At 45.1% G+C, this 60,948-nt stretch overlaps 1 protein-coding gene across 1 annotated transcript; it reads right to left on the reverse strand.

Moving 5' to 3' along the window:
• Nucleotides 1–28,750: 28,750 nt before the first annotated feature.
• Nucleotides 28,751–60,624, reverse strand: srd5a1 (steroid-5-alpha-reductase, alpha polypeptide 1 (3-oxo-5 alpha-steroid delta 4-dehydrogenase alpha 1)). Its single transcript, XM_041184487.1, has 5 exons — nt 60,153–60,624; nt 54,278–54,444; nt 43,037–43,138; nt 42,793–42,943; nt 28,751–29,646 (listed from the first exon to the last, which is right to left on the reverse strand). Exons 1-5 carry the CDS (start codon nt 60,467–60,469, stop codon nt 29,580–29,582), a joined length of 804 nt encoding a protein of 267 aa, XP_041040421.1. The 5' UTR covers nt 60,470–60,624; the 3' UTR covers nt 28,751–29,579.
• Between the last annotated feature and the right edge of the window lie 324 nt (nt 60,625–60,948).

A 60,948-nucleotide genomic window follows, 5' to 3' on the forward strand; every position in this document is an offset into this window, starting at 1 on the left:
TCACTAGAAGAATTGACACTGTGGAGGTCTTAGAGGCAGCCACATGCTCAGCGGGCAGTGGAAAAAAATATAGTGGCAGAAGTCAATTCCAGGAATACAGCCCCCTCTTCAAATGGATGATCCATTTCAGCTTGCTCCTGAGGTCCCCAACATCACAGGTGCCGGTCTTCAACCAATTTGATACACTCCACGTGATATCAAGGAATAGCTGAGAGGCACTGAATACTGCGAAGGCTATGGGCCCTGACAACCTTCCAGCAATATTACTGAAGACTTGTGCTCCAGGACCAGCTGCACCCATAACCAAGCTATTCCGTACAGTTACAACATTGGCATCTACCCGGCAATGTGGAAAATTGCCCAAGTATGACCTGTCCACAAAAAGCAGTACAAATCCAACCCAGTCAGTTACTGTTCCATCAATCTACTCTTGATCATCAGCAAAGTGGTGGAAAGTTTCATCAACAGTGCTATCTATGCTCAGCATAGCCTGTACAGTGATGATCAGGTTGGGTTCCACCACGGCCCATTCAGCTCATGACCTCATTACAGCCTTGGTCCAAACATGAACAAAAGAGTTGAACTCAAGAGGTGAAGTGAGAGTAGCTGCCCTTGACATCAAGGCAGCATTTGACTGAGTGGCATCAAGGAGCCCTAGCAAAACTAGAGTCAATGTGAATCAGGGGGAAAGCTCTCTGCTGGTTGGAGTCATATCTAGCATAAAGAGAAATGGTTGTGATTGTTAGAAGTCAATCATCTTCATCCTGAACATCACTGCAGGAGTTTCTCAGGGTAGTGTCCTAGGCCCAACCATCTTCAGCTGTTTCATCAGTGACCTTCCCTCCATCATTAGGTCAGAAGTGAGGATGTTTGCTGATGATTGCACAATCTTCAGCACCATATGCAACTCCTCAGATACTGAAGCAGTTCATGCCCATATACAGCAAGACCTGGACAATATTCAGGCTTGGGCTGACAAGTGGCAAGTAACATTCGTGCCATGCAAATGCAAGACAATGACCATCTCCAACAAGAGAGAATCTAACCATTTCCCTCATGGCATCCAATAGTTCTATCAACATGCTGCAGTTACCATTGACCAGAAACTGAATGGACTAGCTATATAAATTCTGTGGCAAGAACAGTAGATCAGAGGCTGAGAATTCTGCAGAGTGTAACTCACCACCTGACTCCCCAAAGCCTTTCCACCATCTACAAGGCACAAATCAGGAGTGTGATGGAACACTCTGCTTGCTTGGATGAGTGCAGCATCAACAACACTCGAGAAGCTTGACACAACTCAGGACAAAGCAGCCTGCTTGATTGGCACCCAAACCACCACCTTCAACATTCACTTCCTCCACACTGACAGACAGTGGCAGCAGTGTGTACCAGCTACAAGATGCACCGCAGCAACTCATCAAGGCTTCTTTGACAGCCCCTTCCAAATCCATGACCTCTACCACCTAGAAGGACAAGGGGAGCAGATGCATGGAACAACTCCACCTACAAGTTTCCCTCCAAGTCATACACCAGCTGACTGGAACTATATCACCATTCCTTCACTGTCGCTGGGTCAAAATCCTGGAACTCCCTTCCTAACAGCACTGTGGGTGTTCCTACAACACATGGGCTGCAGTGGTTCAGGAAGAAGGAACACCACCATCTTCTCAAGGGCAATTAGGGATGGGTGATAAATGCTGGCCTAGCCAGTGATGCCCACATCACTTAAACGAATAAAAAAAGTACATATCCTACCAACTGCACCAAGAACCCCATCTATTGCTCAATTTACTTTACCCCACAACTCACTACCAATAATCTCAATCAACCAGGACACACATATACTTTACTGCCTCCTCACACTCTTAATACTGTTGCAAGTCTCACCCATAGCTTGCACATGCTGGCAACTATTCAACATGACAGTCACATCACCCAGGCATTTGGATGACATTTCCCTCTTTCTTGCAGGAGACGGTAATGCACTACAGGAGACAGCAGGAACTAACAGGATGGGGGAGAGGTGTGCCTGTGTGTGTTAACCTCTCATGGATGAAACAGTGCTGGCCATTACTGAAGCTGTGGCCACCATTGGACTAATAAAATTGGAGGCGAGGGTATTCATATACCTAATCCTTTTCTTTGCCCCGATCCCTCAATCTCTTCTGCTTTACAAGCTGCAGGTGGTAGAAACATGCACTCTATACAATCTCTTCTCTGCTCATGACCCAACATCCCTTTTTTATTGCAGATACCAAGAATTGGAACCTGCCCTGGCAATGGATGAAGAGCAAGAGGAATGTGAAAATAAAAGGACAATTCACTCGATGTTACAGCCACACTGTCTAGCTCAGATTCTGACACCGCGCATATCTCACAGCATATAGAGAGGTGGGATCTGCCTGTGCTAAGGAGAAATTAAAGCACAGATGCCAGCTTGCCCGAAGGCAAGGTTGCACATTAATTCAGCTGCAGAGGATTCAGATGAAGACTTCAATGGCCTGGCCACAGAGGAAGGCTGATGGGTCTATATACCCAAATACTTGGTGCAATGGGTAGACTGCTGGAAAGCCTATGTTCAGTGTTGAGAATCATGGAGGAGTCTAGCATCAACATAGGACAGAAATTTGCATGAAACTTGGAACCTATCCTTTCCAACAGGAAACGATGGCCACTTCCATCAATGCACCTGTTGAGCCAACTCTGATGCAGCATCTGATTCTGATTCTCAGCTTCCATTGCAGCACAGGCAGTAGCCAGCCAGTGTCTGAGATCCCCCATGGAAGTTCAGACTACTCTCGTGCAATCTCAGTTTGTTACCATGCAATCTCAGATTCCTGCTATCATGGCTCTGTTACTAGCATTCAAAGGGGTTTCTAGGGCATCAGAGTGGCCCAACAGTCTGTTCACCAACAGGGTACTAGAATTGCTAGAACTGCTCAGGAAGAAAGCAATGGCTCCATGGAGTATGGACTTGCATTTCTCTCTCTGACAACATTCATTCTCCCTTCCCTGCCACTCCATTAGTGTCCTTTCTGTTGCCTGTTAACTAGCCAGCCAAAACTGGTGCATCTTATGCTAAGAAGTTGCAGTCTGCAGCTGAGCTTTTTAGGCCCAGAGCTACTTGAGATCAACCATCAAGGTCAACTACAGTCTTCTCCACTGAAATATCAGCAGCCTTCCAACAGCCATGCTGTTGCCACTGGGATAGCAGCTCACAGAAACACTGGGATAGACAAAGGGAAATGGAAAAGGCAGTGAGAAAACGCACAAGGATGATTAGCTTATTTTTGTATGGAGTATGGCATGATTTAATTGATAAATTTGGATTGGAAAGTATATTTTGTGATGGCTTTTAGTTTTATGTAGTGGACATTATGATGGTCAATGATAGAAGAAAGCTAAGGAGTGTTTTACTGATGGTGATTGGGGAATTTGGTTTAAGACCATTGGCTTTGCTCATGGATTATTTGTTCACATACTGCCTGGGAAGTAAGGAGGTATCTATGTTACAAAATCCCTCTCTCTTCCTTCTCTCCCATTTTCTCATTCACTGCCTCCTCCTCCTGCTTTGCGTTCCTGCTCCTCAGCTTTTTGCTGGTTTGGTGGTGGCAAAGCTTGTTCCCTCATAATGGCATGGCTGCGTAGCATGTAGTACACCATGCAAATCTTGAGTCCGGCATACCTGAGCACTGCAGGGATCCTCCAGAGTGATCAAGACAGTGGAAGCAATGCCTGAGGAAACCAATGGTGTACTCTGTAAGATTCTTTATGGCAGCATAGCTTTATTACTCTTTATGGCAGCATGGCTCTCATTGTATGCCTATGGTGCATGCATTAGACTGTCATGTGTGGAGGACCTTGTGGCTCAGTAGTCATCTGTAGCCACCCAGTAGCAGATTTTGCCATGCCGTGGAGATTCAAATACAGCTGGCAAACAGGACTGCCACAGAATTTAAAAAATGCTGCCAGGATATTAAGCTTGGACATGCACAGTGTGCTTGCTACCTATGGTTACATATCAGCTGTTCAACAAGTGGAATCCCTTTCAGTTCAGATAAATGGACAAGTTCACCTTAAGTGCACGAAAAGCAATGTGCATTGTTACAGAATGGGGGAGATGTAGGATAATTCCTCCCTTTTTCCCCCAACGAACTGACTGCAACAAGGTGATTTCTTTTGAGAATGAGTGTTTTAACTCCTAGAGTGCTGTGACATTTAAGAAGTTGTGAAACAGGCTCTCTTGTAAGTTTGAATTAAATGAAAGGGTAAATATTTATCTTCATAATGCCCAGAATGTAATCACAAAAAACACTCACTCCTTTTACACACAGACACACGCATGGAAGGAAAGATGAGTTCTAAAGATGTAGCGCACACGTAAATTTCCTTAAAATCCCAGGAGTCAATATTACTCTATTTCTCAAAGAAGGTTGTCAGAAATGTTGCAGACCTGAAAATTCTCTTTCAGTTCTCTAGAGGAAATATGAAGGTCTCTGGTGATGAACCCACTATGGTATTCTAAGCAATAACGGGTTTCTGGCTTTTCAGTCAAAGTTGTGGGCAAGCCATTATAATGAAAGAATATAATCTTGCAGGTAAGACAAATTAGTCCCACTTCTTTAACAATGGTGGGTGGCTTCCCTCTGGTCTTCATATCCCAGACTAATTTTTTATTTGCTCTCTCCAGCCAGTGTCTGTCTTGTGATCCAATATCAATGTTTCTATTGTCCACACAAATGGGTTGGTGGCTTAGCAATCTGTCTCACAGAGGAGGATGCTTGATATCCCCTCAACATACCAGCCATGAATAGCCTCTGAAATGCCTTCTTTTGTAATCCCATCTTCATGGGCCAGCAAGTCGAACAGGCATTGTTACTTGTAATCTCATCAATTGAAATAGCGAGAAGTCATCATCAAAACCTGGGATCTGTGTCTCTACAGAAACCACAGAAGAGGTTACCTGACCCCTGGACTCCATTATATCAAGGTAAATTGTCCATATTCTATGTCCCTTTAAACAGTAAGAATGTCCATCATCCTCATGCATTCACAGGCACATGACACGAGCACAATAACATTAAGTCAGCAGCATCCCACACCATGGAAAAGCCTACAATTTTTGCAAACCCTTATGCTAGCTCTGCCTGCTTGTCCTCCAAGAGGGAATGAGTTGAAGTTGTTTCACTTTGCGGCTGTGTACTTCAAACTGTAAAATGTTATTTATATCTCCAGCAACAGCCTGGAAGGAGCCAGATGTAGAAATGTTCGGAGCTACAGTCATCTTCACAGCCACAGTCGGTTCATGCCCTGCTTTGAGGTTGCAATTGTGCTGCATCAGTTAGCAGATTTTAGGGGGAGATAGTGGTGTAGTGGTAAAGTCACTGGGCTAGTAATCCAATAGTAATATTCTGGAGACATGGTTTCAAACCCCACCATGGCAGTGCTGGAGTTTAAAATTCAACCAATAAATCTGGAATTATAAACCAATCTCAGATACAGTGATAATGAAACTATCATTAATTGTTGTTAAAAACCCATTGACTTCACCACTGTCCTGTAGGGAAGGAAGTCTAGCATCCTTATCTCCTTAATAGAAAGCCCCATTAGGCCACCCATGTTTAGAAGCAATTACTTTGTGCACAAGTCTTTAAGTCACCAAAAAAGTACTTCAGCACCAGCCAGATCATATGGGAAAGCAGCTGAGACCTGCAGAATCGCAGCAATCACCAGAAGAAATAATCCAACCATCAACCCACAAGTAGTTGATGATCCCTCTAAATAGTATTGGTGGTGGGGGTGTCCTTCACATAGTTTAATGCTGTGCTCAGCTGTGTGAGATAAAGAGAGGGCAAAGACTGCAGCGTGAAATTCCAAAATGTTAGGTTTGCATCATGTAAATATGTACCTATACTCTTACACAAACTTCTCCATTACCTCCTCAAAGAACTCAATCACCTTAGTCAAACAGGATATATCTTTTATCAAATCCATGCTGGATTTCATTTATTAGCCCATATTTTTCCAAATGACAATTAATGGAATTATGGGGGCAAAATTCAGTTGCATAGCATCACTTCTAGCAACGCGGCAAAGGCCTCCCTCTGTTTTCATGCTTGCAATATGCTGCTGGCTTCTTCCTTCCCGGCCCTTGCAGTATTAGTGAAGTGGAATGGCGCACTCAAGTGTGGCCCTAGACTCTTTTAAGGAACAAAATCAACAAATTAATCTAAAAATCAATATATCAGAAGGGGTGATAGCCCCTGGTGGGGCACTGTAACTAAAACAAAAATGGGAAAGGAAACTTCCAAAATCTAATCAGAATGTCACTTCCGGCGTGATGATGCACCTCAGCTCCCCAGGGTGCCCACCAATTGCAGAAGGCATACCAGTTGACACCGCATACTCCCTCTCCAGGGCCACCCAGCTGTGAACATAGTCACGGTAGAGGAGCAGACAGTCAGGTTGGACGACCCCCTTAGCCATCCGCTGTCTGGAGCTGACGCATGCAAAGACACTGAAGGTGCAATATCATGATGTCGATGACCTAAATGGATTGATTTAATGCCACGATGCAAAAATTGGTTGAAGCATGTGCAAGCAGCATCATTGTCATTTACCCTTAAAACACGCATTATGAAGCAATTTGAGCTCTGCTTTTGGGCTGTTAAAAGAGCTAGTCAAAAGTTGCAGCTGAAGTGTTTTTGACTTACTTATGCTGAAGCCAAGTTTGTGAAAGTACTGTGGTTAGTTGCTGGAGTAACTTGGATGTTTTTGCTGACCACAGGAAGGCAGGAAATAATATTTACATAGTAAAGTGTCACCTGCTCTGCAGCATGAGCAGAACCTGCATAGCAGGAGGCAGAAAGGGGAATGTTTGCAAGGGGGGAGGGAAAGGAGGCATTTACATAGAACACCCTATCAGAAAGAATCTTCTGGGTGCACCACTCCTACTTAGCAGTGAGCTGTAATTCACAAAAAAGATGGTCATGGTGTCATCTCGTTCATGTCAAGTTGGAGCCTCAAACCAGGGCAAAGATAGCCTTCCCATTGGCCAGGGAAATCACCAGGACTCTTACATTCCGTGGCACAGAATCCTTCCAGATAGGAGAAGGCAATTTGATTAAAATGTTGCAGTTCACCGTGCATAGAAGCATCAGGGAGATCACAGAGGTAGTGCACAGAAGGAGAGGAGGCTTTATCCTTTTCCCTCTGTGGGGCGAACACCAGGATGAAAGATGCTGCCATGATAGCAGGTTTCTTGATGGTGCAGAGTGATATCAATTGCATGCATGTGGCTCTACAAGCCTCCCACATCAATGGGGAATGATATTGAAACCACAATACAATTCTCTGAATGTGTTGTTTGTGCACAAGCACATCAAGATGTTCAGCTGCAAGAGGCATTAGAAGATGACTGCTGGACAACACTGGCTACCCCTCCACACATAGTTCATAACTCATTTCTACCATCCCACCATGTGAGATCAGAGGGCCTTTAATGAGAGCCAAGGACACCACAACACCATGGGACAAGCTGTTGGTCTTCTGAAGCCAAAGTTGCTACTTATATCATTTGGGGGATCTTGTGCCTGAGGGAGTCTCCATGTTCATGGTGTTGTGCTGTATTTTCCAAAACTTGGCAATTCTAAGGGCCCAGCCACTACCTCTGGGAGGCCACTTCACGAGGAGCAGGAAGAAGAGGAGGAAGCAAGGAGGAGTGAGCGGGATCACATTGTGAGGCTTCACTTCAGTTGAAATAAACTGAAATAAACTATTCTCTATCAGTACATCCATATCAGACTCCCCAATACAAAGTCCTCTTGGCCAACATCATTCAATAAAGACCAAGAGTAAACACCTTCATTAACAACTTTATCCAGCAATGCACCAGTAATGCAAAAAAAGAACTAAATCACCTTTGGTGCCTGTCTTGCAGGTGTCCTTGCTTGGTCTGGTGCTCCAATGCAGTGTCACTCAATGGTTATAACATGTCTGTTGGAAGGCTGCTGACATGCACTGTGAGAGACTGCAGATGGTCTTGCAGGATGCCCTTGGCAGTAGGTTTGTGCTTCCTGAAGCCACTGCCATGCTCACAGGACAGCAGTCAGCAATCTTAGTAGTCTGCTGGAGGACAAATTGCTGTGAGAGCCTGTATGCCCTCATTGAGCACTAAGAGGTGCACCCATTATGGCAGTTGTCTGTGCCTGGATGGCAGCAGCAAGAAATCTCATGACTTCTGTCTGAGATTCTGCTGCAGCACAGTTGCATCAGCAGGCCTCTTTCAGCCTGTGCTGCAGTGGAAGCAGAGTGAGTGGCTGGCAGACACTCCATTATGGGTTAGTTTGGCATTGCTGCCATTGAGGTGTCCACCTCTATCACAGTGGAAAGAATGAGCTCCAAGCTCTGTGCGAAGCCTTGTTTCACAGTAGAGCTGGACTCTTGCATGCTCCTAGCCAGTAACTGGAGGCTTTCTGGTAGACCTGCCAATACACAAGCATTCAGTGTGTATTTTCAACAGCATTTTCCTGTAGTCTACTTGAGTGAGGTTCTCATCTGATTCCCATGCAACAGAATTCATCTATGAGCTCGCCCTCCTGGCAGTTTGCACGTGAGCTGACCTATCCTCCTGGCCTGGCTACAGCCCACTCATGACTAGTGACACCACATGTTGTTCCGGACTCTATATTAGCCTCTAAGGAACACGCAGTGCCAGTATCTGAGTTGGTGGCTGAAAGTGTAAAATCCTCAGAGGTCTGCTGTTGCTCTCTCCTGCCTCATGAGGCTACAGTGACTGGCAAGGCAACAGTTCTTGATAATCTGAAACCATTAAAACATTAGGAGAGGGGAAGATTGAGGGAAGGGCAGGTGAGGAGGAAAGCAGCAGATCACTCCATCTGCAGCTTCCATTTTATATTATCTATCAGGGTAAAGGTGAGGAGTGAATGGAGAAGGTGATCAGGCAACAACTTACTGACATCCATGAAGGTCAGCAGTTTTGGGTGCCACTGGTTCTGTGCCATTTGTCCCACAGATTCTATGGACTATCACCTTGAGGGCACTAAGGGGATGCAGGTGTGTCCGTCCTCTGGCCTCTGAGTCTCCCTCCTATTGTGGGCCATCTTCCCCTACAGGAAAGAAGGCAGAATGTCAGTGACTGTGTGTCAGTGTGGTTGGATGATGTGTCTGCCGAAGCTGAGTGAGTTTGCAGAGGTGTGGAGAGTTGTGTGCGCGACTGGCATTATTGGAACGTTTGTGTGTGTGTGTATGGGAGTGAGATGCAGTATAAGGATGTTAAGGGTAAGTCCTGAGTGTCAAGGTGTGCTTCTGGGTGAGTGATGGGAGTGAGCTTCATTGAACAGTGTGAAAGGTAAGTGGTCTGGTGGGTCTGAATTATGATGTACAGATGCATTCACTCCCCTTGACTAACCAAGTGAGATCAACAAATCTTTTTTGGCACTGGGCAGTAACTGCCCTTGCCACCTGTTCCCATTCTCTCCTGTAGCTCATTTGTGAAGGATTCCTGCCCTTGGCAGGAACATGGGCTTCTTCCTGGTTTCCAGTGATCTGATCAGTGCATCCATGAGGGTTTCAGTGATGTGGGGAGCTCTTTCCCTGGCATGATGTGACATTCTCTTTGTCCCTCAGTGCTCTAATGTGATGATCCGACAGCCTGCAATGCAGTGCTGCAACTCATCTTTTATGGGGACTGTACCTTTGAAAGGGGAAAGCTGCCTGAAGCACATGGTTTCTTCAGAAAGCTACACAGTCCCCAGTGGTGCACAGATGTCACTGGCAGCTCTACAGAGATCAGTTCAGCACAGAACCCACTGGTGGACACCCTACAATCATGGAGATGAAATGGGTATCCAAATTTTACATGCTGCCTGACCTATTTCCAACCTGTGCGAGCAGAGAGCAAATGGTAACCCACCTCCCCACAACCCCCATCCAAACAGTGGTGCAAATGAATTTCCAGCCCATTACCTCGAGGTTTTCCCACCGCTGTTGCCAAGCTGTTGTCGTCCGGTTTATCCTCCTCCCAGTTTTGGAAAGGGAATGTTACATATTTAATTCTCCAGTCTTCTGGCATTACTCCCATAGTCAAGGAGGTTTGCAAGATTATGCCCAGAGCATCAGCAACTTCCACCCTTGCTTCCCTCGGTAATCTAGGATGCATCTCATCTGGGCGCAGTGACATTTTTACTTTGAGTACTGCCAGCCTATTAAGTACTTCTCCTTTATATTTATCCTATCCAATTTCTCTGTTACCGCCTCCTTTCCTGCCACATTGCCACATTAGTGAGGACAGATGCAAAGTAATCACAACTTTATTTGCCCTCTGCCTCCACAAGATTTCCTTTTTGGTCCCTAATCAGCTGCATCCTTCATTTAATTACCGTTTTACTATTTATATGTTTATATGCAAGTAATGGATAACCCTTTAAATAGCATTATTGAAGGGTCCTTTATGCTTGTTAGCACCACGGGTAGCTGGCCATGTTGATCATTTGGCAAACATGCTGATGTAGGGCACTATCAAAAAAGGTTCTGTCAAAGCTTGCCACCCTTCTTTAAATAATTTGATTTGTTAATTTAATAGTTTTGAAATGGACCCTGGATGTCTGTGGAGAAGCCCGGTCCTATATGTTGGGTGGCAAACTTCTAATAACATGTTTATTGGATATTATTAAATATTGGATGCTTAAGCACTTAGGGTATGGGACAAGGATAATACAAGTGCAAGTCTGAAAAATGGGTGTAACGCCATTGAATTTATGGGCCATTTATTCTCAGATCATGTTGTGTAATTCTGTGCATGAAGGCAACCTTTTATTGCATCCTTTCCTCTTTGGCTATTTTCTCGGTTTGAATGTTTGCTCTGCATGAGTCACTAGACTGAAGTAATACACTCTGTTCCAGGAGAACACTTTCAATCTGTACCTCTGCTGCCTTGTGGGCAGCTGAGCTGTTTTGAAACATGCTTCAGGACTGAGATAACTTCCTTACCCCCATCCACGAATTACCTCTCTGCTACTTATATACTCAAAGGACCCTTAAAACCAATATTTGCAGCTGTAAAACTTTACTTTTGAGAAAAATGTATTTGGAGTTCATATTAGATAAATCTATCGAAACTTACTTGTGACCCCTTGTTTTATAATTTAAATAGTCGTTTGGTAGTACAGAACTTGAGTATTGCTGAAAAAAGAGACATGACTAAGCTTTTCATATTGCGCTCGTCAGGACACGCACAAGAATGCCATTTTAAGGGGGAAAGCAACAATTTATACTGTATGTGACGAGAATGCTGATTGGTTGGCAAGTGGTGTTGCCATGGAGAATGCACCACTGATGGTGACTGACAGTTAACTGCCAAGCACTTTTTTGAAATTTAAATCAGGCAGCTTGACCCTGATTTGTTAAGACATTGCCCTGAGGAATGAGTCAGTGAATGGCTATCACTTATTTTGTTCAGCTAAAACAGGCGCAATGTGTGTACATGTTCTTTCTATCTGCAAAGAACAGGGCCCTGTGTATTAATATATGTAGCTTCCAGGACATGCAAATATACCATATTGCAAACCCGACTGACAATCTTAAATTGATTGTTAGCATAATTCTTATCACATTGAGGATTACTTAGCAAATGTTGTCCAATTACGGAATCACATCTAATGTTGTACACTGTGTTTTGAGTTTTGCTAGCACGGGCTGGTTGGGTACAGTCTGTACTCTGCCCATTGCAAACAACCACTGGAATATGCTGTTTAATATGATCCACCAGTCTTTGGGATGTATGTCCTACATACCTAGCATCACATCGGCACTGATTTTTACTTGACGACAGTATCCTGTTAGTGGTGAATACCACTTGTGTTGCTAATGCATAGTAGCAGTGTGAAACAGCTAGCTTCACCAGTTGCTCAAATTTTTAAGATACCTTACCCTTCCAGGGTAATCTGAGCTAGACTGGGCACTTTTCAGGGCTGAAAGTGATGGCCTTAGGCCTGTTCATGAGTTTGTATGATACACAGTGCGAAATGATCTGATCAGGGTAGCCATTATCCTGCAGGATGCCTTTGATGGGCCCTATTTCAGCATCAAGCTTGCATGGCAAGCAAATGGCTCAGGCCCTATTTACAAGGTTGCTGATAAGACCAATCTTATAGCATGTGGAACTGTAAGAATCCCAATGCGTATATTGACCAGTGAAAGTAAGCTTGTGGTTGACCATGGTAGAGAATCCCCTGGCAGATTTATCAACTAGTAAGGCAAGGAAGAGGAGTTCATTTGATTGCTCCATTTCATAGGTGAATTTGAGCATAAGATATAGGCAAGTAAGGAAATTGTTACATGTAGCTGTAGACTTAAATACAGCAAACATATCTGAGTCAAGTGAGATGGAATGAAATGTTGGCAGAAAAGACAGTGGCTAAACAATGGGCCACCTTTAAAGAAAAATATTGCAGGCAATGTCAAGGTATATTTCCCTTGAAGGGGAAAGGTAGGACAAATAAACCCAGAGTGCCCTGGATGAGGAGAGAGGTAGAGGTGAAGATGAAAAGGAAGAAGTGCGTATGCAACGTTGGGTAGAAAATACATTGGAGAATCAGGCTGAATATAGAAGGACCAGAGGGAAGTGAAGAAACTAATAAGAAAAGCAAGGACAGAGCATGAAAAGAGGCTGGCAGCTAACATAAAAGGGAATCCCAAGGTCTTCTATAAGCATGTAAATAACATAAGGGTGGTAAAAGAAAGAGTAGGACTGTTTCTGGACAAATCGAGTCATCCTCAGGGTTACCATTGACCAGAAACTGAACTTGACTAGCCATATGAATACTATGGCTACAATTGTGGTTCAGAGACTAGGAATCGTGTGATGAGTAACCCATCTCCTGACTCCCCAAAGCCTGTCCACCATCTACAAGGCACAAGTCAGGAGCATGATAGAACACTCTCCACTTTCCTAGATGAGTGCAGCTCCCACCACACTCAATAAGCTAGACACCATCCAAGACAAAACAGCCCTCTTGATTGGCATTACATCCACAAACATTCATGCCCTCCACCACCGACACATAGTAGCAGCAGTGTGTACCATCTACAAAATGCACTGCAGGAATTCACCAGGGCTCCTTCGACAACCCATGACCACTACCTTCTAGAAGGACAAGGGCAGCAGATAGATGGGAACACCACCTGGAAATTCCTCTCCATGTCATTCACCATCCTGACTTGGAAATATATCACCGTTCTTTTACTGCCATTGGGTCAAAATCCTGGAAATCCCTTCCTAACAGCTCTGTGGGTGTACCTGCACCACATAGACTGCAGTGGTTCAAGAAGGCAGCTCACCACCACTGTCTCAGGGGCAATCAGGGATGGGCAATAAATACTGGCCCAGCCCACATCCCATGAATGAATAAAAAACAGGGGACATGCAAGTGGAGGCTGGGGAAATAGCAAAGGTGTTGAACAAGTACTTTGCATCTGTCTTTACAAAGGAGAAACCTGCTACCCAGGCCGATGTGAGAGAGGAGGTTACGCGTACACTAGAAGAACTTACATTCAAGAGGAAGGAGGTGTTGGAAAGGCTCTCTTTACTTAAAATAGATAAGATACCAGGACCGGATGAAATGCATCCAAGGCATTATAGAGTCAATTTTCTAGGAAACTTTTCTTGGTGGAAACATTGAACTTTACTTACAAGACAAAAGCAGCAACTACATGTGTGCACCTAACTCTATAACTAAAGAAGAACTCTTCCCTCGCGGTTCCCCGCACTGCAAACTGACTAGTTTACACAGATCATGTGATCTTACAACACAGGATTATTCTTAAAGCTACAGTTCTACGTTTATCTAAACTATAATTATTATACAAGGGTACTGAGGGAAGTGAGAGTGGAAATTGTAGAGGCACTAGTGATAATCTTTCAGTCTTCCTTAGACACAAGGGAGGTGCTAGAGGACCGGAGAACAGCAAATGTTCAAAAAGGGATGGAAAGATAAAGCTGGCAACTATAGGCCAGTCAGTTTGTCATCAGTGGTAGGGAAACTTTTAGAAACTATATTACAGGATAAAATCAATAATCACTTAGACAAGTGTAGGATAATTAAGGAAAGCCAGCATGGATTCATCAAGGAAAAATGTTTAACTAACTTGCCGGAGTTTTTAGAGGGGGTAACAGAGAAAGTTGATAAGGGAAACACTGTTGATGTGGATTTTCAAAAGGCATTTGATACAGTGCCACACAGCAGACTTGTGAGCAAAATTCTAAATCATAGAATAAAAGGAAAAGTAGGCACTTGGATAAGAAATTGGCTGAGTAACAGGAAACAGAGAGTAGTGATAAATGGTTATTTTTCAAATTGGAGGAGGGTTTGTATTGGAGTTCCCCAGGGGTCAGCAATGAGACCCTTCCGCTTCCTAATATATATTAATGACCTAGGCTGTAGTTTGTAGGGCATGATTTCAAAATTTGCAGATGTTACAAAGATTGAAAATGTTGTTAGCTGTGACAGGAGAGTCTTGAGCTTCAAAAGGACATGGGGCAGAACTTTTAAGTCAGCATGCAGGTGTGCGCCCGACCTGATCAGACGCAAAATCGCGCAAGATGATGTCGGGTAAGCATCCCAACTTCATCCCGTGCTCGCACGATATTTCGTTCAGTGGGTACACGTATGTCGGAAGTGCGCCCGCCAACAATTAAGAAGACAATTAAAGTTGTTAAAGTTCCAATTGTTCCCAATTTTTCGTGGTCCGTCCAAGCTTACGATTGGCGGATGGGCAAATCTGCCAGGCGGACTTTGCATTTTTGATGAAACCTAATTCAGGGGCAGGATGAGATTTCCGTTATGAATAAAAAAATGATGTGCTGAATTTTCATTGTGTATATGTTCAGGTGACTGATTCATCCGCGTGGACATTTTTCCGTATTTTATGATCTTTATTTAATTGTTTTGAAGTCTTCAGCTCCCTGAGGCAGCTCTCTGCCTTCAGGGAGCTTTCATTCAGCACTTGCCCTCGCCCGCCCTCCTCCCGCCCCTGTCATATATATCACCCGGTAGCTCATCGTTCTTGCACAGGTCCAGCAGGTGTTTTTTTAGCTTACTTTTGAGCAAGGCTCTCCGGTCATGTTGAACGGCAGGTCTAATCGATACGAATTTGGACCTGTCATTAAGAACGTCATGCATTTTGTTAATACAGCCATGCTAGTTAATGATGACTATTCCCGTCCCTTTGCTAGGTTTACTGATGTGTATGTCCGGGTTGGTCTTAATGCCTCGCAATGCTGTAACACATTCGTGTTGCATGTGAAAGCCCAACAGGTCGTTTGGAATCCCGCAATATGAATGCACTAGATCAGCTAAATACACTTTCAAGGATTCAGCATCTTCAGTGGACGCTAGTCTGTGGCAGGATAGTTGGGAGTAGAGGAGTTCAAACACAACTAATACCTCTTCCCGTTTGATTTGTGATGAAGGCACACCAATATTGAAACCATGGCAATGCCACTTGCCAACCAATCAGCATGTTCTTCACATACAGTATCAATTGTTGTTTTCCCCTTATATTGGTATTCTTGAGAGTGTCCTGATGAGCTCAAAATGTCTCTTTTTTCAGCAATTTTATAATTTGTTTCTTGACACATATTTTAATCCTGTATCATTCTAGATAACCACAACCAATCTAACATATCTACTCCCCTTAATATCTGGAAAATTTCAATTAAACATCCCTTAACCTTCTAAATTCCAGGGAAGAAAATCTGATTTTGTATAATCTTTCCTTGGAGCGCAGCCTTTAGAATCAGGTGTCATTTTATTAAATTTACGCTGCACCTCCTCCAATGCCAATGTATCCTTCCTAAGGTTTGGTGCCCAGAACAGCTTACAGTACTCCAGGTATAGTCTAATGGGGCCTAACTGAGGCATAACTTCTAACCCCTTGTATTCTAGTCCTTGAGAGATAGAGGCCAGTACCCATTAATCATTTGGATTAATTTCTGTGCCAGTTCATAATAATTTCATGATCTGTGCACCTGGACTCTGAGGTCACTTTGGAGCTCCACTGTTTCTAGCTTTTCACTATTTAGAAAGTACTCAGTTCTATCTTTTTAGGTCCAAATTGGATGATCTCACGTTTGCCTGCATTGAAATCCATTTGCTACAGTTTTGTCCATTCACTTCATCTATTACTGTCTATGTAATTTTATACTTCAGTCTATACTGTTTACAATGCTGTTTTTTGGGTATAAGTCTTTCTACCCCATCATCTAAATTATTAATAAATAGGGTGAGTAGTTGAGGCCCCAACACAGATCCTTATGGGACACCACGGGAGAATTTTCTCTCCTTTGGAGGGGCTGAGCAAGTGTGGGTGTGGGCGGGCGCGCAGCTGATCGCTGCCTGTGATCAGCTGCGCGCCGCCATATTACGTGGGCGGGCCAATTAAGGCCTGCCCAGCGTGACGCGCACCTGGAAGCGCTGAGCGCTCCCTGTGCAGGCAGCGGAGGAGAGAGAGTCGGGGCTTGCACATGAGCGCAAAAATCTCCCTGAGGCAGCTCCGTGCCTCAGGGAGATTACTTTGATTATTATTATTTGAAAAAAAATAAAAAAAATTCAGACATGTCCCCTCATGTGACATGAGCTGGGACATGTCAATGAATTTTAAGAAAAAATTTTATTTGATGTATAGAGCCTTCATGAAACTTCATCTTGCTCGTGGATGGGGTTTCATGAGAAATGCGAAAGCTGCCTGGCATCTTTGCCTGCCCGCCAACCTTAAGGTTGGACGAGCAGCTCTGTTAATCCTTTTAATTGATATTTAAATGGCCTCAATAGGCCTTTGTCAGATCGGTGGCTGCGCAGCCGACTCCTGTGCGTGCTCACCGAACTGAAGATCTGAATGACACACAGTAATGTCGGGACACACGCCTGACATCACCGCGTGTCATTTTAGGTGCCTGCGAGCGGGGCCCGCCCCGCACGCTGATCAGAAGTTTCAGGCCCATGAGTCACATCTACATGTCAATTAAACTTGCTCTTTGTCTCCTTTTGCTCAACCAATTACATAAGCAGGTCAATAATTTGCTTTTAATTCCCTGAGATTCAATTTTAAATAACAGTCTCTCAGCTCTTTCAGAAGTCCACATAAATAACATCCATAGAGATTTCCTCATTCATTACTTCAGTCACCTCTTCAAAAAATTCAATCGTTTTCATCAGGCATGACCTGCCATTTACAAATCCATGCTTGCTTTCTCTGATCAGCTGAATGTTTTAAGGTGTTCAGTCACCCTATCTTCAATTATAGATTCTAACAATTTCACAACAGATGTTATGCTAACTGTTCTGTCCTCGGTTTCCTCTGTCACATTTCACCTTTCAGATACTCGAGAACTGCAACCTGGCCAGGCTGTGGCGGAAGGGAAAGAGGTAGAAGAGCCGGAAGACAGTAATATGAAGAAACATCATCACTCGCTCTCACACCTACAGCCACCAGGACAGCTGCTGACACAGAGTGTACTTTGAGGTTAGATTAGAGGCAGGATCTCTACATGGTGGGCATGAATGGGTTGCAGATAAGGTACGGGACAAGGGTAAAACAGGTGCCAGTTTGCAGCAGGTCAAGGTTGCATGTGTCCTACTTCAAAATACTCAGTTGAGGATTTTAAAGTGAAGGCCTGCTGAAGAAGGTTGCTGGGTGTGCCTGCTTGGTGCATTGGCAGCATGCCAGAAAGTTTGTAATCAATGGCAAAGAGCATGGAGGAGTCCAGCACCAACTTGGCACAGGGCTTTGATGGCCAACTCCAAGACATTTGCAGCCCGATGCAGTGTCCAATTGGCTCATGTGTCAGCTTCCATTGCAACAAATGCAGAAGCCATCCACAATATTTGGTTGCTGCAATGGAAGCCCAGACTGCTCTCATACAATCTCAATTTGCTGAAGTGAAGGCTATGACAGCTGCCATCATAACTGTTAATGTTCAGAGGAGTTTTCAGGGTGTCACAGCAGTCCAGAATCTGTGCTCCAAAATATTACTTGGAATGCTGCCCCAAGGAAGTTGGAGTACCTCCATGCAGCACAAACCTGCTGTACTCTTTCAGGATGACAACATTCGTTCTGTCAATGCCCTTGCTTTTGCCTGTCAGCCAGCCAGTCCAACCTGCTGTCATCCATGCCAAGATTATATAGTCACAGCTGGGCCTTCTCAGCCCAGAGCTGCTCAAGGTCATCCCCCAAACTAAAGGTATTTGGAGTACAGGCACTAAGAGAATGCACCATTGTGATCAGTTGATTGTTGTAAGTCATTTGGCAATGTTTGATTTATAAATTTGTGTTTGTTTTGTGGTGGCTCTTATGTAAGCATTGTGACAAGTGGACACTGAGAAACTATTGATAAACGGGCAATTGAGCATTCACCAGTGCTGCAGTTGGATGAGTTGATCACACACAGTCTGGCAGGAAAGGGTTTGTGCTGGTTACCTCTTCCCTCTTCCTCCTCCTCCTCCTCAGCTTGTCACTGTATAGTTGTATCAAGGACTGAGGCCTCATGATGTCGAGTTTGAGCAGCATAGTAGACCGCTACAAATTGTGACACACATTCTGTCGGGTACTGCTAAATGATTCAGGCAATGAAAGTGTTTAAGCACCTCAATGATCTGCTTGATCACGTTTCATAGGGCTGCATGGCTTTCGTTGAATGAGCCATGTGGTCAGCAGATAGCCCTTGTCACCTAATATCTACCCTTTGGTTTGTTATGGTGGCTAGAGCAGGTCAGAGGCTGGGAATTCTGCAGCAAGTAATTCATCTCCTGACTCCCCAAAGCCTGCCTACAAAGCACTTGCCTGGATGAGTGCAGTTCCAACAACGCTCAAGAAGCCCAACACCATCCAGAACAAAGCTGCCCGGCTGGCTCGATTGGCAGCCCACCCACTATCTTAAACATTCACTCACTCCATCACTGGCACACCGTGGCTCCAGTGTGTGCCATCCACAAAAAGCATTGCAACAACTTGTCAACGCTCCTTCGACAGCATCTAACAAACCCCACAACCACAATCACCTGGAACACCAAGGCAGCAGGTACATGGGAACACCATGACCTGCAAGGTCCCCACCATCCTGACTTGGAAATAAAACTCTGTTCCTTCACTGTTGCTGGTCCATGATCCTGCAACTCCCTGCTCAGCAACACTGTGAGCACCTTTAGCATAAATATTGCAGTAGTTCAAAAAGACAATGTTCATGAATGAATGTTACAAAGTGCAGATGGCACAGGGGCCTGCTACAGAATGAAGACATTATGACTGCTGCCAAGATATCAAGCTTTGAGCTGCATGGTACTGTGTATGGTCACACATCAGCTGGATGTTAAGGGAGTAGTATCCCTGCAATACATCTTAGAATTGATATGCAGTGTCCAGAGAGCGGTGTGTGTGCAGTTAACAGCACCTTGAACCAAGGGAAGCCTGCAGTCTTCGTGAAGCCTTATGTTCACTTTGACTGTTTCTTTCTGCTAAGAAAGAATAAAATATAGTTAACTCTCATTAAATAGAAAGTCTCAATGACAGCCCTTGTGCAGCAGTGGGTGATTAACAGGGAGACGTTTCAAATAATACCTACTACAGCCCAGAAGGGGCAAGAGCCATAAATGTTCATGATCACTTTCACCTGCACAACTATTGGCAAAGCCATCCTCGCCCTGCTCTGAGGTTGCAGGTGTGGTTGTAACAGGTGGCAAATTTCAGTGAGGGCCTCCTTAGCAAAGCAGAGACATTTGACATGTTGTCCCTCGCTAATTTGCAGGTAGGAGAAATGCTCCCTGAAGACTCTTGAGAGGACATGGCCTCCTGCTGAGAGCTTTTCTCTCCCCCGCCACCCTCTTCCTCCCTTTTAGTTTTTATATTCTTTCCCAGGATGTGGACATAGCTGACTAGGCCAGCATTTATTTCCTAAACCTAATTGTCCTTGAGAAGGTGGTGCTGAGCCATCTCCTTGAACCTTTTCTGTCCATGTGGAGTACAGTACTATTAGGAAGTGAGTTTCAGGATTTTCACCCAGTAACACTGATGTTGTGAAATAGTTCCAAGTCAGGATGATGTATGTCCTTGGAGGGGAACTTGCAGGTGGCAGTGTTCCAATGCATCTGCTGCCTTTATCCTTCTAGGAGGTAGAGTGCACAGGTTTGGAAGGTGCTGTCGGAGGAGCCTTGGTGATCTGCTGCAGTGCATCTTGTAGATGGTACACACTGCTGCCACTGTGTGCTGGTGGTAGAGGGGGTGAATGTTTAAGGTGGTGGATGGGGTATCATTCAAGCGGGCTGCTTTGTCCTGGATGGTGTCGAGCTTCTTAATTCTTGTTGAAGCTGCACTTATCCAGCCAAGTGGGGAATGTTCCATCACACTCCTGACTTGTCCCTTATAGATGGTGAACAAGATTTGGGGAGACAGGAGGTGAGTTACTAATTGCAGAATTCCCAGCTTCTAGCCTGTTCTTGTAGCCACAGCATTTATATCGCTGGTCCAGTTCAGTTTCTGCTCAAGCGTAACCCCAGAATATTGATAGTAGGGGTTTCAGTGATGGTGAGGGCATTGAATGTTCAGGGGAGATGGTTAGATTCTCTCTTATTGGAGATGGTCTTTGCCTGGCACTTATGTGGCCTGAATCGAATTGACTGAAGACTGGCATCTGCAATGAGGACCTCAGGAGTAGGCCGAGATGGATTTTTCACTTGGCTGCTTTGGCTGATTCCAGTGGCTTGCCCTCATCTGTATTGCCTCTGTTCATTTTCTTGCTTTAAGCCAAGGGGAATACAAACTACTGCATACATGATTGGGAGACATTGGTTTCCACAGAAATTAGGACAGAAAATGCTGGAAATACTCAGCAGGCTAGTCAGCATCTTTGAAGAGAGAAACAGAATTAATGTTTCACATTGTTGTTATATCATCAAAACTGGGAAAGGTTAGAATTTAAGAGGTTTTAAACAAGGAAAAGGTGGAGAGGGTGTAAAAAGAACAAAAGGGAATGTCTGTGATAGAAGATGGACAGGAAGATTAAATGACAAAAGGGTTGGGGGTGTAGGGAATAGAGGCCGGTTATGGGACAAGTAAAGAAACAAAAGCTATGCCTGGAGGAGGTGTGAATGACACAATGAGGAACAGCTGCCATCTGAAAGCATAAACAAGGGAAGTTGAGACTAGAATCAAAACCTGTAAAGAAAGTTGAAACAAAATGGGTGCAGAGATTATGCTCTGAAATTATTGAACCCAATATTGAGTTTGGAAGGTTATGAAGTGCCTAATCAAAAGATGAGGTGCTGTTCCTCGAGCTTACATTGAGCTTCATTGGAACACTGCCTTAGCCTCCAGTGAAGGAAGGGTGGCGGCAGATGGCCATCCCACCCTGAGGCCAATCGAACCACCTAAGAGGCTAATTAAGGACCTCTTTCTGCCGCTGGCATTTTACCAGTGATGGTTGGTCTTCCAGCACCTGGAACCCCACCAGGTGAACCCTGCCAGCCTCCCAGCTGGTTTGAGGGGCCCTCCTGTTTGGGCACTCTTTGGCCGAAGGAGGGAATCTCCACAGCACTGGTGCTACTTTCCCTCATCAAACTGCCCATTCGCTGGAACCTACCTGACTGTCCAGGTGCCCCAGGACCCTCCTACTGGTTATGACAGTGATGTCCATTAATTGCATCCTCTTTCAAATGCAGCTCCAGCAATGGCCACCATTCCTGGTCTTGTGATTGCCTGGCAGCTCTTGGGGTTGGGTCCCAGCTGACAAGATGCAGACCACTGAAAGAGGGTCACTCCCCTATCCCCTCCACCACCACTTTTTGGCCCACCTGTGAGCCTCCCGCTACATTGACTAAATCCAGCTCTATGTTTCCCTCTCCACAGATGCTGCCCAACGTGCTGAGTATTTCCAATATTTTCTATATCAGATTTCTAGGATATGCTGTATTTTGCTTTTGTATTTGGTTTCTACAGAATCATTGAACTTCAGCATATGCCACAACACACCTTGTGGAATTTAGCAACTTTAAACAACTTTGGAAATCAACAAACACCTCTACAATTGCAACAAGAGTCAATAGTTATCTATCAGCAACTAGCATGAAAGTTCTTGATGATCCTTTTAAACAGCAGCTTCCTACTGTACACCCTGTGTTCAGCTGTGTGAGGTTAAGGGGGCTGTTAGTTGTCGCATTGAGTTTCAAAAGTGCAGCACTGGTGTCAAACCAACATTATCTGCTGACTGACCTCATGATCTGCCTATTCTGAATACTTCTGGTGAACGTTATCTGCATGCAGACTAATGCCCTGACTAAAATAGTGCTGGCCAGCCAGGGCCAGATGGGTGCGCATGCACTGCAGACACCAATTTGGAGGGAAAACTATACCTGTAGCATCGAAAAAGAAAGCGCTGCACAACCAAATTTTATACCTAATGTCCCCTTCCATTTGTATGCTGTTGACACCTAGCTTCACCTCATAGCCACCTCAGCAGAAATTTCCCCCAGCTTAACACTGGGAAAATTTTGGACCACAGTGTAAACTCTGTTCCCTAGCCACCTTTTTCTGTAAATTGAAAATTGGGCAATTCTCACCCTCATGTTCCATTTGGCCAGAGATGAGCCAATTTTCCATCACTAAGACTACTTACTTCCACCTCTGTAGCACTGTCTGACTCTGTCCTTGCACCCAATCATCTGCTGCTTAAATACTCATCCATATATTTGTTATTTCTAAACTTGGATAATAAAATTACTGCCCTGGCCTTCTAATATAAACTTGAGCTCATTCAAAACTTTGTTCCTCATATCATAATACAGACCAAGTCCTGCTTACCCATCACCCGTGTTCACTGACCTGCATTGGTTCCCAGTCCAGCAGCTCCTTGATTTTAAAATTCTCATCCTTGTTTGCAACCCACTCCATTGCCTCGTCCCACCCTTTTTCAGTAATATCCTTCACCTCTACAACCCTACAAGATCTCTACACTCCTCCAAGTCAGGAAAACTGGGAAAAGTTATGTCTGTCTCTAAGATATGAAAAAGATCATAAACTGTTTAAATCAAACTTTATCTTTTTGTTTATTTAAAAAGTAGACCTTGCTGAACCAAAAGATGGCTGCTACAGGTGAAATGACTCACAAGTTCATTATAGTTTCTGGAAATTTCCAACAGTAGTTACAGAACAAAAGCTCAAACTTCATCCTTGTGAAACCTCACATCTCTCATTGTGACACATTACAATCAACAAAACCAGGGACCAGCCTGGTCCTATAACAAAAGGAGAGCCATTGGAACTCATTATACCTGCAGAAGTGCTAGTAGCTATCATCTATATCCTAAGGTGATCAATAGATTTTGACAATAGGCATAGAAACTGCTGTTACCCTGCAACTCACCCAATAACGGGCAACATCACATGACCTAAGCTTATGGCCTTTGGAAAGTTTTAATGTTATATTTCTAGACTCACAACTCTGCTGTTTAAACTCCAGCTTGCAAACATCAAAGCAGGACTCGAGGCTGACTATCAGCCTGCATCAAGTCTAAGCTTCCTTGGAGCCAGTTTCTCTGGAAGATTCCTGCCATTGCCTGCTGAGCAGATTAAGTCTCTGTATACCAACTGCATCTCACTGAATCACCATCAACTCTAAAGGACTTCAAATCCTGCTTCGCCCACCTGAACTGTAAGCCCTCTGTGAAGGAGTCCTCACCAGACTCTGACTTTCTGGACTCTGGCAAAGATGTGAGCTGATATCTATATTTGTGGTGCTTTTTCCTCTAAGTTATTCATAGTTGCAAAAGCTCCCCTATCAACTTAATGTGTGCTTGTGTGTGTGTATGAAGTTGCGAGCATTCTCCGGGTTTGAATGTATGAATAAACAATACTTCTGATTTAACTCTAAAGAGAGTTTGTTGTGAGTCACTTTAAAAATTGACCCCACAAACAGAGGGTTTGGGGAAATGCGCCACTGCCTATTTCAAAAGTTAAAACACCTCTGCTTATGGACAGATGGTGAGAAAATAAAGAAGTTGAGATTTGCCTCTCTCTCCTGTCCGTAACAGTTCAAGGTATTATAGATTTTAAACAAGGAAAAGGGAGGAGAGTGGAAAAATAACAAAAGGTAAGTTCTGTGATAGGGTGCAAGACAGGAGAGATTAAATGTTAAAAGAGTTGGTGGTATTGGACAAAGAGAGTGGTTATGGGACAAGAAACAAAAGATGTGTCCAATTCTGTACTCTTGTGCTTACCTGATTTTAATTGCTCCACCATTGATAGCCATGTCATTAGTTGCCGAGGCTCAATGCTCTGAGATTTCTTCCCTAAATATTTCTGCCTCTTTCTCTTCCTTTAAGACACTTCATAAAACCTACCTATTTGACCAAGCTTTTGATCCCCTGTCCTAACATCTCATGTGGCTCTGTCAAATTTTGTTTGATAATACTCCTGTGAAGTGCTTTGGGATGATCTTTAATGAACATCAATGCTCATCATTGACGAGAAATCACAGTTCTTTCTTTTAAAGGTACTGTGTAAATGCAAGCTGTTGTTGATAACCCTTCCTCATCCAGGACTGCATTCAGGGAAAGAAATACGAGTTATTAAGTTGATGTTGGTAGGGAGGCAATTTAACTGATTTTCAACTGTTTATCCAGCTGCCAGGAGTCCAGGATGAAATTGATACTGTTCAGTTGCATGTAATGAGGTTCAGTTTTTGGATCATTTACTGGAAAGAATTCAACTGTTTCATCATTGCTTAGAACACTTGTATTTATATAGCACCTTAAATGTAATAAAACACCCCAAAGTGATTTATAAAACAAAATTTGACACTAAGCCACATAAGGAGAGATCAGGACAGATGACCCAAGGTTTGGTCAAAGAAGTAGGTTTTAAGGAGCCTCTTAAAGAAGAAAAGCAAATTAGAGCAGCAGACAGGTTAAGGGAAGGAATTCCAGAGCTTAGGGGCTTGGCAGCAGAAGATATGGCCACCAATGGTGGAGTGATTAAATGAGGGGATGCTTAAGAGGCCCAAATTAGAGGAGCACAGATATCTCAGAGAGTTGTGAAACTGGATGAGATTAGAGATAGGGAGGGGGTGAGGTCATGGAGGGATTTGAAAACAAGTATGTGAATTCTAAAATCAAGGCATTGCTTGATCAGGAACCAATGCATGTCAGCAAGCACAGGGGTGATAGAGGAATGGGATTTGTTGCAAGGACGTGGGCAACAGAGTTTTGGATGGCCTCAAGTTTACAGAGGGTAGAAAATGGAGCCGGGAGTGGGTTACAGTAGTCAAGTCTAGGGGTGACAAAGAAAATTGAAAAAAAAAACTTGCTTTAAATCTGTATCTACTTCTGAAAAACTTTAAAAAAATCTTTTTTGTCATGAGGAGCAAAATTTCACACCAATCGCTTTTTGTTCGGATATTACATTTTACAGCAAGGTGCTCTGTGACTGTAAAAAATGAAACATTTTATTTTTACAAAGCTTTCCCACCATATTCACATTCTCTCATGATATTTTCAGGTCAAAGTCACGCTCACTCCCTGGCTACAAACTGGAACCACCAGAAGGCAATAGTCCTGATCCAATTTTACATGTTGATATATTGCAACTTACATTCCAGAAAACTTGGTTCTTCTCCGCCAATGCTGCCAGACCTGTTGAGTTTTTCCAGATATTTCTGTTTTTGCCCTATGACTGTGATTCTTAATTCTGAATAAAATATTTTTCAAAACTGACCAATAGATTGATTTCTCTGCAGTGCAAGTGCATTGTTGACTTGCACTACAAGTAGCCAACGAGAACTGATAATAGACTGTTTTCTGGAATGTAAACTGCAATATATCAACATGTAAAATTGGATAAGGACTATTGCCATCTGATGGTTTCAGTTTGTAGCCAGGGAGTGAGTGTGACTTTGACCTGAAAATATCATGAGAGAATGTGAATATGGTGGGAAAGCTTTGTAAAAATAAAATGTTTCATTTTTTATAGTGACTGTTGTGGGTGGGCTCGATGTGATTTGGCCCACACAATTACTACCAAGATATTTTAATGAAAACAGAAATAAGAAAAAAAATGAAAGCAGAAAATGATGGAAAGACTCAGCAATTCTGGTAGTGTCTATGGAGAGAAATGTTCCTCTCTGAGCATTTCTAGTTATATTTCAAATGACTTTGCTTTTGGATGAGAAAAACAAGTTGTGTGGAATACTGGATAATTTATTGCTTAGGTAGATTATTCGGCCATAGATAAGATTGCATGTTGGGGAAACAACTGAGCATGACGCAGATAAAGGATCTGGAATTTTGTTTGTTGGAGGACTGGTTGGTTGCAAATGAGAAGGATAATATTTTCTTATGGTTATCAACCTCCATATCTATCAAAAAATAACTTAAAGATTCTTGAAAAGATCCCTAAAATCTTCTGAACAACTGATTCAGATGTTTGTGATGCATTGCAGGCTAAAACCCTTATAATCACAGATGGCTCACAAATATGACCAAAATGACGAGGAAACTGTTTCCACTTATGTTAATTGCTTTGAAACAGCGAACATTCAATATGCATTTTTGAAGATGTACTTTTGCAAGGTTGTTTTGACTGTGGGCTGAGTAGGAATCCGTTCAAAAGGAGCTTCTGTCAGAAAAGCATTTGACTATCAATCAGCTTACTCTAGCTATAGAAATGACAAATAACATCCCTGAATTGTTAGGAAAAATGAGTTCACCAACCATTAATGAAATGGATACAGATCCTCTGGTGCAATTACCATAAGAAAGGTAGATTTGAAAAAAAATGTATGAATTGAATGGAATAAAGCTCTTGATATAGATGGGGAAAAAGTACTTGCTTAACGTGCACAAATTTAACAGTGTAAAATGGCAAGTATGCTCTGTATACATTTGAGTGCTAAAATGCAGAAATAAAAAGCTCCCCTCGGCAATATGGCCTACTCACGTTTCTACATTTTCATCTGTACATGTGTGGCTAACAGAAGCTGCTGTCTGATTTGCTGGTACTTATTTGGATCATTCAGCAGGTGAAGAGTTCTGGGAGTCAGCAGTGTATTGCCAGTGGGTGTGTGGTGGTAGGGTATTAACATTGAATTATAGCGTGATGGAACATAATGGACACTGGTACCGCTGTACATATTTTGTCAGAATCCATTTATAGGCATTGCTCAACACATAATAAGTTTGATGTGAAACCAGGAATAGGAGGGGGGAAAATAATCCTCTGGATTTAGGAAAACTGCTTCAGGACACTATACAGTTACTGGCAGCTTTTCGTAAGCATTCAAATGAGGCCTGAGGCTGAAATTTGGGCTCCGAGTTGAGGTGTATTCATGAAAATGGACCAAAACCAATTTCTTCCCCAAGACGCGTTAGATAATGCCATTTTGCAGTACTATATTTGCAATTCATTGGTAACAATCAATGTTGTTCTCTGTAATACATTAGGCTTGATTTTGGTCCAAATGGTGAAGTTGTTTGTTAGACTTATACATAGACTTTCTATGGATATTTGGCCTGGAATTACTTGTCAGCCAAATATCCAAAAGGCACTCATATTAACAGACGAAGCAACTGTGCGTATCGTTATCCAATCAGATTGAAGAATTGTTAATGAGCAGCGCAGAGTCTGATCCAGGAGTGTATGTTGGAATAGTGAATTCCTTTTCAGATCAGTTACAGTAAGCAAAATAAAGGGAAGGAAAGGAAGACTGAATTACGACAATGGGGGAAACAAGACAGAAAAAGGTAAAAATATTTATATTTTTAAAATATAATTTTAAAAAAATTAATAATTACAATATGAAGGAATGAGGCTCCATTCTTATATAAGCTATTTTTCAATGCCAGGGAGGTTGTTTGTAAATAGCCACACAGTCAAAGGGAAATTAGACTAGAATAGAAAAGCGCTATTATTTTCTGGTGAGGTCAGTGCATATCGATGACAGGAGTACAGCAACATCATGCAGTTCAAAACATTTTAATGGCAAGTCAGATGGAAGGATAACATTTTCAGTTAACTTATGGAGGAGTAGCCCATTTTGGACAGCAACTTCCAGATTTGCATGCTTAATGTACATGTAGTATTAGGCCATAGATCAGCCATGATTTCATTGAATGGTAGAACAGGCATGAACGGATAAATGGCCTACTCCTTTAACTTTATACGCGTGGTCAACAGAAGTTGCTGTCTGATATTCTGGTACATAATGGTTTACAACAAAATCCAACCCATACCATTATATATATATATATATATATATATATATTGCAATAAAATTGGTCAAGCTACAAGAATATATTATATATATATGCCATACTTCTAGGAATTCAATCATAATATTTCACAGAGCTCATAATCTTCAATAGCCCATCATTTTCAGTAAGTTGTCTTGTTTAAATATTGCGCACCAAAATAAAAGTATCTCGAGTAATATGACTGAAAAGCATAGAGCAGCAGCACATTAAATGACTTGTGTCAAGCCGAGTAAATCACAGACTGTACCATGCATTCCAACAGCCTTAAAAACAAAAAAACTGCGGATGCTGGAAATCCAAAACCAAAACAGAATTACCTGGAAAAACTCAGTAGGTCTGGCAGCATCAGCGGAGAAGAAAAGAGTTGACGTTTCGAGTCCTCATGACCCTTCAAAAGGATCATGAGGACTCGAAACGTCAACTCTTTTCTTCTCCGCTGATGCTGCCAGACCTGCTGAGTTTTTCCAGGTAATTTCAACAGCCTTTCTGTTTTACTATTCAGCTCACAAAATTTTTTTCTATGGGTTCCATCTTCATCTAACATGGCCCAGTTTCATCTTATTGATTCTTATCTTGCATTGCACTGTCAGTTATATTAGAGAGCAGCATTTAATAAGCAAAGGAGGCAAGTTAGTTGTTACAGTCCATTTCAAGAATTTCAGTGGCCTGGATTTTGATCTCAGTAGTGAAAAAATACATTAATTACATTTGCTCATAGAATTTTTATGGAATTTTGCACTGGAATTTACTATAAATTAGAGAACCATAAAATGTAGCTCGGTCTATGGAGAACCTGGGATCTGTGAGAACAGAGCAAGTAACTGCGTAATTCCTTAATCTGAATGAAGAATCATTAATGAGCAGCGGAGAGCCTGAACCAGGAAATGCCAGTTAGAATATCAAATTCAATGCCAAGGCAGATACAGGAATTGAAATAATGAGGGGGAAAAGGAGGATTGTATTAAGAAAGATATAAAAGGGATCTGAAAGAAAGAGCACAAAAACATTTTCTATTTATATGTCAAAAAATTCCCGAAATGACTAAAATCTGAAGGAATGAGGCTCCATGCTTATAGAAGTTAACTGTCAGAGTTAGAAGGGTTATTCAGAAGCAATTAAAACATATCACAAAGTTAAATGGGTTCTTATGTTAGATTGGGAAGGCTCTAACTTGTAGATCCTGTCTCAGAGATAAGTATACCGACTTCTCAATGTATTTATTATCTATCCGGTGGAAAATCTAGCCATATGTAAGTATTTGACATTTCAATATAAGAAAGGTATTAAGGCCTTTCTTGACTTTGGATAATCTTCAAACTTTTCCAGATACCATCTGCAATGAAAAGATAAAATATTATTTGAAAGCATAAGCAGAAATGTTTCAGAACATTAACTCATCAGTTTTCATTTTTTCTAGTTCAATAATATTTTGAATATCCTTGAATAAACCATATCCATTTTCCTTTGTGTTAGATATGACTCCAACCACTAGAGACGTTCCCCCCCCCCCCATTCCCACTGACTTCAGCTTTGCTAGGGCTCTTTGATGCCACATTTGGTCAAAGGCTGCCTTGATGTTAAGGGCAATCACTCTTACCTCCCTCTTGAGTTTAGCTCTTTGGTCCATGTTTGGACCAAGGATGTAATGAGATCTGCAGCCAAGTGGCCCTGGTGGAACTCAAATTGAGCATTGGTGAGCACTGTGTAAGCTGCTTGATAGCACTGTCGATGACACCTTCCATAACTTTGTTGACGATTGAGTGTAAATTGATGGGGGCGGTGGAGGGTAAATTGGTCTGGGTTGGATTTGTTCTACCTTTTGTGAACAGGACGTACTTGGGCAATTATCTACACTGCTGGGTAGATGCCCTTGTTGTAGCTGTACTGGAGAAGCTTGGCTAAGGATGTGGCTGGTTCTGGAGCAGAAGTCTTCAGTACTATTGCTGGGATGTTGTCAGGGCCCATAGAGCCTTTGCAGTATCCAGTGTCTTCAGCCAATTCTTGATATCTTAGATGCTGGGGTTCTCAGAGGGGGCCAGGATGGTCATCCACTCAGCACTTCTGGCTGAAGTTGGTTGAAATGCTTCAACCTTGTCTTTTGCACTATGCGCTGGGCTCCCCGATCATTAAGGGTGGGGATATTTGTGGAGCTTCCTTCTCCTGTTGGTTGTTTAATTGTCCACCACTGTTCATGACTGGATGTGGCAGGACTGCAGAGCTTTGATTTAATCCTTTGGTCGAGAGATCACTTAGCTCTGTCCATTTTGTGCTACTACTTCTGTTTGTCACGCAAGTAGTCCTGGGTTATAGCTTCATCAGGTTGACATCTCATTTTTAGGTATGCCTGGTGCTGCACTTGGCATGCCCTCCTGCATTCTTTTGGTGAATGCAAAGTTATTGAGGATTTGTTATGTAGAGGAGAATAATTCAATACTTCATTTGAGAGGCATGAATGTTGTGTGTGTGTGTGTGTGTGTGTGTGTGTGTGTGTGTGTGTGTGTGTGTGTGTGTGTGTGTGTGTGTGTGTGAGAGAGAGAGAGAGAGAGAGAGAGAGAGAGAGAGAGAGAGAGAGAGAGAGAGAGAGAGAGATCTGGTGAAAAAGAAGAGTGGAGGAAGGGAACAGAACCAAGGAGAATACCTGAGTTGATGAGAAAGGAGGTAGAAGCTGACTCATTAACAACACTAGCAGCAAAGCAATGCTAAATGAATTGTGTTCAGAAACAGCACTGCCAAGATAGGTAACAGAATGTAAATAGTTATATTGTGAAGCTAAAAGTCACATTGGCACTTGGTTTAGACCAAAATTTTAGAAGTGGCCAATTGAGAGCCAACATCGACTTCCATAATTTTAGAAAATTCAGAAGGACAATGAAGCAGCGGATTAACCATTCTTCAAATATTGATCCAACTGTTCCTTAAAGATAATTTCTGCCTCAACAGTTCCATGCTCCAAAAACCTTGAGTAAATAAATTTTCATACAACCATTCTCCTCAACCTCCTAGGGATAATTTTACATTTCTTTATCATCGACTCCCCGAACACACAGTCTTTTCCTATCAAAATCCTTCATAAATTTTAAATCCTCCTTTAAATTACTTCCTAGGTTCCTCCACTCCAGTTATAATAATCCTAGTATCTCATAATATCCTTTCTCATCCCTGGCATCATTCTGGTGAGGTGTATTTATGCTGTACGCTCACTGTGGCTTTAGTGCCCTTTCTATTATGAAGTACTCAAACTGCACCCAGTATTCCAACTATAGCTTAACTAATGTTCTGTACAAACATTTTAATACTTCTTTACTCTTGTAATTTTTTCTAGATCTTTCTATTCATTCATCCCCTACAAAACTTTCCATTGAATAAATAGTTGTCCAATATATATATCCCTTATCTTAATTTCTCTTCCCTAGTGGTGTATGAGGCGGAAAAAGCACCTGCTTACACCTGTTTCCATGGCTAGTTTTTCCTGGAACAGGTCGCCAGCCTGTCACTAGAGGCTATAGCTCAAGGGTCACCGCTCCATGTCAAGCATGGCTAACCAGGACACTCTCCTGCTCTTACCACCTGCCATTGGCATATTAGGAGGATTCAAAAGTTGATAATCATCCTGTTTTGCCAAGTTATGAAAGCACCTTCTGTGGCCATCAAATCCTTGGGCAGAACTTTCCAAGCCCACAAGCGGCAGGCATGATAGGTGGCATGTGTGGAAAATACGGCGCGACCTGCTTCATGATGGTGTGAAGGCCGGTTGCGATCATCCGCTTAACCCGCCGACAGGGGGCCGCGTTTTCCTCCATCGGTTGGTGGAGAGCTAATTGTAATACATTAGCATACATTTGAAAGGCCATCCCACCAGGCTCTTCAAATCCCACCATATTGTCCGTCCACGTCGGTGGGAAAGCTCGCCGACATGTTTCACAACAGCACAGAGGTGACGTGCACTTGGCGGCCTTCACTTTGGGGGAACTGAGGTGAGAGAGCAGCAGCGTTCTCCACAGCCTGCCCGTTGTTTACAAGCCTCAGGGACACCAGGGGGTGGGGGAAACTAACGCCTGGCCCCACAGGCGACTGCTGAGGGGTGAAGATGTCTGGGGACAAGGGCTGGCCAGCCACAGAGGCAACTGCTGGAGGTGGTGGGGGGGGGGGGGGGGGGGGTGTCAAGTGCTACCCTAGTGCTGCATCCCACGCACAAGCAATCGGAAATTGGGGGGCAGGGGCAGGATAAGCAAGGGAAGTGGCCACGCATTAGGGACACCTGTATAAACTGACCATGCCACTGCAACTAAGACAAATCAGGTGCAGCCACAGTGATATGATTGGGGTCAGGCTCCTAGCCTGCTCGACCATGCAAGCATCGCAGAGGAACCAAAGGGCCACCAAGCACTCCATATCTTACCCCCAGCCTCCCCCGCCCCCCCAACCTCCGGCACACACTTCGAGTCCACCACCACTTTATTGGACTGCGGAGCAGTTGGACTGCACACGTAGTACAATCTCCTCGCCAATGTTAGCCGCATAGCAGTCACTGCTGGAGGTGTTCACAGCCACTTGCATTCTTAGCATCCCGGTTTGGACCAGTGTAACCCATGTCGCAGGTCGACAGGGCAGCCATGCAGTGCACACATCTCTGGCCATCCGAGGGGTGACCAGTACTCTCCGGGAAGCATTAAGGGGTCACACAGGGCCAGTAAAGGTGCTAAGTACAGCCATGATAACCACATCTCTCTCTCTTTCGTTCTGCAGGAGGATCACATCAGGATCATGGATCCTGGTGACCTAGCTGTATGCCTGATGGCTTACAGAGAGCGTAGAAGATGGAGGAGAGAGTGACTGAGGCTCCTGGCTACGCAAAGGCAGGAGCAGCAACCTCATGAAGGGGCAGCAGGTGTCCCGCACATGCTGCCCAGGAGCGACAGCGATACGTGGCTGGTCGGCGCCTAGTGACACCCAGGATCTATAGACACTGCCTGCCGTTCCTGCAGATGACTGAGAACCAGTGTTGCCGACGACTGTGCTTGTCTAGGGACCAGGTGGCTCACATCTGCCATTACTGCAGGACTTGGCGCCAAGGGGACATGGAGGGCATCCACTGTCAGTGGCTGTGAAAGTGACTCAATTTCTATGCCAGTGGTTCCTTTCAGGGCTCCACAGGTGACCTCTGTGGGATTTCATAATCCGCCACCCACAAATGCATCCATGAGGTCATGGATGCCATCTTCTCCATGGCACACAACTTTGTATATTTCGCCTGGGACCGGGACAGCCAGGATGCAAGGGCCATTGGATTCACCCTGATCTCAGGATTCCCACAGGTGCAGGGTGCGATTGACTGCACTCATGTGGTGTTCAGGTCTCCGTCGCTACACTCAGTGGACTTCATCAACCGCAAGGGCTTCCACTCACTGAACATGCAGCTGGTATGCAACCACCAGAAATGCATCCTGCAGGTGTGCGCACGGTTTCCAGAGAGTGTGCACGATGCCTACATCCTGAGTCAGTCACAGATCCCTACAGTCTTCCAGGGCCCACAGAGGCTGCAGGGTTGGCTCCTTGGGACAAGGGCTACCTACAGAGGCCGTGGCTGATGACACCCGTGTGGCGGCCTCAGACTGCAGCAGAGCGATGCTATAATGAGGCTCATGCAGCAGCTCACAATATGGTGGAGCAGACTATCGGGATGCTGAAGATGTGGTTCTGGTGCCTGGACCGGTCTGGTCGAGCCCTGCAATACAGTCCACAGAGGGTGTCACGTATCGTTGTCGTCTGCTGCTCCCTTTACAACCTGGCGCTGCAACAGGGTGAGAAGCTGACTGAGGAGGAGATGGAGGAGCTGCACATCTCCTCCAATGAGGAGGATGCCAACAGGGATGAGGGTGAGGGGGTCCTCGGTGGTGACAATGATAGGGATGAGGCTCTCACACTGGCTAGATGAGGCAGGTGCACTCAGGAGGCCCTCAGAGCTGACAGATTTGTGGAGGATGACGATGACATGTAGTGAGATGTCCCCATAGATCCTCACATCGCAGTTGTGAATATTTGACTCCAGTCTGGCTTACCTCAGCACCAATAACCTCTGTGAGAATGCTCCTGTCATGGAGATGCAGCAGAGGCCCTAATAGTTGCAATAGTTGCTCGATTGCAGGAGGATGATGACGACATGCAGTGAGGACACTCCATAAATCTTCACCTCTGAGAATGTCTGAATCCTGTCTGGCCAAGGGCAACTCGCTTGTGCCCTGTAACCAGGACCATCTCAGAGACACAGCCATGAAACTTTAAATGCATCTGATGCTGTCTGCCTTCAGTATTTCAGCCCTTCAGGAGCTGGTGCACAGCATCACTGGTCGCAGATACTGGTGTGATGGGGGCCAGCCTCATCTTAAAATGTGCTGAGAGCACACAGAGTATGAGAGAACTCTGTGGTGCCTGCCCACTACATTCTGACAGCAATGAAAAGCACTGTCAAGCTGCAGGCATCAATAAGGTTTCCAGGGAATGAGAGGCTGGACCATCACTTTGGTCTGAAGGCTGCACAGAGCACAGGGAAGAGGCCCTGGACTGACACACCTGCCTTTATCTTGTGCAGAAAGGTTTCACATCTGAGTGACAAGAACACTGCTCATCAGAACAAGGATCCACAGGCAGGGAGACAGTTTTAGGAGTTTATTGACAATAGTGAACAGTATTTACAAGTGACTAACACCCGTGCCCAGGCTATGCAATTAATTCTTACCAATTGTTCTCAGCCATAGCTCGTTTGCTAATGCTGCTGCAGTCTGGGAGTTGGCTGCTGCTCTTGCTCTGGCTGCCGACTGCTGGCTGCCTTTCTTGTGTTGCTGCTGTTACTACTTTGAATTTTTTGTTCACCTTCACCTGGAAGAAGATTACTGCTCGTACGAAGGAGAAAAGGAGTTCAGGGAGTTAGACTTTTTATTTCTGAGGACCCCTACAACCTTCTGCTACTGCTACACCCTGCTGCTGCAGGGTGGGGCCTTGCAAGGCCTGAAGAGCCTGGAAATGGGAGTCTGGAGAGAGCCAGAGGGGAGAGTATACAACTCCAGCCGGATGGGGAGGACATTTTGCTGTGCCAGAGGTGGGTGCCTGGGGGAAGAAAAGAACTGCAACTGATTAATTGCCTGTAGGGGGAGGGAAGGAAGACCTGCTTTCTTCAGAAGGGAGGGCAGTGACTGACTGAGCTTTAAAAGGGGAAAAGAAAATCTGCACCCCCCTCTGCCCTCCCTTGCCTCACCTGGGATAGCTAGTGCTGCCCAAAGCCATCTGCATAGAAGGACATCTACCATCATTCCTGAACTGTGCCTGAGTGGTGCTGGCTGCTCAGGGGAAGACTCCTCCCGCTGCAGCAGAACATTGGACCCCTCCCCCAGCCCACCTCAAGAAACATCAGGGCACATGTCTGCCTTGGTTCCCTCTGCCTCCCCCTCCTCCTCCTCCTCTCTGTCTGCTCCCACTCCCCATTTCACTGTTTGTTTTGTATATTTTATCTGTATAGGGGTGGGTGCAGCGCTCCCTGATGGCGGCGATGATGTCTTCACCAGTGGTGGGGCCTGTTCGGGCCACCTATGCAGGGGCGGTGGCCTCTTCGGCCCCTGTGACCCTGTTGCTGTTTAAATTGCTGACCAGGCAGCTTGAGGTGAAATGCTACGCCCACCCCACAATGACCATGGAGGCCTGTGTGAAGGCTCTGGCCAGGGTTGTCGGCCCCTCAGCCATAGTCGCGGCCTCGAAAATGCATGGGAAGGCCGGTGTTCTTCCTGAAAGGCCGAGCGGGCGGTGTACCTCGCCCTGGAAAAGGGGCTCACTGTGGGCGGGACGTTCCTAGCGGTGGACCTCCTGGAGGCCACCACCCAGAGACTCAACCCGATGGGCCCCGCCTCCCTCATCTTCGTTAGCTGGGGGAGGTAAAGTCGGGGGTGGCACCGATTCCGCGCCTTTGCCATGTGTATTCCTTCCGGCGCCAGGTTTTTGTGTGCCTAGCCTGGGAGGAGTGCACCGAGAGCTTTGATATCTCCGTTGAGGGAGCCACCTACCGCATCTTTTGTTGGTGGATGGCCACGCCTGTGAGGGGGTGGGGCATGAGGGGAAGAACTGCCCCACGTCCAAGGCCGCCAGTGCTATCCAGGGGGCCATGGCTGTCACCACCACTACTCCCCCTGCCACCGCTCCATCATCATCCTCCCCGCATGGAAGGTGCTGCCGGCAGTCAGCGCCATCTCGGCTGCCGGTGAGGTGGGGGGAGAGCCCCTGCGCCGTAAGAAGATGCGGAGGAAGATCTGCCACCTGGGGGGGTCCCCTCAGATATCCCAAACCCACCCTGAGAACCATACCCCTGAAGACACCGGCTCGGGGGAACAGAAATCAATCGGCCCCGGTGTCACAAATGTGTGCGCTCCTGGGCCCATGTGCGCCTCAGCGCCATGTGCTGGGCCTGGTGTTGTTCTCGGGTCTGGCAGCGGTGAGGCGCGCTACCCCGAGCCAGTGGACTCCTTTGAAGTGGCTGGACTTGCCCAAACCCCAGACGGCAGAGCATCCGGGAGGGATGGATGAAGTGGAGGGGGCCTTGCTGATGGAGGTCTCCCCGGCCCCCACCCTACCCCAGAAGGGACGTCACCCCTCGGAGGGGGGAGGATGTTCTGACCCGTGAGGTTGGATGTGTCCCCTCCCCCAGTGAAGAGGGGTGGTGTCTCCACCATGCAAGTCCTCACTCTGCCCTCTGGGGGGAAATCAGACCCCCGTTACCCCTGTTCCAGTGGTGTGGTCCCGATCAGGGCCCCTCGGGGGTCTGTGAAGGTACTGCTCTGGCAGTGGTGCCCCAAACCGACCCACCTTGTACCCCCAAGATGTCATCTGGCCTGCCAGGGGACTGCGGCAGTCCCTTCATTAGGTGGCGATGACGAGGAAGGCCTCCCTGCTCCCTCCCAACTTTCAGCACCGGGCGTCACCGCTTTGGGTCCAGTGCTTTTTCCGGACTTGCCGGACGACCCGGTGTCTGGGGGGAGGTGAGGTTCTGAGCTGCCCTCTGACCCCAATCCCCAAGAGGAGACCAGAGACCCTCTGGCCTTGATCCTGGGGTAGGGGACGAGGTGGAGGTGGAGCCGACTGGCAGCTCCGAACCAGCCCCCGTACTCAATACGCGGGAGGGGCTGGAAGCTGGAGGCGATGACCTGGAGGAGGACTGAGTTTTGGTGATAAGCACTGGGGATGATTTAGAGTCGTTGTCGGGTGAGGTGGTGGATCCCCACTGACTCTCCCCTCATCCCTGTATGGGAACTCTAGGATTTTTAAGCGAGTAATCGCGGTCACTGAGACAGGGTCCAGTCGGCCCTGAACCAGTGGCATTCTTTTCCTCGTGTTCTGGTCTGCTTGCGAGGCCCTCAAGGCCCCTGGGCTGTACCAGAACACTCAGAGGAGGGTCCATACGCTTCTCGCTGGGTTCCTGAAGGAGAGGAAGGATTAAAATAAAAAAGTCCTCTCCTTTTATTTCAGGTGATGGTAGCACATACTTCTGACAATGAAGATTACCATAGCCAGCCTCAACATCCACGGCAGCAGGGACGCTCAGGGCAGGTTCCAGAACTTCTCGCTCCTCGGGGACGGGAAGTATGCGGTGTGCTTCCTGCAGGAAATGCATACCGTTCCAGGAGACGAAGCTACGTGGCTCCTGGAGTGTCGAGGGGTGGTCTACATGAGTCACCTAGCTTCCAATTCTGGTGGGATGGCTACCTCATTGACCCTACATTGTCAGCCGGAGACCTTGGGGGTCAAGGAGCCGGTGCCAGGCCGGTTGCTGCACCTGACTGTGCGCCTAGGGGGCGCGGCGCTTCACTTTGTGAATGTGTACGCTCCCCTGGGCGCGCAGCAGCAAGCGAGCTTCTTTGAGGAAGTGCCCACACATCTGGGGCTCCGTCGATGCGGGCGAGTGCATTGTCCTTGGCGCGGGGGTGGGGGGGGGGGGGGGGAGAATGGATTTCAACTGTACCCTTGAGGAGTTGGAGAAGGAGGCGCTCGACCTGGAGGCACGTCTCCGTCAGTCCGACACGGATCCGGCCCTGTGGCTGGTGTACGAGGAGAAGAAGGGCGTGCTGTGGGACCTGCAGCTCATCGGGTCCTGTGGCGCGTTCGTGAAGTCATGGATCCTGTTCCTCTGGGAGTTGGACCGCGGCTCCCCCTTCTTCTACTCTCTGGAAAAAAAGGCATGGGGTCCATCAACAGCTCCTTACGCTGCTGGCCAACGACAGATCCTTTGCCTCGTCCGGAGGGTATCAGGGCCATTGCCAGAACCTACTACACTGCCCTGTTCTCTACAGATCCGTCCAGCGAGGATGCTCAGAGTTTTGTGGGAGGACCTGCCGCAGGTCGGCCCGGAGGGTGCCAGAAAGCTTTACTCCCCTATAAGTCCAGGGGAGCTGACCAGCGCCCTCAACAGCCTCTCCAGGGGCAAATCCCTGGGCCTGGATGGGCTGAACGTGGAGTTCTTCAGGCGTCCTGGGGAACGACTACACAGGGGTCCTGGGGGAGAGTATCGCAAATGGGGAGATGCCCCTTTTGTGGCACATGGCATTCATTGCCCTGCTGCCTAAGAAGGGGGATCTGCACCAACTTAAAAACTGGCATCCGGTCTTCCTCCTCAGCACAGATTATAAAATCTTTGCAGGACCATGTCTTCTCATTTGGCACCGTGCTGGACCACATGATCCAACCTGACCAGTCCTACATGGTCCTGGACCGCACCATATTTGATAACATCCACCTGGTCCGGGACGTCATCCCCTTTTCCCAGAGGACGGGTCTGTCGAGCACCTTCCTGTCTCTTGACCAGGAGAAGGCGTTCGACAGGTTGGATCATGAATATTTATTCGGGACTCTGCGAGCATTCGGGTTCGGGACGCAGTTTGTCGCCCAGATCTGACTTCTGTACGCTGCCGCAGAGTGTCTAGTTAAGGTTAATGGGTCCCTCACGGCACCCCTTCGCTTTGGGAGAGGGGTAGGTCAGGGCTGCCCCGTCTGGCCAATTGTATTCAAACTGCGTGGAGCCTTTCCTGCACCTCTTGCGGAGGAGGTTGTCGGGATTAGTTCTGCACGGGCCAGGCACCGGGGTGGTCCTCTCGTGCTCCTCATGTTTAGTGACCCGGTTGATCTGCAGAGGATGGGTGAGTGCCAGGAGGTCTACTCTGCTGCGTCCTCTGCCAGGATCAACTGGGACAAGTGTTCTGGACTGCTGGTCAGTCAGTGGCAGATGGATCCCCTACCTGAGGAGCTCAGGCCTTTCACCTGGAGCAGGACCAGCCTCCTCTATTTGGGGGTCCACCTCTGCCCTGCTGAGGAATCCTGGCCAGTGAACTGGCAGGAGCTGGAGACCAAAGTCACCACTTGCCTGCGGCGCTGGACAGGACTACTCCGAGTGCTGTCTTACCGGGGTCGAGTTCTGGTCATAAACCAGCTGATTGCCGCCATGTTGTGGTACCGGCTGGTCACTTTGACCCCTCTCTTGGACTTTGTCATAAAAATCCAGTGAATCATCATCGACCTCTTCTGGGACAAAAGGCTGCACTGGGTCCTTGCTGAGGTTCTGAGTCTCCGGCTTAGGGTGGGCGGTCAGACGTTGGTGTGCCTATGCACCCAGGTGATGACCTTCCGGCTTCAGACCCTGCAGCGATACCTTTACGTTGAGCCCCCTCCGAGGTGGTGTGCCCTGGTGACGTATTTCTTCCGCCAGGTGCACGGCCTGAATTATGATGAGCAGCTCCTGTTTGAAGACCTGAGGGGCCTTCGTGGCTCCTTGCAGGCGTTGCCCGCTTTTTACCAGGACCTGATCAAAGTCTGGAACATGGTCACCTTGCGACGCAGCTCTTCCCCATCAGGAGTAGGGGCTATCGTCAGAGAGCCACTGCTCAGGAATCCTTCCCTCCGTCCTTTTCAGTGGCTGGTGGAGAGGAGGGCTGTGGCTGCTGGGATGACTAGGATCGGGGACGTGCTGGGTGGTGAAGGAGTGGGTTGGATGCTCCCACAGGAGTTGGCGCATCGCACGTATGTGGACATCCGGCTCATGGCCAATGCCATTCAAGATCTTAGGACGGTCGTGCTTGGCCCCTACGTCATGCTGGGCCTCGAGGTGGTGCAGGTGTGAGGTGGTCTTTCGTCTCTTCGGACAGAATTTCACATTGGCCCCAAGCCCCGAACCCTCCCTCGGAAGGTGCCCCACAACCTGAGCCGCCTCATGGAAATGCCCTCTGTGTCATTTAGCACTGCGCGGAGGGGGTTCCTGTACGGGCTGCTGCTGTACACCCTCCACTTCCTTGCTCTCGCCCGCCGCCTGGACACGCCCTGGCGTGTCTTGTTGCCGTCTGGCAGTGGAGGTCACCATTGGGGGGCTGTCTACAGGGGTGTCCTCCCGCTTTCCATCGGGGACCTGGGGTGGAGGGTGTTGCACGTAGCAGTCCCATACAACAGCAGGATGTGTCAGTTCACGTACGCCCAAGAGACCTACCCCTTCTGCGGCCTTGTGGACTCTGTGGACCACGTTTACATAGGGTGTTGTAGGCTGCGCTCCCATTTCAGTCATTTAAAAAACCTTTCACTGTTGTTTTGTTTGTCATGCTCCTGACCTACAGGCACGCGGTGTGGAGGGGGGCCAGGAGGGGGGAAGACATCCTCTTGAACCTGCTCCTGGATCTGGCCAAGTTGGCCATTAACAGGTCCAGGCAGCGGACGACTGAGGGGGTCGTCCGACCCGACTGTCTGCCCCTCTTCCCCGGCTATGTTTGTGGCCGGGTGTCCCTGGAGAGGGGGCACGCGGTATCTGCCGGCACAGTCGAGGCCTTCTGTGCTCAGTGGGCACCGCGGGGACTGGGGTGTTTTGTCGACCCTTTTAATCATATTTTAGTTTAATGTTTGTAAGTCTCCTAATTTAGGGACTGCATTTATTTTGTCCCTGATTTTGTTAATTTAGTTTATTTGGTTAACTCCAAAAGAGTTAATTCTCCTTAACTTTCCTAACCCTGCTGCTATGTCTTGGTGCTCCCCAGACATCCACAGCAAAAGGTGGAGGCAGCCTGCTGACTGTGATGTCCTGGCTGTGATGACTTTGGCAGGCATCCTCTTGAGGGCTGAGACTTGGAGGGGCCCAACCTGCTTTTAGGGTCCCGCTGATAAGTATGCCTGGCCTGTGTGAGTGGTGAGTGGGCCCATGGACGGGATGAGGACAATGACGGTGTGTGTGAGAGAGTGAATGGTGATGTCCCTTGCACCGGCAGTGAGTGCGGGCTCTGTGGGTGTGTGATGGGTTTGAGAGTGAGACAGTTGGGAGTGATGAAAAAAAGTGACTTCCCTGGCATAATGGAGGAGACCATTCATCCTTTTGCGCCACTGGGTGGCTGTCTTCTTCTGATGGGCATTGGCACTGACCACTGCTGCCACTCCCTCCCAAGCCGAGTTGGTGACATTGCTACCCATCCTGTGGCCAGAGCAGGGGTACAGCACATCCCGGCGGGCTCCATGGCATCCAGCGGTCGCTTGAGGGACCCACCGTTGAAACGGGGTGGGCTGCGGTCTTTTTTCCTTTGCTGGCCATGTCTCCCAGGTAGCAGTGGTGAGCTGGTGATGATAAGCGTTTGCTGGTGGCTGCCTTTTAAAGATGGTGGCTGGCGTGATGCAACAGCAGGGTGACGGTGAGTGGGCGAATGAGAGCCCACCCAACATGGAAACAGCGTGTTTTGCAGGAGTAAATATATAATGAGACGAGCTGGGGAAGATACGGCGTAAACATCTGCCGTTTTCATCGGCGGGTAGGACTTCATTTTACCTGCCCACTAGCGAACTTAGTGCAATTCTGGGAAAATTCAGCCCCTGAATTGGAACTTGACCCCAGAGTTTTTGCCTCAAGATACACACTGCGCAACAAGACAACCCCAGTATATGTTACTTCATTTATCCATGTTAAACTGCACGTTCCAGTTGTGTGTCCATTTTGCTAACTTGTCTGAATACTGTTTTCAGGTAGATACCAGGGATGTCCAAAAATATTGCGGACCAATATGGTGGCAGCTATGCTGCTTGCATCCAGAAATTGGTATTGCTATATGTTGTGTCCTTTGTAGTTTAGAGGTGACAGAAGTGTATATGAAAGTGTTAACAGCAATGGGATGAAGTCTTGGTGCTCCCTGGACATCCACAGCAGAGGTGGAGGCAGCCTGCTGACTGTAACGTCCTGTCTGTGATGAGGCAGGCAATATTACAGAGGCGTAAATAAGTGGCCTTGGTGATTGGCATGATGCATTTCTTTCCAGCAAGAAACAGCTGAACCTGGTGCATCACTCCACCATGATGACGCAAGTTCTCCCATAACAAAGCAGCAACAGAGAACAGGAATACTTTCCTCTTGGCATTGATATTCATTTCTGATTTAAAAGTAATTTGAATAAAACAATAGACAGGACACTAAAATTAACTTGAACCTTACCGATGATGTTGTGCAGCCCGAGAAGCAAGAATGAAAAATCCAAATACAGCGAATGCTGCACTTGGCAGTGACCAGCAAGCTATGGCAAACCCAATCCATTCTACAATTTCTCCAAGGAAGTTAGCACCAGACACATATTCAAACATTCCTCCTTTAAAATATCAGAGAAATTAATGTTTACAAAAATATATAGTACAATTTGCTGCACTAAAGGCCAATAGAATATTATTTTAAAATCACTCACCGTGGGGGATCTTATATCCTGTTTCACCAGGTTTTCGTAGTTTTCTGAGGATATGGTCAGAATGCAGGTTTACTGACAATCCAAGAAACCAGAGTACAAAGCCTAAAAAACCAAGAGCTTACATTTAATAATTACTTCATCAAATTCCTCTCAACTGTTCAGTTTCCATTTTGTTTTCAAAAGTAATAAAGGAAAGTTAGCATGGAAAAACAAGGGTTGTATGTGGTGCTAGGAGAAGTAAATTAGGATGTACAAGTATTTCTTTAGTTAAGTAAAGTGCAAACACTAATGTCACTCCACTGGGTCGAGAACAGGTGCCAAGGGTACAATTTTGAAATTGTGTTGGAGGTGGGACTGGAGGCAGGAGAGCGGGACAATTGGCAATGGAGAGTGGCATGCCAGTTTTTTGGCACTTTCTTGCCTTCGGCCTATTTTAGTATGGGCCCCCGTGGCAATTGAAGCCAGGCTGGAGATGGCCTCCTGATGACACTCAAGCATCGACCCCCCCCCCCCCCACCCCCAACCACTGTCAAGTGGGTGGTCATGCAGTTGTGGCCACCTTGTGTTTTTCTTGTTTTGAAAAACTGAAATGCATTCAGAGGGCGCCTCAATCTTGAAGCACTCTCTCTCTCTGTCTCTCTCTCTCTCTCTCTCTCTCTTCCCCATCCCCCCCACCAGTTCCTACATAGACAGCATCCACCTTTGATAGTGGAACTGCCATTTTCCCAGTGCTCGAGGACTTTCTCATGGCCCTGCAGTGGCAGGAAGCCATATGCTCTCTGCCACTGATTGTGGTCTTCTTCAAAATCATATCATGTGTCAGACGCTAAATTAGTGCATGATCGAGACCCGAAATTACTTGCAGCATCAGGATCCTGACTCCAAAATGAAAATCCAGCCCCAAGTGTTTAGAACCTGCTCCCTTTTTGTAGTAAGAGTAATGACAAGCTCACCATTATTAAGGAGAAAATCAGTCAGCAACTCCCAGCAACCAAACATGCAAAGTTAAAAACAAAAACAGAATTACCTGGAAAAACTCAGCAGGTCTGGCAGCATCGGCGGAGAAGAAAAGAGTTGACGTTGAGTCCTCATGACCCTTCGACAGAACTTGAGTTCGAGTCCAAGAAAGAGTTGAAATATAAGCTGGTTTAAAGGTGTGTGTGTGGGGGGTGGAGAGAGAGAGAGAGAGAGGTGGAGGGGGGGTGGTGTGGTTGTAGGGACAAACAAGCAGTGATAGAAGCAGATCATCAAAAGATGTCAACGACAATAGTACAATAGAACACATAGGTGTTAAAGTTAAAGTTGGTGATATTATCTAAACGAATGTGCTAATTAAGAATGGATGGTAGGGCACTCAAGGTGTAGCTCTAGTGGGGTTTTTTTTTAAATAATGGAAATAGGTGGGAAAAGGAAAATCTTTATAATTTATTGGAAAAAAAAGGAAGGGGGAAACAGAAAGGGGGTGGGGATGGGGGAGGGAGCTCACGACCTAAAGTTGTTGAATTCAATATTCAGTCCGGAAGGCTGTAACGTCCCTAGTCGGAAGATGAGGTGTTGTTCCTCCAGTTTGCGTTGGGCTTCACTGGAACAATGCAGCAAGCCAAGGACAGACATGTGGGCAAGAGAGCAGGGTGGAGTGTTAAAATGGCAAGCGACAGGGAGGTTTGGGTCATTCTTGCGGTCTGTCCGCAAGAATGACCCAAACCTCCCTGTCGCTTGCCATTTTAACACTCCACCCTGCTCTCTTGCCCACATGTCTGTCCTTGGCTTGCTGCATTGTTCCAGTGAAGCCCAACGCAAACTGGAGGAACAACACCTCATCTTCCGACTAGGGACGTTACAGCCTTCCGGACTGAATATTGAATTCAACAACTTTAGGTCGTGAGCTCCCTCCCCCATCCCCACCCCCTTTCTGTTTCCCCCCTCCTTTTTTTTTTCCAATAAATTATAAAGATTTTCCTTTTCCCACCTATTTCCATTATTTTAAAAAAAACCCCACTAGAGCTATACATTGAGTGCCCTACCATCCATTCTTAATTAGCACATTCGTTTAGATAATATCACCAACTTTAACTTTAACACCTATGTGTTCTATTGTACTATTGTCATTGACATCTTTTGATGATCTGCTTCTATCACTGCTTGTTTGTCCCTACAACCACACCCCCCCCTCCACCTCTCTCTCTATCTCTCCGCCCCCGACACACACACCTTAAACCAGCTTATATTTCAACTCTTTCTTGGACTCGAACTCAAGTTCTGTCGAAGGGTCATGAGGACTCGAAATGTCAACTCTTTTCTTCTCCGCCGATGCTGCCAGACCTGCTGAGTTTTTCCAGGTAATTCTGTTTTTGTTTTGGATTTCCAGCATCCGCAGTTTTTTTGTTTTTATGCAAAGTTAAACATGGAAATCAGGAAGCTGCCATTCAAGTTGTCCTGCTCCTCCAATCTAATGGTATCTTGTCGAATCGTTTGCCATTCAAATACATGAAGGACCTGAAGTTGGGGTACTTAGCCATCATGCTCACCAAACATCAGAAAATTTTAGAACATAAGGAAATAAGAAATACATGAGCAGGAGTAGACCATATCACCCTTCGAGCTTACTCTGCTATTAAGATCTTGGATGGTCTTTGGCCTCAACTTCACTTTCTTGTCCGCTCCCTGATTGCCTGAGAACCAAAATCTGTCTATCCCAGCCTTAAATGTATTCAACAACGGAACACTTACAAACCTCTGTGGTAGACCATTCTAAAAGATACACAACCCTATGGATGAAGAAAATTTCTCTTTTTCTCAGAGCTAAATGATTGCCTCTTATCTTGAGACTGTTCTGGATTCTCCAGCCAGGGGAAACAACCTTTCAGTATCTACTCTGACAAGCCCCTTCAGAATCTTGTATGTTTCAATGAGATCTCCTCTCATTCTTCTAAACTCCAGAGAGTACAGGCCCAATTTACTCAGCCTCTCACAATAGGTCAACCCCAGGAAACAATCTAGTGAATCTTTGTTGTACCGCCTCCAATGCAAGTGATATCCTCCCTTAAATAGTGAGACCCAAGTTGCATACAGTATACTAGGTCTCACCAAAGCCCTGTAACAATTGCAGCAAGACTTCCTTATTCATGCACTCTAATCCCCCTGCAGTAAAGGCGAACATACCATTTGCCTTCCTAATTGCTTGCTGCACCTGCACGCTAAATTTCTATGTTCCTTGTACACATTCCACTGAACCTCAACATTTAAAAGTTCCACACCTTTTAAAAATTATCCTGTTTCTCTAAAATGAATAACCGCATATTTCTCCACATTACCAGAAATAAAGCATAGTCTAGGGGCTAATACGAGTAGGAGATTAAGGTAATTAATATCAGAAAAAAAGTACTGGAGAAATTTAGATCAAAATTCAACAAATTCTCAGGAGCTGTTGGCCTACATTCTTTGATTCTAAAAGAGGTGGATACAGACATAGTGGATGCCATAGTATCATTTTCAAAATCCCCTAGATTATGGGATGGTCCCAGCCAATTGGAAGTTAGCAAACTGCTAATCAAGAAAGGAGCGGGAGAGGAAACAGGGAATTTCAGGCCAGCTAGCATTACATTCACTGGGAAAATGCTGGAATCTATTATTAAGGATGGCTTAACAATGCACTTAGAAAATCATAATAATGGTCAGACAAAGACAATTTGATTTTTCTAAAGAGAAATCATAAGTGTCAAATTTATTAGCGGTTTTTGACAATGGAACTAGTTGAGTTTTTTCTTCATTCATGGGATGTCGGCATCGCTGGCTAGGCCAGCACTTATTACCCATCCCTAATTGCCCTTGAGGTAGTGGTGAGCTGCCTTCTTGAGCCCACTGCAGTCCATGTGGTGTAGGTACACCAACATTGCTGTTTGGGAGGGAGTTCCATGATTTTGAGTAGATAAAGGGGAACCAGTAGATAATTTTACTAATACTTTTTCTCAAGGCCATTTTTTCCTTAGGGCTTGCCCATTTCAGAATAAATTAATTTTTAACTCGGTGATAAGTTTTAGTTATTGTCATCAACCTCCCTGGTACTGAAAATTTACCTTTAAAGAATGCAATGTCACATTCTTCAGATTTTAATTATTGTTGGAATTTTAAGAAAATTAAATATTTTTTGATTTACTTTGATTTCTGTCTCCTTTATCGCGGTTAATCCCACCTCCATTCCCTTATCTTTATGTCACTTGTGTATATGATTTGGCATTGAAATTAAATATTCTAACTCAAATCTTCCTGGATTAGACTCCGTGGCTCCAATATCAATCTGGAGGCACATTGGGAGCAGCAGGGAGGAAGGTGGGTTCCAATATAGAATGGGAAATCTGGAAGGAAGTTCAGAGCATCGGTCGGACTGTTTAACATGGGCACTTTCATTATCATTTTACTTCTGGGTTTGGCATTCAATCTGTTGCAGCTGGGGGATGAGTCCTTATCACAATATCAACTCTAGTATTTAAAAGAGCCAGTCTAAAGATGATACTTGGAGGCGCTTGGATTTGGAAGCAATAGAGGAAGAATTTTCAGTGTGGAGTCAGGGCACTCAAAGGCTGCGCTCTGCTTCAATTACACCCTGCATGATGTTCTGCTGCAGGCAGTGAAGGCTTGGCACTAGGTACTGTTCCCCAGCAATGGTCAGCAGAAATCTGCTGCTGACACCAAAAAGATGTGGCTGGAGATGGCAAAGGTGATGAGTAGCAAAAACGTCATGCTGTACTCCTGAATTCAGTGCAGGAAGCACTTTCAGTGAACTATTCAGATGAGAAAGGATGAGTACAGATCGCTCGATCTTACCAAGCCTACTTCTTTGCATCATTCCTCATACTCACTTATCTTGCACGGATACTGACCCTTCTCTTTTTATGCAATTCCTCACATTTCCAACTATCCATATATCACTGCCACATGAAGAAATTCCATGCTTCCCCCCCAGTCAGCTTCACCAAATTCACTGCATCTGTTGGATGAACATATGACCTTATTCTCACTCAAATCTGTTCGTTCCCTCATTTTGGACAAAGGCACAGAACTTGAGGGAGAGGGAGAGAACTGGAGATAGGCCTCCACAGATTTTGAATATAGGGTAGGAGAGCAAGAGCTGGAAATCAGTAGAATTTTGGTGTCCCTGGCAGTCGGAAACAGGGAGATATCTCAGCAACCTGGTGACACAATTGAATATTAGCTACCCACATCTTCCAAACTCAATCATGCTGACTTGATGACAACATTGACTGAAACGTTGTCATGTTCATAATGATAAATCCTTACCCTGGATCTATTTCATATCTTTTGTCTCCCTTTTCGGGTGTCAGCAGCAGATTTCTGCTGACCATTGCTGGGAAACAGTACCTCATGCCAACCCTTCACTGCTTGCAGCAGCACAATAATGGAGATTATTGATCATGATTCCTCAGAGAACCTCAATCCCTCTGAAGTTGCACCATTTCAGGATTCAAGCAGGCCATGCAACAGCTCAGATAATTACACTTCATTGGGAACAGTTAGAACAGTAGTTGGGTTTTCACCTGGTGACTCAATGAGCAGGAGCAGATGGTTGTGGCAGGGACAACAGTGGAGAGGTCATGTTAGAAGACACTGCTTTCTAAGCTCTGTCCAGCTTGACACAGATACCATACCTTGGGGGTCACCAATGTAAAGAAGAACCATTGAGCAGCAACAGATAATGTGCGATGTGCTGACAGGCCTTCCAAGCACACTGACCACAATTGCAGAGTGGATGGAAGTATTTGCTACAAGCATGAATGAGTTGATGTTGCAGGGCATTTGCATCTTGTGTCCTTGTCTGGATACAAAAGACTGTGGAACATCAAACACCGCAATAAAATGTGTACATGAATGTCTTGAACATGGCTATGCTGACTTTGGAAGTCAACATGTCTGCTACCTTAAATAGGAGGATAAATACTTTATAGACTTGGCCTTACAATGCTACAACAAACTACACCAAAGTGCTCACGATCATGGTGGTAGCAGTAAAATGCAACTGGACCATTACAGGGATGATGGTAAAAAGGCCCATGGAAGTGTGGACTCCAGTCAAAGTATGTTCACTTCTCAACCCTTGCCCTTTCTCAGCCAGTAACCGACCTGGAATCTTGTATCCTATTGGTCAAGTCTGCCATTGCACAAATGCAGATGGAGCAGTCTTTGGCAGGGCCTTCAGAGGCACAAAAAACCCAGAAGATGTCAGGTAAAGGCATCAGAGCAGTCAGAGCAGGGATATGAGCAACCTGTCTCCTTTTGACTGAAACGACAAAGATTGTACCAGGGAGGAGCGATATGAAAAGGAAGAGTAAAGCTTTGTCATTCATTGCAAAAGGTATGCACATCAGTACAAGAAAATGTTGTGTTTTTATTTTAGTTTGTATTGTTAAGTCACATAAATGTTTTTTTTATTTGGCTCAATTTTCCCTTCTCATCCATTCTTGGTGCTGGGGACACAAGTCACCTTTTAATTTGTTTGCTGATGAATGGGGATTCATGAATTGCTGGAGATCAATGAGGGTATGTTCAAGATGTGATTGGTTGTTGCAGGTCTCCTTTGTGTCTGTGGCATGGGAGAGGAGGAGGGAGTGGGAAGAATGGTAATAATATGCGCTGGTGATATCAGTCCACTGGTGCAACATCAATGAAGTTTGCACTAATAGGGCATCACTCACATCTTGGGCAGCAATGTGAGCAGCTGGGGGTGAAGTGCCATCATCGCCTTCCTTTTCTTTTTCCCTGCCTGAACTTTCTTGAGGAGGATTTAAGCTCTTTGCCTTGTTCCTTCTGCAGATCCAGATATATTGTTGTGCAGAGTGCAGCACGACCAAGACCATTCCATAGAACTATAGAAAAATTACAGTGCAGAAAGAGGCCATTTAGGTCATCATGTCTGCACCAGCCAAAAAAAAATACACATCTTAATCACACTTTTCAGCACCTGGTCCACTGCCTTGCAAATTACAGCACTTCAGGTGCAGATCCAGATTTTGGTCACATCTTGCAGACAGGTGCAGGTTCAGAATGGGGGTGTGAGACCAATACTATGTAGAATAAGGGGAACCTCGGTGAGATAGAAATGGGAATCTGCAGAAGCAAATCCTATGAAACAGGTCCAATTCTTAAGGGCAATTAGGGATGAGAAATAAATGCTGGCCCAGCTGGCGAAGCCCATATCCCGTGAATAAATAAAAGAAAAAATTACTTACTAACTGGGAGGCTAAGCATATCCAGCACGTGGACCATGGCACTTTGGAGCAGTACGCTGTCCAAAGGGGTTTTGAAATGGACCTGGATGCTCCCAGTTGTGAGGTGGGTCTGTTAACAATGCAGCAGAAATAACGAGTTTCGATCTCTGCGAGTCCCCTTGTTTCATGATTACAATGTCCTTACAATGGGGTGTGAGATTCCACAAGGATGAGAGGGAACTCTTATGTTCTTATAACTTCTGTTGGAAGCTTCCAGGACAGATGGCTAATCCTGTGAGTAATGTGACCCGCAGCAGCCATCTTGCTGATTCAGCAAAATTCCATTTTAAAAAATAGCAAAAAAAAATTAAGTTTGAGGTATATAATTCTGATTTCTTTTCATGTCTTATTGACATGACACATTAATGAAGTTTTCAACAACTGATGGGCTGAGCCAAGGCAAGATCAGGCCACGTTATGGAGGTGGAATTAAACAGTCTTATTGATGGTGCAAATGTGTGGTTGGAAGCTCATTTCAAGGTCAAATATGACAGAGGGATGGAAACATTTACAAAAAGGTGAAATGAAGTCAAAGTGGGGAAAATGTCAGAGACAAAAGAAATGATACAGCAATGATAACTAAGGCACGTTTGAGAGAAAGAATTAGAAAATAGAAAAAAAAAGTTGCTGTAAGAGAATAAGAAAAAAATATATATTTTTGCAAATTGCAATGGGAGATAAACCAGTATAACAGAACATTCTAGGACATGTTTTAGCTATGGGGTCCAAGAGGGGAGGCAGATGGCAGCCAGTTGGACCTGAGCAGCATGAAGCTCAAGAGATATTTCTGCCCAAAGCCATTTATGGTAGTTGACTTGTAGGTGGGAGCAGGATGCTGGTCAGCAGGAATACCTTGGAGGAACTCAGGTAAGTGGTTGAGAGGGTGATCAGGAACACTGAAATCAGGGGAGGGAAACGGAAGACAAGATTTCCCAAAGTTTCCTCACACTCTTCCTGGTCCACAAAACAAAATTACAATTAAAATGCGCTTACCCTTCTGTGCTGCTTCTGGACCTAGTGCCTCTTGCAACCAGGTTGACCTAGCAGAGAAACGATAATGGCCTCCTCACACAGGTTAACTGTTAAAATCACAGTCAAGCCCCAATGACACCATAAAAGCCTAATCTACATATTCAAAGAGGGCCCGGATGCTTTCTGGGCTGTGTCGCTCTTGACTGCTCAAAAGAGCAGGTCAAGATAGCAACCCAACTGCAGACAGAAGAATCAATGCCAGAGTCGCGCATGAACCTGACAGGCAGCACGAAAATCCGCCCATTTATGTCTTTGTGTAGAACATTATGGACGATGCCCCTCTTTCAGCCTCATGTGGGCATGCTGGAATTCTTGTGGCACAGTGGATAGCATCCCTGCATCTGAGCTAGAAGCTCTGGGTTTAAGTCCCACTCCAGGACTTGATGGCCAAGGATGATGCATCCATAACACAGCCAAAGTAGATAGAATATCAATCAATAAATCCTGCTGACATAGGGTAATGGCAGGCAATAAGAGCAGGAGAGATTCCTGGTTAGCCATGTCATGGAAAGAAAATTGGAGTATCTATCATCAATATCCATAGCTCCAGCCTACAACATGCATATAAAAATGCATGTTGCCACAGCAACTTGGGCCGGTTGGCTCAGTTGGTTGGATGGTCAGTGTGGATCAGATTCCTGCCAACAGCATGAGGTTCAAAGCCTGTTCCGGCTGGGGTGGATTGGGGACCTGCCTCCTTGACCTATCTGTGGTGGAGATTGCAGACTTGTGAGTCAGACCTGCCTTCGGGCAGAGAACTGAAGAAGAAGAATGGACAAAAGCAAAATACTGCAAATGCTGGAAATCTGAAACAAAAACAAAAATAGCTGTAAAAACTCAGCATGTCTGACAGCATCTGCGGAGAGGAAGACAGTTAACGCTTCGAGTCCGTATGACTCATCAGAACTAAAGAAAAATAGAAATGAGGTGAAATATAAGCTGTTTGAGGGGGGTGGGACAGGTAGAGCTAGATAGAGGGCCAGTGATAGGTGGGGGCAAAGAAGAGATTGCCAAAGATGTCATAGATAAAAGGACAAAGGGGTGTTGATGGTGGTGATATTAACTAAAGAACAAAGAAAAGTACAGCACAGGAACAGGCCCTTTGGCCCTCCAAGCCCGCGCCGATCATATTGCCTGTCAACTAAAACGTTTTGCACTTCCGGGGTCCGTATCCCTCTATTCCCATTCTATTCATGTATGTCAAGCTGCCTCTTAAACACCACTATCGTACCTGCTGAGTGAGTAAGGGAGACAGGCCAACAAGAGATGCAGCAGTGAGGACAAGAATCTGGAACTATTTAGCAAATTGGAGGAGACACTCAGTGTGTACAGATGGGTCGCATGATAATATCAGATTCTTACAATTATGAAGCTGCGTATTATTTCATCTTCTCCCCCATGATGTTCTGTAAAGTTTACTGGAATGTGTGAAAAATCTTGCTCCAAATAATTCCTTCGCTTTTCTCTCTCAAATAATTATTAGGGGACCTTCAGTGGCTATCTTCACAGAACGGGAGAATTTTAACCAAGTTTTTAAATAAGAAGGAAGTTACTGCATTTGCATAATGGGCTAGTCCCAGTGTTAGTATGGTGTAAATGCCAGACTCCAGTAGGACACGTACAAAGGCAGTGCTAGTGATACCAGAGCACTATTACTAAACACAATAAGAGTGACACTGGTTAATTCCCCCTCTAAATCACATTTCAGGTCCTGCCGTCTGATCAACAGAGGCACTCCCCCTGCCAACTCCCTCGCCCTTTTAAATTAAGTGGGCTAACAGCTCTGCACACAGCCCAGAGAAATTCCAGAGGTTATATCTGACCCAGCTGGAAACAATGCATTTCTCTTTAATGCCCCTCTAAAGATCAGCCTTGATTCAAACACAATTCAATTCTTGTCTCAGCCAATTCAGGGAGATGCAAGGCCATGGTTAATGGGACAGAGGGTCCTGAGCCCACCACACTGGGCTCTTGACCGGGAAGTGTTGAAGACAGAGCAAGGGTGGGGTACAAGTCAATAATTGACAGCTTAGAAAACAGGTTGATCACAGAGCAAGATTCATGAGCAGTTACAGATTCAATCAAATGAATCAGGTCTCACTTTCTATCCGAGATCCCCCCCCACCACCCGCACAGTCACACGTGCACACTCCCTCACACGTGCAGTTAGGGAATATCCCCCCTCCCAGTCACACATGCACACTCACTCTCACATGCAGTTAGGGAATATCCCCCCCACAGTCACACATGCACACTCACTCACATATGTACACTCACTCACACATGTACAGTTAGGGAATATCCCCCAACAGTCACACACACGTACACTCACTCACATGCACAGTTAAGGAATGCCACTCCCAGCATTGGGAAATGTTGCATTACTCTATTTTCCCACCTCTTCACAGCCAACCAAAGCCAATGGGCTGCAATTCTATTGTACCTTTTGACTTTTGGGAAGTGCTAGTGGTGACATTAAAGGTAGAAAGCAGGACGAGCAAGAAGAATGGACATGATGCTAAAATAGGGACACAATGGAAACCGTTGCAGATCAGCTGTGCAGCGGTTATGTAGGCATTACCACACATTAGACAGTTCCATCAGTTAGCACATGCATCTGCTAGGATTGCATTATATCCTGAGTGTGTTGCTGCCCTGTTGTTATTATAAGTCTGATTGGAGCAAATTTTCTCCTGCATTGCCTGTGGGAGTATGTGCCCTGCTAATTAAATCTTTAGCTCTAGAAGACTCCAGCACAATCCAAACTGGGTGGCAACCCTACCTACTATAGGTTGACTTGTATGGAGAAAGGAATATTCTCTGTCTTATGCCTGTCGATCTCTGGTGACAAAAAGGTTAAGCATCCTCCACTACAGCATTATCACCCCCTCCCCAAAAATAAACTTTTACATCAAATTAAGATTACCTGTGAGGAAGCGTTGATCAGTTATCCAGTCTGAGGGGTAGACAGCGTACTTGCTTAGGAATCTAGCCTGCAGATATCCATTATATAGGCAAAATATGAAAGCTAATACAAAAGAAATGAAAGGTGTCGCTTTTCCTCCTCTAATTAAAAAAGGGAATATCAGTGACCTGTAACAAACAGAATTGTTGACTATTATTTTTTTCAAAAAGAAAATATTCAAATCTGTAAGTAACAATGAACCTGGGTAAGTAGTTTACCACAACATTTCTAATTTCTCATAATCTACTATTCACTTCTTGCTCTTCATTTTCATAGTCAATAGTTTTCTTATCTCACATTTTCTCTTATTTTCAAAAGCCTTCCTAATTTCTTCATTTTCTTATGCAGCAGGCGGTATTGAGTCTTGGAAATACTGAAATGAATCATGGAAGCAAAGATTTTAATTAATTATACTGACTATAAACCATTTGTATATGTTCACAAGCACCTGCTCCTTACCCATTGGTAGACCTACTTTCACCAAATGGGTTCAAAAGATCAGAACATGCTCAAATGATTAGGCATGTAAATTAAATGGGCTGCAGTAGCTCTGTCCCTGCAGAAAGGGGCCCAGGGCAGCAATGCCCACTTTTAATATGTTATGCGCTGGTAGTAATATTTTTGACAAAGGAAGTGGTAATCTAGTAATGAAGTGAAAAAAATATTTTCATGCATGTACTGCTCCAAAAAAAACCCCAACGATCGAACTACAAGTGCGCTGTGCCTTACAAATGCATCTGCAAGAATCTCAGTGACTAAAGTGAACTGAGCTAAATTTCAGGTACTCGCCTTTAACAAGAGCTGTATCAGCATAGAATCTGTGAGGTACTTCTGGTGTAGCCTGCACGGATTACCATGCTTAGAAGGTTTGCCAACACAGGTGTGCTCTGCATGTGCTGGAAGTAAGCAGAATGAGCAGATTATGATGTCACACTATGTCTAATGCTGATTTGGCCATCAATCTGTCATTTTGGATCTGACAGATCCTGTTAGGATCCTCTCTTAAACATGTATTCAGCTGCACGAGGGACCATTCATCACACCCCCCCCCCACCCCACAACATCATGTAGTACTTGTCTGCACCCCACAATCATGGCAACCTCCTCCATATTTCCTGCATTTCTAACTAGAATACGCAACAACCAGCATGTCACTGAATCAGAAGCTGCGTGGCCAATGTCCAATAGTCAGTTTTTGTCATGACAACAATTCTTGAAATTACAAAAATAAGCTAGTTAATCAAAAACAATCATCTCGTTGCAGCAGGTTTAACATCTACTAGCAGATTTGAGAGTGGGTCAATCTATTTCAATAATTTCATTGAAATTTTCTTTTGTGTCTTAGCAACCATCTAATCTCCTTTACAATTTTTCTTTTGTAACACTAACTCTGCCGCTGACCAGAAAGGCATCAGGAATAGTTGTGCATGCATACTCGGCTCAGACTGTACTCGTCAGCACATGCTTAAGTGTTCCTGATGCCTTTCTGGTCGGCAGCAGGAGCTTGGATCTTCTTTAAAATATCCAGAGGCTTAAACAACACATCTAGATTGTACATGTACATCACAGATTTTAAATCCTTGCTGTGGGTCCCACTGACCAACCTGGATAGGCATTGAAATAGAGGTTAAATCCCTCCATTAGGTTAGATCCACTGTGTTAAGGCTTTGGGCAGGGAGCTTCTTATACAGCCTGGGTAGCTCAATTGGTACATAATGGGACTCTTAATCCCAGGGTCGTTATTATTTTGTATATTAATATTCTTTTTATTGATTTTGACCCAAAAAGTGTCCTTAAATTAAACATTAAGATCAATTCTTAATTCAATTCTTCACGTCTGTCTTCACCCAAGAGAATGAGGGTGAAGGTATAGAACTTGGGGAGAGAGACTGCGAGGTTCTTAAACAAATTGATATAGGGAGTGACAAGGTATTGGAGGTGTTGGCAGGCTTAAAAGTGGACAAATCTCCAGGTCCGGATGATTTGTGTCCCAGACTGCTGAGGAAGGCAAGGGAGGAGATCGCAGGGGCTCTAACCCAATTTTTTAATTCCTCTCTGGCCACAGGGGAGGCGCCAGAGGACTGGAGAACAGCTAATGTGGTTCCGCTATTTAAGAAGGGTTATAGAGATAAGCCAGGGAACTACAGACCAGTGAGTCTCACGTCAGTGATAGGGAAACTATTGGAAAAATTTCTGAAGGAGAGTATCTATCTCCACTTGGAGAGGCAAGGTTTGATCAGGGATAGTCAGCATGGCTTTGTCAGAGGGAGGTCATGCCTAACAAATTTGATTAAAATTTTTGAGGAGGTGACCAGGTGTGTAGATGAGGGTAGTGCAATTGATGTAGTATATATGGATTTCAGCAAAGCCTTTGACAAGGTCCCACATGTGAGACTTTTAAAGAAGGCAAAAGCACATAGGATACAGGGTAATTTGAAAAGGTGGATTCAAAATTGGCTTAGTTGTAGGAGGCAGAGGGTGATGACAGAAGGATGCTTTAGTGACTGGAAGCCAGTGTCCAGTGGCGTACCACAGGGATCTGTGCTCGGTCCCCTATTATTTGTCATTTATATAAACGACATAGATGACTATGTGGGGGGTAGGGTTAGTACGTTTTTGGATGAAACAAAGATTGGCTGGGTGGTTGAGTGTTTTGGGCTACAGGAAGATATAGACGGGATGGTCAAATGGGCAGATAAGTGGCAGATGGAATTTAACCCTGAAAAGTGTGAGGTGATACACTTTGGAAGGAGTAATTTGACAAGGAAGTACTTAATGAATGGCATGGCATTCGGAAGTTCTGTGGAACAAAGGGACCTTGGCGTGTGTGTCCATAGATCTCTGAAGACAGAGGGGCATGTTGGTGAGGTGGTGAAAAAGGCATATGGGACACTTGCCTTTATCAATCGAGGCATAGCTTAAAAAAGTAGCAAGGTCATGTTGGAGTTGTATAGAACCTTGGTGAGGCCACAGCTGGAGTACTGTGTGCAGTTCTGGTCGCCACATTATAGGAAGGATGTGATTGCACTGGAGGGGGTGCAGAGAAGATTCACCAGGATGTTACCTGGGATGAAACATTTAAGTTATGAAGAGAGGTTGGATAGACTTGGGTTGTTTTCATTGGAGTAGAGAAGACTGAGGGGCGACCTGATCGAGGTGTACAAGGTTATGAGGGGCGTGGACAGGGTGGATAGGGAGCAGCTGTTCCCCTTAGTAGAAGGGTCGGTCACAAGGGGGCATAATTTCAAGGTGAGGGGCAAGAGGTTTAGGGGGGATGTGAGGAAAACCTATTTTACCCAGAGGGTGGTGACGGTCTGGAATGCACTGCCTAGGAGGGTGGTGGAGACAGGTTGCCTCACATCCTTTAAAAAAGTACCTGGATGAGCACTTAGCATGTCATAACATTCAAGGATATGGGCTCTAACAAGGATATAACTCTACTTTGGCTATTATTATAAACCAGGCCTCATGTGAAAATAAAAGCGTCGGCTGTTCAAGACTCAAAGCACTATAATTTTAAACGAGGGGACCATTAGGTATTAAAATGCTGTAAATTAGTTTGGGAATTAGTTCCAATTTTCCAAAAGAAAAGCTTTGCATTCAATAACATTCAAGGATATGGGCCAAGTGCTGGTAAATGGGATTAGGTAGGTAGGTCAGGTATTTCTCGTGTCACTGCAGACTTGATGGGCCGAAGGGCCTCTTCTGCACGGTGATTCTGATTCTGTGAATTCTCCATATTGGAAGGTCAGAATCTCACTTCCTGAAACTTCCTGATTATATAGCTTCATCTTTTACTGAATCGTCAAGAAGCATGTTTTACAGTTACTAAATGAAAAGTGGACTAGATACAAGAACTTGCAATTGGTTAAGGGCTGCACAACTTAGATGAGCAAGCCATGTCACCCGCATGGAAGCCTGCAGAATCCTCAAGGTGGGGAGCTGTCTTAGGGCAAATGACATCAAGGTGGTCAGTACAAATGATACAAGGCTTTAAAAAGAGCTTTACAAACTTCTGCATTGCAGACTACCTTTCTTGGTAAAATACTGCAGCTAATTGGCCTATGTGGAGGAAAGTACTGAAATTTGGTTCAGCATGCTTCAACATCTACATCAAACTCGCAACATCTAGCACCCCAGAGAAAGGCTAGAGATGGCGCAGCTGAAAAAGTTCCCCCAAGCACCAACAACATGAACTGCCAGTTTTGTGGACGTCCATGCCGATCTCACATTGGATTCTTCAGTCACAAGAGAACCCACAGAAGGCGATGAAATCACTTACAGCTTGGACATACTTGACTAATGAGGATTCTATCACCAATCAGCTGCGGTGAAATCATCCACCAATTCATGGTGAATTGAGGCTTACTGGTTATTTCTAACTTGCTATGAATTGCTGTGTTTTTTTAAAAAAAATTAATAGGATGTGTATTAAAATCACCATTTTTTTCCAGCAATATCTGGGCCCATGTCCCATTTAAGGGTCACTATACCATCATTATTATTAATGGCTCAGATTTTGCAGTTGCAATGACAGTTAAACTGTCAGGGCTCAACATCATTACAACTGTGAAACTGGCAGAAGCTTTTGGTGTCCACAGATGTGCAGTTAAATGTGGAAATCTAGAAGTTGCTGTCAGTAATTTCCCACTCTCCACAGGCTGCAGTTGAAGTCCTTGTCGTTGGAAATCTAAAATCACCTGAATCAAATTGAACATCCACTTTTACGCTACTATTCTCAGTGTAAGAATCCTTTAAAAAGTTATGCATTGCTGAATGAGGTCTAACGGGACTTTTAGCAGCAGATTAAGTTCATAATCACTCCTGAACAAACCTCATATGCCCTGAAAAACTAGTTTCATACTTGTGGAATGCCATGACAAGAATATAGAATCACACAGTGGTTACAGCACAGAAGGTGGCCATCTGACCCGACATGTTGTGCTCACTCTCTGCAAGAGCGATTCACTTAGTGTCACTCCCTGCCCTTTTGCCCCAAAGCCCTGCAAATACTTCTTCAGATAATGATCCAATTATCTTTTGAAAGTCATGATTCAACTTACTGTATAAAAAAGATTTTCCTCATTTCACAGTTGCTTTTTTAGCCAATGACTTTCAATCTGTGTCCTCTGGCTCTTGATCCTTCCGCCAATGGGAACAGTTTCTCCCTATCTACTTTCTCCAGTCCCCTCATGATTTTGAATACCTCCATCAAACCGCCTCTCAACTTTCTCTTCTCAGAGGAGAACAGTCAAGGCTTCTCCAAACTACCTACGTCACTGAAGTATGATAATTAAAAAATAAATATTTTAAGCTAGTTTATATTTCAGCTTCTAGATTAATCCCATGTATATTTCCCAAACTTTATTTTGCTGCTGGTAAAATTATTAAAATGTGATGAATGATTAATTTTGCACTTCATTGTTTGCTGTCTGTGACAATTGCTCAATGCGAAAGGCTGCTTAGCCAATTTGATTATATCATTATTAAGGGACACCAGAGATCCCCAGGAATAGATGGCACAATCAAAGTAAAATAAAAGCAAAACACTGCGGATGCTGGAAATCCAAAACAAAAATACCTGGAAAAACTCAGGTCTGACAGCATCTGCGGAGAGGAACACAATTAACGTGTCGAGTCCGTATGACTCTTCAACAGAACTAAGTTTTTGTTTTGGATTTCCAGCATCCGCAGTTTTTTGCTTTTATATAAGAGTGAAATCCATGCCACTGAGATCACTGAATCCTTGTGGGCAGCTTTCTTCGAGCACTTTGCACCCGACCGCAAATGTTATTGTCCTACCTGCTTTCATTAATATGAAACATGCAGCTCTTACCTTTGGGTGTAGTGACAGATGAACATCCCCAGGAGGAGCTGGTTGGGAAGCTGCAAAGGTTTAATGTCAGCGCTGAAAAACATCAGATAAATTGGCAATACCAGGGACGGGATCTCCTGGATAAACCAAGCAGCCTTCACATTGACTTGAATCCTCCACTTATTGGAAGCATATCTTCCATATGGCAAATCAACAGACCGCAAAACCACGAATGAACAGCCTCCCATGAGGATCATGAGCCAGGACAACGATTCCATTAGCAACTCGTTTTCATTATCCAAACCCAAAAGAAACCGGAAGAACGACTGTGGGAACATATTGAGGACTTAATGCCAATTGCTTTTATCAACCCAGAAATTTCAATATGAAATACGGTGAAGTCCAACCAAGTACATTTCCGAAGCAAAAGCGACCTCAAATCTAGCTTTTCAAGACTCGGAAGGGGAGGAGGAGTTTGTGGCTGACCTTGTTATCAGCCATTCAAAAGCGGGTTTGTTTTACGAATCACGTTTTTAGTTTGATTGGGAACCAGCGAATGACAGCAGAGCAGCGTACCCAGCCCTACATTGAGCGCAAACGTTTATCACAGGAACGCCTCATATTTGCTTATTTCAAGCACTTGTGTGGCGAATCAACGGTGAATGAAGAGTACAATTTGCAACAAAAACAAAAACTGCTGGAAAAACTCAGCAAGTCTGACAGCATCTGTGGAGAGAAAGACAGAGTTAACGTTTCGAGGCCAGATGACTCTTCATCAGAACTAGAGAAGTAGAAATGTGGTGAAATATTTACTGAT

This window comes from Carcharodon carcharias, chromosome 3, assembly GCF_017639515.1.
Source record: "Carcharodon carcharias isolate sCarCar2 chromosome 3, sCarCar2.pri, whole genome shotgun sequence".
In the NCBI taxonomy this organism is placed as follows: domain Eukaryota; kingdom Metazoa; phylum Chordata; class Chondrichthyes; order Lamniformes; family Lamnidae; genus Carcharodon; species Carcharodon carcharias.

Bases quoted from the DNA above. Each gene is read 5' to 3' on its own strand.
- srd5a1 (XM_041184487.1), bottom strand. From the start codon at position 60,469: ATGTTCCCACAGTCGTTCTTCCGGTTTCTTTTGGGTTTGGATAATGAA. The intron at 42,944-43,036 runs GTGAGTGATTTT...GATATTTTAAAG, and splicing joins AGGATATAAGATCCCCCACG to GAGGAATGTTTGAATATGTG. The intron at 29,647-42,792 runs GTAAGGTTCAAG...TTTTCATTGCAG, and splicing joins CGGGCTGCACAACATCATCG to ATGGTATCTGGAAAAGTTTG.